This window comes from Salvelinus fontinalis, unplaced genomic scaffold (assembly GCF_029448725.1).
Source record: "Salvelinus fontinalis isolate EN_2023a unplaced genomic scaffold, ASM2944872v1 scaffold_0561, whole genome shotgun sequence".
Taxonomy (NCBI): domain Eukaryota; kingdom Metazoa; phylum Chordata; class Actinopteri; order Salmoniformes; family Salmonidae; genus Salvelinus; species Salvelinus fontinalis.
Window position 1 is genome coordinate 25325 of NW_026600770.1, and position 72089 is coordinate 97413.

Here is a 72089-nt window from a genome sequence, read left to right on the forward strand (position 1 = left end):
TCGTTTTATAACAGGTGACGATAAATATAATCAAATCTAAGTTTATTTGTCACCTGCGTCGAATACAAGTGTAGTAGACCTCACAGTGAAATGCTTAATACAACAGGTGTAGGTCTCCTGCCTGACAGAGAAAGCAGACCTCATCTACAGCAGGAAGCGGTCTCCTGCCTGACAGAGAAAGCAGACCTCATCTACAGCAGGAAGCGGTCTCCTGACAGAGAAGGCAGACCTCATCTACAGCAGGAAACGGTCTCCTGCCTGACAGAGAAAGCAGACCTCATCTACAGCAGGAAACGGTCTCCTGTCTGACAGAGAAAGCAGACCTCATCTACAGCAGGAAGCGGTCTCCTGCCTGACAGAGAAAGCAGACCTCATCTACAGCAGGAAGCGATCTCCTGCCTGACAGAGAAAGCAGACCTCATCTACAGCAGGAAGCGGTCTCCTGCCTGGCAGAGAAAGCAGACCTCATCTACAGCAGGAAGCGGTCTCCTGCCTGACAGAGAAAGCAGACCTCATCTACAACAGGAAGCGGTCTCATGCCTGACATAGAAAGCAGACCTCATCTACAGCAGGAAGCGGTCTCCTGCCTGGCAGAGAAAGCAGACCTCATCTACAGCAGGAAGCGGTCTCCTGCCTGACAGAGAAAGCAGACCTCATCTACAGCAGGAAGCGGTCTCCTGCCTGACAGAGAAAGCAGACCTCATCTACAGCAGGAAGCGGTCTCCTGCCTGACAGAGAAAGCAGACCTCATCTAGAGCAGGAAGCGGTCTCCTGTCTGACAGAGAAAGCAGGCCTCATCTACAGCAGGAAGCGGTCTGCCTGACAGAGAAAGCAGACCTCATCTAGAGCAGGAAGCGGTCTCCTGTCTGACAGAGAAAGCAGACCTCATCTACAGCAGGAAGCGGTCTCCTGCCTGACAGAGAAAGCAGACCTCATCTACAGCAGGAAGCGGTCTCCTGCCTGACAGAGAAAGCAGACCTCATCTACAGCAGGAAGCGGTCTCCTGCCTGACAGAGAAAGCAGACCTCATCTACAGCAGGAAGCGGTCTCCTGCCTGACAGAGAAAGCAGACCTCATCTACAGCAGGAAGCGGTCTCCTGACAGAGAAGGCAGACCTCATCTACAGCAGGAAGCGGTCTCCTGCCTGACAGAGAAAGCAGACCTCATCTACAGCAGGAAGCGGTCTCCTGTCTGACAGAGAAAGCAGACCTCATCTACAGCAGGAAGCGGTCTCCTGCCTGACAGAGAAAGGAGACCTCATCTACAGCAGGAAGCGGTCTCCTGCCTGACAGAGAAAGCAGACCTCATCTACAGCAGGAAGCGGTCTCCTGCCTGGCAGAGAAAGCAGACCTCATCTACAGCAGGAAGCGGTCTCCTGCCTGACAGAGAAAGCAGACCTCATCTACAGCAGGAAGCGGTCTCATGCCTGACATAGAAAGCAGACCTCATCTACAGCAGGAAGCGGTCTCCTGCCTGGCAGAGAAAGCAGACCTCATCTACAGCAGGAAGCGGTCTCCTGCCTGACAGAGAAAGCAGACCTCATCTACAGCAGGAAGCGGTCTCCTGCCTGACAGAGAAAGCAGACCTCATCTACAGCAGGAAGCGGTCTCCTGCCTGACAGAGAAAGCAGACCTCATCTAGAGCAGGAAGCGGTCTCCTGTCTGACAGAGAAAGCAGGCCTCATCTACAGCAGGAAGCGGTCTGCCTGACAGAGAAAGCAGACCTCATCTACAGCAGGAAGCGATCTCCTGCCTGACAGAGAAAGCAGACCTCATCTAGAGCAGGAAGCGGTCTCCTGCCTGACAGAGAAAGCAGACCTCATCTAGAGCAGGAAGCGGTCTCCTGCCTGACAGAGAAAGCAGACCTCATCTAGAGCAGGAAGCGGTCTCCTGCCTGACAGAGAAAGCAGACTTCATCTACAGCAGGAAGCGATCTGCCTGACAGAGAAAGCAGACCTCATCTACAGCAGGAAGCGATCTCCTGCCTGACATAGAAAGCAGACCTCATCTACAGCAGGAAGCGGTCTCCTGCCTGGCAGAGAAAGCAGACCTCATCTACAGCAGGAAGCGGTCTCCTGCCTGACAGAGAAAGCAGACCTCATCTACAGCAGGAAGCGGTCTCCTGCCTGACAGAGAAAGCAGACCTCATCTACAGCAGGAAGCGGTCTCCTGCCTGACAGAGAAAGCAGACCTCATCTAGAGCAGGAAGCGGTCTCCTGTCTGACAGAGAAAGCAGGCCTCATCTACAGCAGGAAGCGGTCTGCCTGGCAGAGAAAGCAGACCTCATCTAGAGCAGGAAGCGGTCTCCTGTCTGACAGAGAAAGCAGACCTCATCTACAGCAGGAAGCGGTCTCCTGCCTGACAGAGAAAGCAGACCTCATCTACAGCAGGAAGCGGTCTCCTGCCTGACAGAGAAAGCAGACCTCATCTACAGCAGGAAGCGGTCTCCTGCCTGACAGAGAAAGCAGACCTCATCTACAGCAGGAAGCGGTCTCCTGCCTGACAGAGAAAGCAGACCTCATCTACAGCAGGAAGCGGTCTCCTGCCTGACAGAGAAAGCAGATCTCATCTACAACAGGAAGCGGTCTGCCTGACAGAGAAAGCAGACCTCATCTACAGCAGGAAGCGGTCTCCTGCCTGACAGAGAAAGCAGACCTCATCTATAGCAGGAAGCGGTCTCCTGCCTGACAGAGAAAGCAGACCTCATCTACAGCAGGAAGCGGTCTCCTGCCTGACAGAGAAAGCAGACCTCATCTACAACAGGAAGCGGTCTCCTGCCTGACAGAGAAAGCAGACCTCATCTACAGCAGGAAGCGGTCTCCTGCCTGACAGAGAAAGCAGACCTCATCTACAGCAGGAAGCGATCTGCCTGACAGAGAAAGCAGACCTCATCTACAGCAGGAAGCGATCTCCTGCCTGACAGAGAAAGCAGACCTCATCTAGAGCAGGAAGCGGTCTCCTGCCTGACAGAGAAAGCAGACCTCATCTAGAGCAGGAAGCGGTCTCCTGCCTGACAGAGAAAGCAGACCTCATCTAGAGCAGGAAGCGGTCTCCTGCCTGACAGAGAAAGCAGACCTCATCTACAGCAGGAAGCGATCTGCCTGACAGAGAAAGCAGACCTCATCTACAGCAGGAAGCGATCTCCTGCCTGACAGAGAAAGCAGACCTCATCTAGAGCAGGAAGCGGTCTCCTGCCTGACAGAGAAAGCAGACCTCATCTAGAGCAGGAAGCGGTCTCCTGCCTGACAGAGAAAGCAGACCTCATCTACAGCAGGAAGCGGTCTCCTGCCTGACAGAGAAAGCAAACCTCATCTACAGCAGGAAGCGGTCTCCTGACAGAGAAAGCAGACCTCATCTACAGCAGGAAGCAGTCTCCTGACAGAGAAAGGAGACCCTCATCTACAACAGGAAGCGGTCTCCTGCCTGACAGAGAAAGCAGACCTCATCTACAGCAGGAAGCAGTCTCCTGACAGAGAAAGGAGACCTCATCTATAGCAGGAAGCAGTCTCCTGACAGAGAAAGGAGACCTCATCTACAGCAGGAAGCAGTCTCCTGACAGAGAAAGCAGACCTCATCTACAGCAGGAAGCAGTCCCCTGACAGAGAAAGCAGACCTCATCTACAGCAGGAAGTGGTCTCCTGCCTGACAGAGAAAGCGGACCTCATCTACAGCAGGAAGCGGTCTCCTGCCTGACAGAGAAAGGAGACCTCACCTACAGCAGGAAGCCGTCTCCTGCCTGACAGAGAAAGCAGACCTCATCTACAGCAGGAAGCGATCTCTTGCCTGACAGAGAAAGCAGACCTCATCTACAGCAGGAAGCGATCTCTTGCCTGACAGAGAAAGCAGACCTCATCTACAGCAGGAAGCGGTCTCCTGCCTGACAGAGAAAGCAGGGACATGTCTGATCCAGTTTGGCAGGAGATATCTATGAGTCAGGGTTCTCAACAACTCTGACGTACTTTAAAGAAAAAAACAGGAAAAACACGAGTTACAGAAACAGACGCCACGCTGAGCACGACCTCAGTGTCAAACAACTGAGCCCAGAATAGACATGCTTGTTGAAAACTTCAACCGGTCACACACACCTCTCATTAGGACCGTGTGTGTGTGTGTGTGTGTGTGTGTGTGTGTGTGTGTGTGTGTGTGTGTGTGTGTGTGTGTGTGTGTGTGTGTGTGTGTGTGTGTGTTTTATCTCTAATCCACAGACAGCTGGGTAGCTATGAGGTGTGGGAAGTCCAGGGTGTGTGTGTGTGTGTGTGTGTGTGTGTGTGTGTGTGTGTGTGTGTGTGTGTGTGTGTGTGTGTGTGTGTGTGTGTGTGTGAGTGTGTGTGTGTGTGTGTGTGTGTGTGTGTGTGTGTGTGTGTGTGTGTGTGTGTGTGTGTGTGTGTGTGTGTGTGTGTGTGTGTGTGTGTGTGTGTGTGTGTGTGTCCGTGTCCCTCTAGCCAGACTGTAAGCAGTGTTCATTCCCCGGTAGGTGGTCAGAACTATCCAGTGTAAATATTATTACCAAAAGGTAAATTAACTGTGATTCACACACACACACACACACACACACACACACACACACACACACACACACACACACACACACACACACACACACACACACACACACACACACACACACACACACACACACACACACACACACACCCTGGACTTCCCACACCTCATAGCTACCCAGCTGTCTGTGGATTAGAGATAAAACACACACACACACACACACACACACACACACACACACACACACACACACACACACACACACACACACACACACACACACACACACACACACACACACACCCTGGACTTCCCACACCTCATAGCTACCCAGCTGTATGTGGATTAGAGATAAAACACACACACACACACACACACACACACTCACAGACACACACACACACACACACACACACACACACACACACACACACACACACACACACACACACACACACACACAGTCCTAATGAGAGGAAATGCAGAGAGAGAGAGAAAAACATGAAACATCTCCCACCATAGTTAAAGTGGGACCTTAACATTTAAAACAGTCACTTTTTCAAATCGTTTTTTCTTGTTATTAAAAGACAATAAAAACAGTTTTTAAAAAATTCCACGTAAATTTCCCAAATGTACCTTGTACTACGATTACTGGAGCTCTGCAGAGTTTGGCATCTTCTTCTCATTTAACTTCTCAGAGTATTACCAATCAGGACTTTGCTTATGTCGCTTGCTACAGACCAGCAGTAAAGGATATGGGTTTACAGACCAGTACAGACCAGTACCAGACAGCAGTAAAGGATATGGGGTTACAGACCAGTACAGACCAGCAGTAAAGGATATGGGTTACAGACCAGTACAGACCAGTACAGACCAGCAGTAAAGGATATGGGGTTACAGACCAGTACAGACCAGTACAGACCAGCAGTAAAGGATATGGGTTACAGACCAGTACCAGACCAGTACAGACCAGTACAGACCAGTACAGACCAGTACAGACCACCTTCAGACAGCAGTAAAGGATATGGGGTTACAGACCAGTACAGACCAGTACAGACCAGTACAGACCAGCAGTAAAGGATATGGGGTTACAGACCAGTACAGACCAGCAGTAAAGGATATGGGTTACAGACCAGTACAGACCAGCAGTAAAGGATATGGGTTACAGACCAGTACAGACCAGCTACAGACCAGCAGTAAAGGATATGGGGTTACAGACCAGTACAGACCAGTACAGACAGCAGTAAAGGATATGGGTTACAGACCAGTACAGACCAGCAGTAAAGGATATGGGTTACAGACCAGTACAGACCAGCAGTAAAGGATATGGGTTACAGACCAGTACAGACCAGCAGTAAAGGATATGGGTTTACAGACCAGTACAGACCAGCAGTAAAGGATATGGGTTTACAGACCAGTACAGACCAGCTACAGACCAGCAGTAAAGGATATGGGTTTACAGACCAGTACAGACCAGTACAGACCAGCAGTTAAGGATATGGGGTTACAGACCAGTACAGACCAGTACCAGACCAGCAGTAAAGGATATGGGTTACAGACCAGTACAGACCAGTACAGACCAGCAGTAAAGGATATGGGTTACAGACCAGTACAGACCAGCAGTAAAGGATATGGGGTTACAGACCAGTACAGACCAGTACCAGACCAGCAGTAAAGGATATGGGGTTACAGACCAGTACAGACCAGTACAGACCAGCAGTAAAGGATATGGGGTTACAGACCAGTACAGACCAGTACAGACCAGCAGTAAAGGATATGGGTTACAGACCAGTACAGACCAGTACAGACCAGCAGTAAAGGATATGGGGTTACAGACCAGTACAGACCAGCAGTAAAGGATATGGGTTACAGACCAGTACAGACCACTACAGACCAGCAGTAAAGGATATGGGGTTACAGACCAGTACAGACCAGTACAGACCAGCAGTAAAGGATATGGGTTACAGACCAGTACAGACCAGTACAGACCAGCAGTAAAGGATATGGGGTTACAGACCAGTACAGACCAGCAGTAAAGGATATGGGTTACAGACCAGTACAGACCAGTACAGACCAGCAGTAAAGGATATGGGTTACAGACCAGTACAGACCAGTACAGACCAGCAGTAAAGGATAGGGGTTACAGACCAGTACAGACCAGTACCAGACAGCAGTAAAGGATATGGGTTACAGACCAGTACAGACCAGCAGTAAACGATATGGGTTACAGACCAGTACAGACCAGCTACAGACCAGTACAGACCAGCAGCAAAGGATATGGGTTTACAGACCAGTACAGACCAGTGCAGACCAGCAGTAAAGGATATGGGGTTACAGACCAGTACAGACCAGTACAGACCAGTACAGACCAGTACAGACCAGTACAGACCAGTACAGACCAGCAGTAAAGGACATGGGTTACAGACCAGTACAGACCAGTACAGACCAGTACAGACCAGCAGTAAAGGATATGGGTTACAGACCAGTACAGACCAGTACAGACAAGTACAGACCAGTACAGACCAGTACAGACCAGTACAGACCAGTACAGACCAGCAGTAAAGGATATGGGTTACAGACCAGTACAGACCAGTACAGACCAGTACAGACCAGCAGTAAAGGATATGGGTTACAGACCAGTACAGACCAGTACAGACCAGTACAGACCAGCAGTAAAGGATATGGGTTACAGACCAGTACAGACCAGTACAGACAAGTACAGACCAGTACAGACCAGTACAGACCAGTACAGACCAGTACAGACCAGCAGTAAAGGATATGGGTTACAGACCAGTACAGACCAGTACCAGACAGCAGTAAAGGATATGGGGTTACAGACCAGTACAGACCAGTACAGACCAGCAGTAAAGGATATGGGGTTACAGACCAGTACAGACCAGCAGTAAAGGATATGGGGTTACAGACCAGTACAGACCAGCAGTAAAGGATATGGGGTTACAGACCAGTACCAGACCAGTACAGACCAGCAGTAAAGGATATGGGGTTACAGACCAGTACAGACCAGTACAGACCAGCAGTAAAGGATATGGGGCTACAGACCAGTACAGACCAGCAGTAAAGGATATGGGTTACAGACCAGTACAGACCAGCAGTAAAGGATATGGGGTTACAGACCAGTACAGACCAGCAGTAAAGGATATGGGGTTACAGACCAGTACAGACCAGCAGTAAAGGATATGGGGCTACAGACCAGTACAGACCAGTACAGACCAGTACAGACCAGCAGTAAAGGATATGGGTTACAGATCAGTACAGACCAGTACAGACCAGTACAGACCAGCAGTAAAGGATATGGGTTACAGACCAGTACAGACCAGTACAGACCAGTACAGACCAGTACAGACCAGTAGTAAAGGATATGGGGCTACAGACCAGTACAGACCAGTACAGACCAGTACAGACCAGCAGTAAAGGATATGGGTTACAGATCAGTACAGACCAGTACAGACCAGTACAGACCAGCAGTAAAGGATATGGGGTTACAGACCAGTACAGACCAGCTACAGACCAGCAGTAAAGGATATGGGTTACAGACCAGTACAGACCAGCTACAGACCAGCAGTAAAGGATATGGGGTTACAGACCAGTACAGACCAGTACAGACCAGCAGTAAAGGATATGGGGTTACAGACCAGTACAGACCAGTACAGACCAGCAGTAAAGGATATGGGTTACAGACCAGTACAGACCAGCAGTAAAGGATATGGGGTTACAGACCAGTACAGACCAGTACAGACCAGCAGTAAAGGATATGGGTTTACAGACCAGTACAGACCAGCAGTAAAGAATATGGGGTTACAGACCAGTACAGACCAGTACAGACCAGCAGTAAAGGATATGGGTTACAGACCAGCAGTAAAGAATATGGGGTTACAGACCAGTACAGACCAGCAGTAAAGGATATGGGGTTACAGACCAGTACAGACCAGCAGTAAAGGATATGGGGTTACAGACCAGTACAGACCAGTACAGACCAGCAGTAAAGGATATGGGGTTACAGACCAGTACAGACCAGTACAGACAGCAGTAAAGGATATGGGGTTACAGACCAGTACAGACCAGTACAGACCAGTACAGACCAGTACAGACCAGTACAGACCAGTACAGACCAGCAGTAAAGGATATGGGTTACAGACCAGTACAGACCAGTACAGACCAGCAGTAAAGAATATGGGGTTACAGACCAGTACAGACCAGTACAGACCAGCAGTAAAGGATATGGGTTACAGACCAGTACAGACCAGCAGTAAAGGATATGGGGTTACAGACCAGTACAGACCAGCAGTAAAGGATATGGGGTTACAGACCAGCTACAGACCAGCAGTAAAGGATATGGGGTTACAGACCAGTACAGACCAGTACAGACCAGCAGTAAAGGATATGGGTTACAGACCAGTACAGACCAGTACAGACCAGCAGTAAAGGATATGGGGTTACAGACCAGTACAGACCAGTACAGACCAGTACAGACCAGCAGTAAAGGATATGGGTTTACAGACCAGTACAGACCAGTACAGACCAGTACAGACCAGTACAGACCAGTACAGACCAGCAGTAAAGGATATGGGTTTACAGACCAGTACAGACCAGTACAGACCAGCAGTAAAGGATATGGGTTTACAGACCAGTACAGACCAGTACAGACCAGCAGTAAAGGATATGGGGTTACAGACCAGTACAGACCAGTACAAACCAGCAGTAAAGGATATGGGGTTACAGACCAGTACAGACCAGCAGTAAAGGATATGGGTTTACAGACCAGTACAGACCAGTACCAGACAGCAGTAAAGGATATGGGGTTACAGACCAGTACAGACCAGTACAGACCAGCAGTAAAGGGTATGGGGTTACAGACCAGTACAGACCAGTACAGACCAGTACAGACAAGTACAGACCAGTACAGACCAGCAGTAAAGGATATGGGGTTACAGACCAGTACAGACCAGCAGTAAAGGATATGGGGTTACAGACCAGTACAGACCAGTACCAGACAGCAGTAAAGGATATGGGTTACAGACCAGTACAGACCAGTACAGACCAGTACCAGACAGCAGTAAAGGATATGGGTTACAGACCAGTACAGACCAGTACCAGACAGCAGTAAAGGATATGGGTTACAGACCGTGCGTAGACACCAGCTGCGAGGACGCGTCGTCTGTTTGATGCAGAAGAAGACTACGGGGGCGAGGGCTGGATACGGTTGCTGCTCCTCCTCTTCAGACACCAGGTCCACTGGGTCTACCGGCTCCGTTACCGGCTCCGTTACCGGCTCCCTCCTCACGTTACCGAACACACCACCACCACTACTACCGCCGGTAACGACGCCGGGAGGCCCCGGGACACAACGGGCAGCTACTCCTGCACCTTCCTCCTCTTCCTCCTCCTCCTCCGGCCCTGGACTCCATGTGTTGCTGCCACCCTCCTCTTCCTCTTCCTCATCGTCATCAGGGAAGCCGATGTCGTGGCGGTGACGTCTCGGGGGGTTGTGCTCCGTGTAAAACGGTGATGGGTGCGGGTTGTGTTCCCGGTAAAATGGAGTCGGTATGAGAACCCTCACCTCTCCGTCATGGCACCGCCTGTCCTCCCCTCCCTGCTGGACGTTGAGGGCAGGGGTGAGGGTGAGGGTGGGGGTGGGGGCAGAGGAGGTGGGGGTGTAGTGGAAGTGGACTCTCCCCTCGCCATCAGTCATGATAGAGAGCCAGGCAGAGCCTCCCTGGGGGAGAGAGAAAGGGAGGAGGAATGGAGAGGGGGAGAGATGGTGAGAGAGGAGGGGGAGGGAGGAGGAAGGGAGAGGGGGAGAGAAAGGGAGGTGGAGAGATGGTGAGAGAGGAGGGGGAGGGAGGAGGAAGGGAGAGGGGGAGAGATGGTGAGAGAGGAGGGGGAGGGAGGAGGAAGGGAGAGGGGGAGAGAAAGGGAGGGGGAGAGATGATGAGAGAGGAGGGGGAGGGTGGAGGAAGGGAGAGGGGGAGAGAGAAAGGGAGGTGGAGAGATGGTGACAGAGGAGGGGGAGGGAGGAGGAAGGGAGAGGGGGGGAGAAAGGGAGGGGGAGAGATGATGAGAGAGGAGGGGGAGGGTGGAGGAAGGGAGAGGGGGAGAGAGAAAGGGAGGTGGAGAGATGGTGAGAGAGGAGGGGGAGGGAGGAGGAAGGGAGAGGGGGGAGAGAAAGGGAGGTGGAGAGATGGTGAGAGAGGAGGGGGAGGGAGGAGGAAGGGAGAGGGGGAGAGAAAGGGAGGTGGAGAGATGGTGAGAGAGGAGGGGGAGGGAGGAGGAAGGGAGAGGGGGAAAGAGAAGGGGAGGTGGAGAGATGGTGACAGAGGAGTGGGAGGGAGGAGGAAGCGAAAGGGGGAGAGAGGAGAGGAGGAGATGAGAGGAAGAGGAGGAAGAGAGGAGGAGAGGAGAGGAAGATTAATAGTAAGACACTGGTTACATAAACCTAATGACTAGACACTAGTAAGACACTGGTTACATAAACCTAATGACTAGACACTAGTAAGACACTGGTTACATAAACCTAACTAATGACTGGACACTAGTAAGACACTGGTTACATAAACCTGATGACTAGACACTAGTAAGACACTGGTTACATAAACCTAACTAATGACTGGACACTAGTTAGACACTGGTTATATAAACCTAACTAATGACTAGACACTAGTAAGACACTGGTTACATAAACCTAACTAATGACTGGACACTAGTAAGACACTGGTTACATAAACCTAACTAATGACTAGACACTAGTAAGACACTGGTTACATAAACCTAACTAATGACTGGACACTAGTAAGACACTGGTTACATAAACCTAACTAATGACTGGACACTAGTAAGACACTGGTTATATAAACCTAATGACTGGACATTAGTAAGACACTGGTTACATAAACCTAACTAATGACTGGACACTAGTAAGACACTGGTTACATAAACCTAACTAATGACTGGACACTAGTAAGACACTGGTTACATAAACATAATGACTGGACACTAGTAAGACACTGGTTACATAAACCTTACTAATGACTGGACACTAGTAAGACACTGGTTACATAAACCTAATGACTAGACACTAGTAAGACACTGGTTACATAAACCTAATGACTGGACACTAGTAAGACACTGGTTACATAAACCTAACTAATGACTGGACACTAGTAAGACACTGGTTACATAAACCTGATGACTGGACACTAGTAAGACACTGGTTACATAAACCTGATGACTGGACACTAGTAAGACACTGGTTACATAATCCTAATGACTGGACACTAGTAAGACTCTGGTTACATAAACCTAACTAATGACTGGACACTAGTAAGACTCTGGTTAAATAAACCTAACTAATGACTGGACACTAGTAAGACACTGGTTACATAAACCTGATGACTGGACACTAGTAAGACACTGGTTACATAAACCTAATGACTAGACACTAGTAAGACACTGGTTACATAAACCTAATGACTGGACACTAGTAAGACACTGGTTACATAAACCTAACTAATGACTGGACACTAGTAAGACACTGGTTACATAAACCTAATGACTGGACACTAGTAAGACACTGGTTACATAAACCTAAGTAATGACTGGACACTAGTAAGACACTGGTTACATAAACCTAATGACTAGACACTAGTAAGACACTGGTTACATAAACCTAACTAATGACTGGACCCTAGTAAGACACTGGTTACATAAACCTAACTAATGACTGGACACTAGTAAGACACTGGTTACATAAACCTAACTAATGACTGGACACTAGTAAGACACTGGTTACATAAACCTGATGACTAGACACTAGTAAGACACTGGTTACATAAACCTAATGACTAGACACTAGTAAGACACTGGTTACATAAACCTGATGACTGGACCCTAGTAAGACACTGGTTACATAAACCTGATGACTGGACCCTAGTAAGACACTGGTTACATAAACCTGATGACTGGACACTAGTAAGACACTGGTTACATAATCCTAATGACTGGACACTAGTAAGACACTGGTTACATAAACCTAATGACTGGACACTAGTAAGACACTGGTTACATAAACCTAATGACTGGACACTAGTAAGACTCTGGTTACATAAACCTAACTAATGACTGGACACTAGTAAGACACTGGTTATATAAACCTGATGACTGGACACTAGTAAGACACTGGTTACATAAACCTAATGACTAGACACTAGTAAGACACTGGTTACATGAACCTAATGACTGGACACTAGTAAGACACTGGTTACATAAACCTAACTAATGACTGGACACTAGTAAGACACTGGTTACATAAACCTAATGACTAGACACTAGTAAGACACTGGTTACATAAACCTGATGACTGGACACTAGTAAGACACTGGTTACATAAACCTGATGACTGGACACTAGTAAGACACTGGTTACATAAACCTAATTACTGGACACTAGTAAGACACTGGTTACATAAACCTAAGTAATGACTGGACACTAGTAAGACACTGGTTACATAAACCTAATGACTAGACACTAGTAAGACACTGGTTACATAAACCTAACTAATGACTGGACCCTAGTAAGACATTGGTTACATAAACCTAACTAATGACTGGACACTAGTAAGACACTGGTTACATAAACCTAACTAATGACTGGACCCTAGTAAGACACTGTTTACATAAACCTAACTAATGACTGGACACTAGTAAGACACTGGTTACATAAACCTAATGACTGGACACTAGTAAGACACTGGTTACATAAACCTAACTAATGACTAGACACTAGTAAGACACTGGTTACATAAACCTAACTAATGACTGGACACTAGTAAGACACTGGTTACATAAACCTAACTAATGACTAGACACTAGTAAGACACTGGTTACATAAACCTAACTAATGACTGGACACTAGTAAGACACTGGTTACATAAACCTAATGACTAGACACTAGTAAGACACTGGCTACATAAACCTAACTAATGACTGGACACTAGTAAGACACTGGTTACATAAACCTAATGACTAGACACTAGTAAGACACTGGTTACATAAACCTAATGACTAGACACTAGTTAGACACTGGTTACATAAACCTAATGACTAGACACTAGTAAGACACTGGTTACATAAACCTAATGACTAGACACTAGTAAGACACTGGTTACATAAACCTAACTAATGACTAGACACTAGTAAGACACTGGTTACATAAACCTAACTAATGACTGGACACTAGTAAGACACTGGTTACATAAACCTAATGACTAGACACTAGTAAGACACTGGTTACATAAACCTAACTAATGACTAGACACTAGTAAGACACTGGTTACATAAACCTAACTAATGACTAGACACTAGTAAGACACTGGTTACATAAACCTAACTAATGACTGGACACTAGTAAGACACTGGTTACATAAACCTAATGACTAGACACTAGTAAGACACTGGTTACATAAACCTAACTAATGACTAGACACTAGTAAGACACTGGTTACATAAACCTAATGACTAGACACTAGTAAGACACTGGTTACATAAACCTAACTAATGACTAGACACTAGTAAGACACTGGTTACATAAACCTAAATAATGACTGGACACTAGTAAGACACTGGTTATATAAACCTAACTAATGACAAGACACTAGTAAGACACTGGTTATATAAACCTAACTAATGACTGGACACTAGTAAGACACTGGTTACATAAACCCAACTAATGACTAGACACTAGTAAGACACTGGTTACATAAACCTAACTAATGACTAGACACTAGTAAGACACTGGTTACATAAACCTAATGACTAGACACTAGTAAGACACTGGTTACATAAACCTAACTAATGACTAGACACTAGTAAGACACTGGTTACATAAACCTAACTAATGACTGGACACTAGTAAGACTCTGGTTACATAAACCTAATGACTAGACACTAGTAAGACACTGGTTACATAAACCTAATGACTAGACACTAGTAAGACACTGGTTACATAAACCTAATGACTAGACACTAGTAAGACACTGGTTACATAAACCTAATGACTGGACACTAGTAAGACACTGGTTACATAAACCTAATGACTACACACTAGTAAGACACTGGTTACATAAACCTAATGACTAGACACTAGTAAGGCACTGGTTACATAAACCTAATGACTAGACACTAGTAAGACTCTGGTTATATAAACCTAACTAATGACTGGACACTAGTAAGACACTGGTTACATAAACCTAACTAATGACTAGACACTAGTAAGACACTGGTTACATAAACCTAATGACTGGACACTAGTAAGACACTGGTTACATAAACCTAACGAATGACGAGACACTAGTAAGACACTGGTTACATAAACCTAATGACTGGACACTAGTAAGACACTGGTTACATAAACCTAACTAATGACTGGACACTAGTAAGACACTGGTTACATAAACCTAATGACTGGACACTAGTAAGACACTGGTTACATAAACCTAATGACTGGACACTAGTAAGACACTGGTTACATAAACCTAACTAATGACTAGACACTAGTAAGACACTGGTTACATAAACCTAACTAATGACTGGACACTAGTAAGACACTGGTTACATAAACCTAATGACTAGACACTAGTAAGACACTGGTTACATAAACCTAACTAATGACTGGACACTAGTAAGACACTGGTTACATAAACCTAATGACTAGACACTAGTAAGACACTGGTTACATAAACCTAATGACTAGACACTAGTAAGACACCGGTTACATAAACCTAACTAATGACTGGACACTAGTAAGACACTGGTTACATAAACCTAATGACTAGACACTAGTAAGACACTGGTTACATAAACCTAACTAATGACTGGACACTAGTAAGACACTGGTTACATAAACCTAATGACTAGACACTAGTAAGACACTGGTTACATAAACCTAATGACTGGACACTAGTAGGACACTGGTTACATAAACCTAACTAATGACTAGACACTAGTAAGACACTGGTTACATAAACCTAATGACTAGACACTAGTAAAACACTGGTTACATAAACCTAATGACTAGACACTAGTAAGACACTGGTTACATAAACCTAACTAATGACTAGACACTAGTAAGACACTGGTTACATAAACCTAACTAATGACTGGACACTAGTAAGACACTGGTTACATAAACCTAATGACTAGACACTAGTTAGACACTGGTTACATAAACCTAACTAATGACTGGACACTAGTAAGACACTGGTTATATAAACCTAACTAATGACTGGACACTAGTAAGACACTGGTTACATAAACCTTATGACTAGACACTAGTAAGACACTGGTTACATAAACCTAACTAATGACTGGACACTAGTAAGACACTGGTTACATAAACCTAATGACTGGACACTAGTAAGACACTGGTTACATAAACCTAACTAATGACTGGACACTAGTAAGACACTGGTTATATAAACCTAACTAATGACTAGACACTAGTAAGACACTGGTTACATAAACCTAATGACTGGACACTAGTAAGACACTGGTTACATAAACCTAATGACTAGACACTAGTAAGACACTGGTTACATAAACCTAACTAATGACTGGACACTAGTAAGACACGTTACATAAACCTAACTAATGACTGGACACTAGTAAGACACTGGTTACATAAACCTAATGACTGGACACTAGTAAGACACTGGTTACATAAACCTAATGACTAGACACTAGTAAGACACTGGTTACATAAACCTAATGACTAGACACTAGTAAGACACTGGTTACATAAACCTAATGACTAGACACTAGTAAGACACTGGTTACATAAACCTAATGACTGGACACTAGTAAGACACTGGTTACATAAACCTAATGACTAGACACTAGTAAGACACTGGTTACATAAACCTAATGACTAGACACTAGTAAGACACTGGTTACATAAACCTAATGACTAGACACTAGTAAGACACTGGTTACATAAACCTAATGACTGGACACTAGTAAGACACTGGTTACATAAACCTAACTAATGACTGGACACTAGTAAGACACTGGTTACATAAACCTAATGACTAGACACTAGTAAGACACTGGTTACATAAACCTAATGACTAGACACTAGTAAGACACTGGTTACATAAACCTAATGACTGGACACTAGTTAGACACTGGTAACATAAACCTAATGACTGGACACTAGTAAGACACTGGTTACATAAACCTAACTAATGACTAGACACTAGTAAGTCACTGGTTACATAAACCTAATGACTAGACACTAGTAAGACACTGGTTACATAAACCTAATGACTGGACACTAGTAAGACCAAAGGAGGGTGGTGCTTGGAATCATTGTTCTTCCTCTGTCAACCATGGTTACCTGCAAAGGAAACACGTGCCGTCATCATTGCTTTGCACAAAAAGGGCTTCACAGGCAAGGATATTGCTGCCAGTAAGATTGCACCTAAATCAACCATTTATCGGATCATCAAGAACTTCAAGGAGAGCGGTTCAATTGTTGTGAAGAAGGTTTCAGGGCGCCCAAGAAAGTCCAGCAAGCGCCACGACCGTCTCCTAAAGTTGATTCAGCTGCGTGATTGGGGCACCACCAGTACAGAGCTTGCTCAGGAATGGCAGCAGGCAGTTGTGAGTCCATCTGCACTCACAGTGAGGCAAAGCCTTTTAGAGGATGGCCTGGGGTCAAGAAGGGCAGCAAAGAAGCCACTTCTCTCCAGGAAAAACATCAGGGACAGACTGATATTCTGCAAAAGGTACAGGGATTGGACTGCTGAGGACTGGGGTAAAGTCATTTTCTCTGATGAATCCCCTTTCCGATTGTTTGGGGCATCCGGAAAAAAGCTTGTCCGGAGAAGACCAGGTGAGCGCTACCATCAGTCCTGTGTCATGCCAACAGTAAAGCATCCTGAGACCATTCACGTGTGGGGTTGCTTCTCAGCCAAGGGAGTGGGCTCACTCACAATTTTGCCTAAGAACACAGCCATGAATAAAGAATGGTACCAACACATCCTCTGAGAGCAACTTCTCCCAACCATCCAGGAACAGTTTGGTGACGAGCAATGCCTTTTCCAGCACGATGGAGCACCTTGCCATAAGGCAAAAGTGATAACTAAGTGGCTCGGGGAAAAAAAAACATTGATATTTTGGGTCCATGGCCAGGAAACTCCCCAGACCTTAATCCCATTGAGAACTTGAGGTCAATCCTCAAGAGGCGGGTGGACAAACAAAAACCAACAAATTCTGACAAACTCATTGATTATGAAAGAATGGGCTGCCATCAGTCAGGATGTGGCCCAGAAGTTAATTGACAGCATGCCAGGGCGGATTGCAGACGTCTTGAAAAAGAAGGGTCAACACTGCAAATATTGACTCTTTGCATCAACTTCATGTAATTGTCAATAAAAGCCTTTGACACTTTATGAAATGCTTGTAATTATACTTCAGTATTCCATAGTAACATCTGACAAAAATATCTAAAGACACTGAAGCGGCAGACTTTGTGGAAATGTATATTTGTGTCATTCTCAAAACGTTTGGCCGCGACTGTACATAGTCCATCTGTAAATAGCCCATCCAATCTACCTACCTCATCCCCATATTGTTCTTATTTACTTTGCTGCTCTTTTGCACACCAGTATAACTATAATGACATCACAATACCCCATAATGACATCACAATACCCCCCACACCAGTATCTCTATAATGACATCACAATACCCCATAATGACATCACAATACCCCCCACACCAGTATCTCTATAATGACATCACAATACCCCATAATGACATCACAATACCCCCCACACCAGTATCTCTACTTGCACATCATCATCTGCTCATCTATCACTCCAGTGTTAATCTGCTAAATTGTAATTACTTCGCTACTATGGCCTATTTACTGCCTTACCACCTCACGCCATTTGCACACATTGTATATAGACTTTTCTACTGTATTATTGACTGTATGTTTTGTTTATTCCATGTGTAACTCTGTGTTGTTGTTTGTGTCGAACTGCTTTGCTTTATCTTGGCCAGGTCGCAGTTGTAAATGAGAACTTGTTCTCAACTAGTCTACCTGGTTAAATAAAGGTGAAATAAATTAATAAAATAAATAAAAAACGGACCCCACCTTACTGAATTATTGACCTCTGCCTGCCCTGACCCTGAGCCTGCCTGCCTGTACCTTACCCCACCTCAGTGGATTATTAACCTCTGCCTGCCCTGACCCTGAGCCTGCCTACTGTTCTGTACCTTACCCCACCTTACTGAATTATTGACCTCTGCCTGCCCTGACCCTGAGCCTGCCTACTGTTCTGTACCTTACCCCACCTTACTGAATTATTGACCTCTGCCTGCCCTGACCCTGAGCTTGCCTGCTGTTCTGTACCTTACCCCACCTTACTGAATTATTGACCTCTGCCTGCCCTGACCCTGAGCTTGCCTGCTGTTCTGTACCTTACCCCACCTCAGTGAATTATTGACCTCTGCCTGCCCTGACCCTGAGCTTGCCTGCTGTTCTGTACCTTACCCCACCTTACTGAATTATTGACCTCTGCCTGCCCTGACCCTGAGCTTGCCTGCTGTTCTGTACCTTACCCCACCTCAGTGAATTATTGACCTCTGCCTGCCCTGACCCTGAGCTTGCCTACTGTTCTGTACCTTACCCCACCTTACTGAATTATTGACCTCTGCCTGCCCTGACCCTGAGCTTGCCTGCTGTTCTGTACCTTACCCCACCTTACTGAATTATTGACCTCTGCCTGCCTTTGACCTGTCGTTTGCCTACCCCCCGTTTTAGAAACAAACATTTGGTTTCTTCGACACCGTCTGCATCTGGGTCCTGAAACGTGATATTAATCATGTTCACATATTGCTTTATTCATCATCTGGTTCCTGAAACGTGATATTAATCATGTTCACATATTGCTTTATTCATCATCTGGTTCCTGAAACGTGATATTAATCATGTTCACATATTGCTTTATTCATCATGTATATCCTGTAATCTACCGTGTTCTAATGCCACTCCGACATCTCTCAATCTAATATTTATATATTTATTAATTACATTATTTTACTTTCAGATGTGTGTGTGTGTGTGTGTGTGTGTGTGTGTGTGTGTGTGTGTGTGTGTGTGTGTGTGTGTGTGTGTGTGTGTGTGTGTGTGTGTGTGTGTGTGTGTGTGTATTGTTGTGAATTGTTAGATACTACTGCACTGTCGGAGTTAGGAACACCAAGCATTTCACTACACCCGCAATAACATCTGATACATATGTGGACCAATCACATCTGATAAATATGTGGACCAATCACATCTGATACATATGTGGACCAATCACATCTGATACATATGTGGACCAATCACATCTGATAAATATGTGGACCAATAACATCTGATAAATATGTGGACCAATAACATCTGATACATATGTGGACCAATCACATCTGATTTGATTTATTAGACTCAGAGTCTGTATTACTGATGATACAGGAGAGCCTCTATAAACCATATTAGACCCAGAGTCTGTGTTACTGAAGATACAGGAGAGCCTCTATAAACCACATTAGACCCAGAGTCTGTATTACTGAAGAGGAGTCTGTGTTGCTGATGAGGAGGATTTATTAGACCCAGAGTCTGTATTACTGATGATACAGGAGAGCCTCTATAAACCACATTAGACCCAGAGTCTGTATTACTGAAGAGGAGTCTGTGTTGCTGAAGAGGAGTCTGTGTTACTGATGATACAGGAGAGCCTCTATAATCCACATTAGACTCAGAGTCTGTATTACTGATGATACAGGAGAGCGTCTATAAACCACATTAGACCCAGAGTCTGTATTACTGAAGATACAGGAGAGCCTCTATAAACCACATTAGACCCAGAGTCTGTATTACTGAAGATACAGGAGAGCGTCTATAAACCACATTAGATCCAGAGTCTGTATTACTGAAGATACAGGAGAGCCTCTATAAACCACATTAGATCCAGAGTCTGTATTACTGAAGATACAGGAGAGCCTCTATAAACCACATTAGACCCAGAGTCTGTATTACTGATGATACAGGAGAGCGTCTATAAACCACATTAGACCCAGAGTCTGTATTACTGAAGATACAGGAGAGTGTCTTTAACCACTAATGAGGAGTCTGTATTACTGAAGAGGAGTGTGTGTTGCTGATGAGGAGTCTGTATTACTGAAGAGGAGTCTGTATTACTGATGAGGAGTCTGTATTACTGAAGAGGAGTCTGTGTTGCTGTGTTTGAGTCGTAGCTCTGGGGGAGTAAAGCGCATTTTTACGCCGCCTGCTCTTCCAGAACCAATGGGGTTTGTGATGAGAACCACTAATATTGACTCTCTATCGATAAGGAACTGTATCAAACCAGAGTAGAGACTTTAAAATCTCAAGTAATATCGATATTCAATTAAGAAGCGAATTCAAAACGCATCCCTTACGGTTTTTCGAAGAGACTATTCATTTATTAAAAGTAGCTCAATAATGAAACCAGAAACTGAAATGTTTTTAATTTTAAACAAACCTGGTCGATATATAGACAGAGAGAGATGATTGATTCATGTGATTAGACGTACCTTATCGATATGGAATTACAAGTTCCCTGAAGCATGTCCGTGACTTGCGGTGTAGCGGGGAGCACCAACCCTGCTCTGATGCCCAGCTTTTCTTTCTCTCGTTCTCTCTCGTTCTTCTCCTTGTAGTTCCTCTCCCCTTATTTTATTTCACGTTTTTCTTCCAGATGAAGAATAATCCAAAGAAGCACATTTTTTTTTAAAAGACAGAACGGAACAGAAGTGGTACCGTTAACCGTGTGAGCTAGTTCGTGGGCGCCGTGTCGGAGAAAATAATATCCATCTACGCTCAGGCGGAGAGAGAGAGGAAAAACCCACGCGTCCGTTTCTGTTGGAGCTCCGTGATGTTCTGACAAGGCAAACTTCAGCTCCACCGGGTGGGGGGGTCTCTGACACGTGACTCCCCGGTAGGACGGACACACACACAAGTCCGCAGTAGCATCACCAGTAAGATAGTCTGTAATACTGACGATATTAACGTTGTATCAGTATAGTCTCTCTGTTAAACTTAACCATTCTAATACAGTACGGTACGGCTCAGATTCATCTGTAGTAGGCAGGCTGAAGGTTCGTGGTCTATATTATGGCCCAATTACTCATCTAGAACTCTAAGTCTTGTTTTCTCGCTATGCATCTCGTACAGTAACTTATTGGATACGACTGGGTATAGAAACACGTGTGATGAAGTTGACCGTAGCTTGTCGCATTATAAAGACAGGTTTAAAAAAAAAAACATGACTAGGACAAATGTATTAATTTTTTTAAATCGTAATTTTTTTATTATGAATAAATACGTGTACATTAAAACATGCATATTCAAAATGGATAAAACAAAGATAAAAAGACAAACGAAATAGCAGGGCTAAACATGTACTACACAATTACACTGAACGGGTTGAGTTCTCCCACCTTCACCTGCCCCGATCCAGCAGAACCAAAACACACACAATTACACTGAACGGGTTGAGTTCTCCCACCTTCACCTGCCCCGATCCAGCAGAACCAAAACACACACAATTACACTGAACGGGTTGAGTTCTCCCACCTTCACCTGCCCCGATCCAGCAGAACCAAAACACACACAATTACACTGAACGGGAATTAATTGATTTAGATACAATTAGATAATTGTTAGAATTTGTAAACAAAAATTCAATAAATCCACTTTATGATTTTTTGGGGGGGAAAAATGTCTATGTTTGAGAGGTGACGGGTTTTATTCGAATACGTGTTTGTTTAATCGGTTATGCAAATGGTTGGCTAGTTAGCGGGGTGCGCGATAATAGCGTTTCAATCGGAGACCTTGAAGTAGTTGCTCCCTTTGCTCTGCAAGGGCCGCGGATTTTGTGAAGCGATGGATAACAATGCTTCGTGAGTGTCAGTTGTCGATGTGTGCAGAGGGTCCCTGGTTCAAGCCCAGGTAGGGGCGAGGGTCCCTGGTTCGAGCCCAGGTAGGGGCGAGGGTCCCTGGTTCGAGCCCAGGTAGGGGCGAGGGTCCCTGGTTCAGAGGGTCCCTGGTTCAAGCCCAGGTAGGGGCGAGGGTCCCTGGTTCAGAGGGTCCCTGGTTCGAGCCCAGGTAGGGGCGAGGGTCCCTGGTTCAGAGGGTCCCTGGTTCGAGCCCAGGTAGGGGCGAGGGTCCCTGGTTCGAGCCCAGGTAGGGGCGAGGGTCCCTGGTTCAGAGGGTCCCTGGTTCAAGCCCAGGTAGGGGCGAGGGTCCCTGGTTCAGAGGGTCCCTGGTTCGAGCCCAGGTAGGGGCGAGGGTCCCTGGTTCGAGCCCAGGTAGGGGCGAGGGTCCCTGGTTCGAGCCCAGGTAGGGGCGAGGGTCCCTGGTTCGAGCCCAGGTAGGGGCGAGGGTCCCTGGTTCAGAGGGTCCCTGGTTCGAGCCCAGGTAGGGGGGAGGGTCCTTGGTTCAGAGGGTCCCTGGTTCGAGCCCAGGTAGGGGCGAGGGTCCCTGGTTCGAGCCCAGGTAGGGGCGAGGAGATGGACGGGAAGCTATATACTGTTACATTTGTTTAATGATCCCTTCTCAGCCTCCCCATCTTTCTGCTCGTTGTTACCGTGTTTCCGTTATAAAACATGGAGCGTGAAGACCCTTCTCCATGAATTTGTCACATCAGTCAGAAGCGTTATTGTCTCTGAGTTGTTACAGGTTAGTGTGTGTTGTCTTATTACGGATGGGGTTGCCGTCTCCGTCTCTCTCCGTCTCCGTCTCTCTCCGTCTCTCTCCGTCTCCTCCGTCTCCCTCCGTCTCCCTCCGTCTCTCTCCGTCTCTCTCCGTCTCTCTCCGTCTCTCTCCGTCTCTCTCCGTCTCTCTCCGTCTCTCTCTGTCTCCGTCTCCGTCTCTCTCCGTCTCCGTCTCTCTCCGTCTCTCTCCGTCTCCGTCTCTCTCCGTCTCTCTCTGTCTCCGTCTCCGTCTCTCTCCGTCTCTCTCTGTCTCCGTCTCCGTCTCTCTCCGTCTCCGTCTCTCTCCGTCTCTCTCCGTCTCCGTCTCCGTCTCTCTCCGTCTCCGTCTCCGTCTCTCTCCGTCTCTCTCCGTCTCCGTCTCTCTCCGTCTCCGTCTCCGTCTCTCTCCGTCTCCGTCTCTCTCCGTCTCCGTCTCTCTCCGTCTCTCTCCGTCTCCGTCTCTCTCCGTCTCTCTCCGTCTCCGTCTCTCTCCGTCTCCGTCTCTCTCCGTCTCCGTCTCCGTCTCCGTCTCCGTCTCTCTCTGTCTCTCTCCGTCTCCGTCTCCGTCTCTCTCCGTCTCCGTCTCTCTCTGTCTCTCTCCGTCTCCGTCTCCGTCTCTCTCCGTCTCCGTCTCTCTCTGTCTCTCTCCGTCTCCGTCTCCGTCTCTCTCCGTCTCCGTCTCTCTCCGTCTCCGTCTCTCTCCGTCTCTCTCCGTCTCTCTCCGTCTCCGTCTCTCTCCGTCTCTCTCCGTCTCTCTCCGTCTCCGTCTCTCTCCGTCTCTCTCCGTCTCCGTCTCTCTCCCTCTCTCTCCGTCTCCGTCTCTCTCCGTCTCCGTCTCTCTCCGTCTCTCTCCGTCTCTCTCCGTCTCTCTCCGTCTCTCTCCGTCTCCGTCTCTCTCCGTCTCCGTCTCTCTCCGTCTCCGTCTCTCTCCGTCTCCGTCTCTCTCCGTCTCCGTCTCCGTCTCGGTCGGCGGCAGAAGGAACGGCCCCGATGGCTCAAGGCTCCTTCCAAGGCCAACGATCAGGAAGTGGTTTAACAACGACACGGTCAGACAGACACTTGAGAAAACTGAGGTTAATTGAAACCGTGGGGGACCGATGACAGTCTGTATTAAAAATCTAAATTTAGACTTTTAAATCAGAACATACACATTCGGTTTGGATCTCAGTGCGAAAGCGGGAACAAAATAAGACGTTATAAGGATGGATGGATCATTGTATAACAGTTTCCTGTGTTTTTATGCCCTATATATATTAAAGGAAAATTTCACCTAAAAAACTATATTTTGGGTTTTTGTTTCATTAGTCCATTGTGGTCCATTATATCCATTAAAGTTTTCAAACACATGTAAGTTTAAAAATACAGAAATCAGCCCCGTACTGTATGATATTATAGGACACGAAATGCATCATATGGGGATGATTTCTGTATTTTGAAAGTTACCTATTGTATCTGTTTTTTGGACTTAAATTAATGATTTCTATATTTACCCATTGTTACGTTCCCCAGTTTCTGTGTTCTGTTTTGTATTTTAGTGTGTGTGTTTTAGGAGATGGCTTCCTGAAGTACTCCCCAACCAGCTGATTGGTCGACCCCAGACTAATTGGTGATTGGAGCTGACCCCGCCCCCTCGTCAAGAAGCAGCTGACTCTAATCACCATTGCCACCTGAAGATAAAAGCCAGTGTTCTGCCAAGAGAGTGAAGATTGAGAGGGGAGAGAGAGGAGATGAGATTTGGAGATGAGATTTGGAGATGAGATTTGGAGATGAGATTTGGAGATGAGATTTGGAGATGAGATTTGGAGATGAGATTTGGAGATGAGATTTGGAGATGAGATTTGGAGATGAGATTTGGAGATGAGATTTGGAGATGAGATTTGGAGTAGAGATTTGGAGTAGAGATTTGGAGATTGAGAGAGAAAAATTAGATTGTGATATAGTGTGGGTTGTGTATCAGAAAGTGTGGTATGTACTGTTGTTGTTGGTAGCAGTTTTTCTATGTCCTGTGTTTGTGAGTGTTTGTGAAATCATTAATAATTACTCTGTTTCATTTGTTCCCAGGGGGGAAGGAGAAGGCACTTTGGGAGTGCTTAGGCAAGAGGCCCGAGGGCATACATATACCCGTAGTATATTTACTGTCTAGGCACACTAGGTAAGACCTGGGCGGACCACCCCCTGTATTTTGGTTAGGGCACCAGACGGTGCTAAGTTAGGTAAGTTAAGTGGGTAGGCAGGTTAGATAGGAGAGGGGGGAACTTTGATATTTACTTTCTTTGCTTTGGTTCCGTCCAGCCCCTTTTCCCCATATTACCGTGTAAGAAAATAAATCCAAGTAAACGGTAAAATCTGCTTTTGTGTCATCCTTGCTCGCACCTACAGTCCATACCTCTTGCACTTCAGAGAGTTGAGTTGTAGCAGGGAGTTGCGTTCCCTCTTCTCAGAGGCGTGCGTAACACCCATTGATTCTAAATTAATGGGTATATATATGGTTGAGTTAACAGGGAGACTAACAGAGAATGGTTTAGTTAACAGTGTAAGACACTAGTCAACTGGCCTGTGTGTGTGTGTGTGTGTGTGTGTGTGTGTGTGTGTGTGTGTGTGTGTGTGTGTGTGTGTGTGTGTGTGTGTGTGTGTGTGTGTGTGTGTGTGTGTGTGTGTGTGTGTGTGTGTGTGTGTGTGTGTGTGTGTTCATTCTCAGCTGTGAGCATCAGACAGCAGACTGCTGACAAAACAAACACACCCCTCCTCCTCTCTCAAAACACCACCTGTCTCTCTCTCTCTTTTCCACCCCCATCCCTCCATCCTCCACCTGTCTCATCTGCTCCTCTCTCTGGTCTGGAATGTGGAAACCCAAGCCCTCTGCTCCACCCAAAATGGCTCCCTGATGTCCCCTCCGCATAGCTCCTGATGGCTCCTGGTTGGCTCCAGAATGGCTCCCCAGCATGCCAGAGCTCCTGTACTGTGTTGGGAGTCCTGCCTAAGTAACAGATGGTCTCCTTACTCTCTCCCGTGTTTATGTTAATAAAGCGGGTCCCCATTTGATCGCTAGTTTCTTTTTTTTTTAATGATAAATAAAAAGATACAACGTTAGATGTGCTAGCCTCAATGCTCTTGATGGCTGTAGCATGCTAGCTAGCTGTAGAGAAACAACTCTGTATTAGCAGGGAGCTAACACGACCGTTACATTAGAGCATGCTAGCTAGCTGCAGAGAAACAACTCTGTATTAGCAGGGAGCTAACACGACCGTTACATTAGAGCATGCTAGCTAGCTGCAGAGAAACATCTCTGTATTAGCAGGGAGCTAACACGACCGTTACATTAGAGCACGCTAGCTAGCTGCAGAGAAACAACTCTGTATTAGCAGGGAGCTAATACGACCGTTACATTAGAGCATGCTAGCTGTAGAGATCAACAACTCTATATTAGCATGGAGCTAATACGACCGTTACATTAGAGCATGCTAGCTAGCTGCAGAGAAACAACTCTGTATTAGCAGGGAGCTAATACGACCGTTACATTAGAGCATGCTAGCTGTAGAGATCAACAACTCTATATTAGCATGGAGCTAATACGACCGTTACATTAGAGCATGCTAGCTAGCTGCAGAGAAACAACTCTGTATTAGCAGGGAGCTAATACGACCGTTACATTAGAGCATGCTAGCTAACTGTAGAGAAACAACTCTGTATTAGCAGGGAGCTAATACGACCGTTACATTAGAGCATGCTAGCTAGCTGTAGAGAAACAACTCTGTATTAGCAGGGAGCTAACACGACCGTTACATTAGAGAATGCTAGCTAACTGTAGAGAAACAACTCTATATTAGCAGGGAGCTAACACGACCGTTACATTAGAGCATGCTAGCTAACTGTAGAGAAACAACTCTGTATTAGCAGGGAGCTAACACGACCGTTACATTAGAGCATGCTAGCTGTAGAGATCAACAACTCTATATTAGCATGGAGCTAACACGACCGTTACATTAGAGCATGCTAGCTAACTGTAGAGAAACAACTCTGTATTAGCAGGGAGCTAATACGACCGTTACATTAGAGCATGCTAGCTAGCTGTAGAGAAACAACTCTGTATTAGCAGGGAGCTAACACGACCGTTACATTAGAGCATGCTAGCTAACTGTAGAGAAACAACTCTGTATTAGCAGGGAGCTAACACGACCGTTACATTAGAGCATGCTAGCTAACTGTAGAGAAACAACTCTGTATTAGCAGGGAGCTAACACGACCGTTACATTAGAGCATGCTAGCTAACTGTAGAGAAACAACTCTGTATTAGCAGGGAGCTAACACGACCGTTACATTAGAGCATGCTAGCTGTAGAGATCAACAACTCTATATTAGCATGGAGCTAACACGACCGTTACATTAGAGCATGCTAGCTAACTGTAGAGAAACAACTCTGTATTAGCATGGAGCTAACACGACCGTTACATTAGAGCATGCTAGCTAGCTGTAGAGAAACAACTCTGTATTAGCATGGAGCTAATACGACCGTTACATTAGAGCATGCTAGCTAACTGTAGAGAAACAACTCTGTATTAGCAGGGAGCTAACACGACCGTTACATTAGAGCATGCTAGCTGTAGAGATCAACAACTCTATATTAGCATGGAGCTAATACGACCGTTACATTAGAGCATGCTAGCTAACTGTAGAGAAACAACTCTGTATTAGCAGGGAGCTAACACGACCGTTACATTAGAGCATGCTAGCTGTAGAGATCAACAACTCTATATTAGCATGGAGCTAACACGACCGTTACATTAGAGCATGCTAGCTAACTGCAGAGAAACAACTCTGTATTAGCATGGAGCTAACACGACCGTTACATTAGAGCATGCTAGCTGTAGAGATCAACAACTCTATATTAGCATGGAGCTAATACGACCGTTACATTAGAGCATGCTAGCTAACTGTAGAGAAACAACTCTGTATTAGCAGGGAGCTAACACGACCGTTACATTAGAGCATGCTAGCTGTAGAGATCAACAACTCTATATTAGCATGGAGCTAACACGACCGTTACATTAGAGCATGCTAGCTAACTGCAGAGAAACAACTCTGTATTAGCATGGAGCTAACACGACCGTTACATTAGAGCATGCTAGCTAGCTGCAGAGAAACAACTCTGTATTAGCAGGGAACTAATACTACCGTTACATTAGAGCATGCTAGCTAACTGTAGAGAAACACCTCTGTATTAGCAGGGAGCTAATACGACCGTTACATTAGAGCATGCTAGCTAACTGTAGAGAAACAACTCTGTATTAGCAGGGAGCTAACACGACCGTTAAATTAGAGCATGCTAGCTGTAGAGATCAACAACTCTATATTAGCATGGAGCTAACACGACCGTTACATTAGAGCATGCTAGCTAACTGCAGAGAAAAAACTCTGTATTAGCAGGGAGCTAATATGACCGTTACATTTAGATTATGCTAGCTAGCTGTAGAGAAACAACTCTGTATTAGCATGGAGCTAACACGACCGTTACATTAGAGCATGCTAGCTAGCTGTAGAGAAACAACTCTGTATTAGCATGGAGCTAACACGACCGTTACATTAGAGCATGCTAGCTAGCTGTAGAGAAACAACTCTGTATTAGTATGGAGCTAACACGACCGTTACATTAGAGCATGCTAGCTAGCTGTAGAGAAACAACTCTGTATTAGCATGGAGCTAACACGACCGTTACATTAGAGCATGCTAGCTAGCTGCAGAGAAACAACTCTGTATTAGCAGGGAGCTAATACGACCGTTACATTAGAGCATGCTAGCTGTAGAGATCAACAACTCTATATTAGCATGGAGCTAATACGACCGTTACATTAGAGCATGCTAGCTAGCTGCAGAGAAACAACTCTGTATTAGCAGGGAGCTAATACGACCGTTACATTAGAGCATGCTAGCTAGCTGCAGAGAAACAACTCTGTATTAGCAGGGAGCTAATACGACCGTTACATTAGAGCATGCTAGCCAACTGTAGAGAAACAACTCTGTATTAGCATGGAGCTAACACGACCGTTACATTAGAGCATGCTAGCTAGCTGCAGAGAAACAACTCTGTATTAGCAGGGAGCTAATACGACCGTTACATTAGAGCATGCTAGCTGTAGAGATCAACAACTCTATATTAGCATGGAGCTAATACGACCGTTACATTAGAGCATGCTAGCTAGCTGCAGAGAAACAACTCTGTATTAGCAGGGAGCTAATACGACCGTTACATTAGAGCATGCTAGCTAGCTGCAGAGAAACAACTCTGTATTAGCAGGGAGCTAATACGACCGTTACATTAGAGCATGCTAGCCAACTGTAGAGAAACAACTCTGTATTAGCAGGGAGCTAACACGACCGTTACATTAGAGCATGCTAGCTGTAGAGATCAACAACTCTATATTAGCATGGAGCTAACACGACCGTTACATTAGAGCATGCTAGCTAACTGCAGAGAAACAACTCTGTATTAGCAGGGAGCTAATATGACCGTTACATTTAGATTATGCTAGCTAGCTGTAGAGAAACAACTCTGTATTAGCATGGAGCTAACACGACCGTTACATTAGAGCATGCTAGCTAGCTGTAGAGAAACAACTCTGTATTAGCATGGAGCTAACACGACCGTTACATTAGAGCATGCTAGCTAGCTGTAGAGAAACAACTCTGTATTAGCAGGGAGCTAACACGACCGTTACATTAGAGCATGCTAGCTAGCTGTAGAGAAACAACTCTGTATTAGCATGGAGCTAACACGACCGTTACATTAGAGCATGCTAGCTAGCTGCAGAGAAACAATTCTGTATTAGCAGGGAGCTAATACGACCGTTACATTAGAGCATGCTAGCTAGCTGTAGAGAAACAACTCTGTATTAGCAGGGAGCTAACATGACCGTTACATTAGAGCATGCTAGCTAGCTGTAGAGAAACAACTCTGTATTAGCATGGAGCTAACACGACCGTTACATTAGAGCATGCTAGCTAGCTGTAGAGAAACAACTCTGTATTAGCATGGAGCTAACACGACCGTTACATTAGAGCATGCTAGCTAACTGTAGAGAAACAACTCTGTATTAGCAGGGAGCTAACACGACCGTTACATTAGAGCATGCTAGCTGTAGAGATCAACAACTCTATATTAGCATGGAGCTAACACGACCGTTACATTAGAGCATGCTAGCTAACTGTAGAGAAACAACTCTGTATTAGCAGGGAGCTAATACGACCGTTACATTAGAGCATGCTAGCTAGCTGTAGAGAAACAACTCTGTATTAGCAGGGAGCTAACACGACCGTTACATTAGAGCATGCTAGCTAACTGTAGAGAAACAACTCTGTATTAGCAGGGAGCTAACACGACCGTTACATTAGAGCATGCTAGCTAACTGTAGAGAAACAACTCTGTATTAGCAGGGAGCTAACACGACCGTTACATTAGAGCATGCTAGCTAACTGTAGAGAAACAACTCTGTATTAGCAGGGAGCTAACACGACCGTTACATTAGAGCATGCTAGCTGTAGAGATCAACAACTCTATATTAGCATGGAGCTAACACGACCGTTACATTAGAGCATGCTAGCTAACTGTAGAGAAACAACTCTGTATTAGCATGGAGCTAACACGACCGTTACATTAGAGCATGCTAGCTAGCTGTAGAGAAACAACTCTGTATTAGCATGGAGCTAATACGACCGTTACATTAGAGCATGCTAGCTAACTGTAGAGAAACAACTCTGTATTAGCAGGGAGCTAACACGACCGTTACATTAGAGCATGCTAGCTGTAGAGATCAACAACTCTATATTAGCATGGAGCTAATACGACCGTTACATTAGAGCATGCTAGCTAACTGTAGAGAAACAACTCTGTATTAGCAGGGAGCTAACACGACCGTTACATTAGAGCATGCTAGATGTAGAGATCAACAACTCTATATTAGCATGGAGCTAACACGACCGTTACATTAGAGCATGCTAGCTAACTGCAGAGAAACAACTCTGTATTAGCATGGAGCTAACACGACCGTTACATTAGAGCATGCTAGCTGTAGAGATCAACAACTCTATATTAGCATGGAGCTAATACGACCGTTACATTAGAGCATGCTAGCTAACTGTAGAGAAACAACTCTGTATTAGCATGGAGCTAACACGACCGTTACATTAGAGCATGCTAGCTAGCTGCAGAGAAACAACTCTGTATTAGCAGGGAACTAATACGACCGTTACATTAGAGCATGCTAGCTAACTGTAGAGAAACACCTCTGTATTAGCAGGGAGCTAATACGACCGTTACATTAGAGCATGCTAGCTAACTGTAGAGAAACAACTCTGTATTAGCAGGGAGCTAACACGACCGTTAAATTAGAGCATGCTAGCTGTAGAGATCAACAACTCTATATTAGCATGGAGCTAACACGACCGTTACATTAGAGCATGCTAGCTAACTGCAGAGAAAAAACTCTGTATTAGCAGGGAGCTAATATGACCGTTACATTTAGATTATGCTAGCTAGCTGTAGAGAAACAACTCTGTATTAGCATGGAGCTAACACGACCGTTACATTAGAGCATGCTAGCTAGCTGTAGAGAAACAACTCTGTATTAGCATGGAGCTAACACGACCGTTACATTAGAGCATGCTAGCTAGCTGTAGAGAAACAACTCTGTATTAGCATGGAGCTAACACGACCGTTACATTAGAGCATGCTAGCTAGCTGTAGAGAAACAACTCTGTATTAGCATGGAGCTAACACGACCGTTACATTAGAGCATGCTAGCTAGCTGCAGAGAAACAACTCTGTATTAGCAGGGAGCTAATACGACCGTTACATTAGAGCATGCTAGCTGTAGAGATCAACAACTCTATATTAGCATGGAGCTAATACGACCGTTACATTAGAGCATGCTAGTTAGCTGCAGAGAAACAACTCTGTATTAGCAGGGAGCTAATACGACCGTTACATTAGAGCATGCTAGCTAGCTGCAGAGAAACAACTCTGTATTAGCAGGGAGCTAATACGACCGTTACATTAGAGCATGCTAGCCAACTGTAGAGAAACAACTCTGTATTAGCAGGGAGCTAACACGATCGTTACATTAGAGCATGCTAGCTAACTGTAGAGAAACAACTCTGTATTAGCAGGGAGCTAACACGACCGTTACATTAGAGCATGCTAGCTGTAGAGATCAACAACTCTATATTAGCATGGAGCTAACACGACCGTTACATTAGAGCATGCTAGCTAGCTGTAGAGAAACAACTCTGTATTAGCAGGGAGCTAATATGACCGTTACATTTAGATTATGCTAGCTAGCTGTAGAGAAACAACTCTGTATTAGCATGGTGCCCTGCTTCCTACAGCCCTACTGCCTACAGCCCTACTGCCTACAGCCCTACAGCCTACAGCCCTACTTCCTACAGCCCTACAGCCCTACTGCCTACAGCCCTACAGCCCACAGCCCTACTGCCTACAGCCCTACTGCCTACAGCCCTACAGCCCTACTGCCATACAGCCCTACTGCCTACAGCCCTACCTGCCTACAGCCCTACTGCCATACAGCCCTACCTGCCTACAGCCCTACCTGCCTACAGCCTTACTGCCTACAGCCCTACCTGCCTACAGCCCTACTGCCTGCAGCCCTACAGCCCTACAGCCCTTCTTCCTACAGCCCTACTGCCTACAGCCCTACTGCCCTACAGCCTACAGCCCTACAGCCCTACAGCCCTACAGCCCTACAGCCTACAGCTCTACTGCCTACAGCCCTACAGCCCTACTGCCCTACAGCCCTACAGCCCTACTGCCCAACTGCCCTACAGCCTACAGCTCTACTGCCCAACTGCCCTACAGCCTACAGCCCTACTGCCTACAGCCCTACTGCCTACAGCCCTACTGCCCTACAGCCCTACAGCCCTACAGCCCTGCCTGCCTACAGCCCTACAGCCTACAGCTCTACTGCCATACAGCCCTACAGCCTACAGCCCTACTGCCTACAGCCCTACTGCCTACAGCCCTACAGCCCTACAGCCCTACTGCCCTACAGCCCTACAGCCCTACAGCCCTGCCTGCCTACAGCCCTACAGCCTACAGCCCTACTGCCTACAGCCCTACTGCCATACAGCCCTACAGCCCTACTGCCATACAGCCCTACAGCCTACAGCCCTACTGCCTACAGCCCTACAGCTCTACTGCCTACAGCCCTACAGCCCTACAGCCCTACTGCCCTGCCTGCCTACAGCCCTACAGCCTACAGCCCTACTGCTCTACTGCCATACAGCCCTACTGCCTACAGCCCTACAGTCCTACAGCCCTACAGCCCTACTGCCTACAGCCCTAAAGTCCTACAGCACTGCTCCCTACAGCCCTACTGCCTACAGCCCTACTGCTCTACTGCCTACAGCCCTACTGCTCTAATGCCCTACTGCCTATTGCCCTACAGCCCTACTGCTCTACTGCCTACAGCCCTACAGCCCTACTGCTCTACTGCCTACAGCCCTACTGCTCTACTGCCTACAGCCCTACATCCCTACTGCTCTACTGCCTACAGCCCTACAGCCCTACAGCCCTACTGCCCTACAGCCCTACTGCTCTACTGCCTACAGTCCTACAGCCCTACCTGCCTACTGCTCTACTGCCTACAGCCCTACTGCTCTACTGCCTACAGCCCTACTGCCCTACAGCCCTACTGCCTACTGCCTACAGCCCACAGCCCTAAAGTCCTACAGCACTACTGCCCTACTGCCTACAGCCCTACAGCCCTACAGCCCACAGCCCTAAAGTCCTACAGCACTACTGCCTACACTTCTCTGTTGATAGCTGTGTGCTACTGGCTTAGGGGCTGGACCTCTCCTCTCCTTGCCTGGGAGAAGGGTCTTGGTGTAAGAGGTTTCCCCTGGTTGCAGCATGTCTGTCTGTCTGTCTGTCTGTCTGTCTGTCTGTCTGTCTGTCTGTCTCATACAAAAGGCAGTGAAATATACATCCATCAGATATATTATTGAAAGATAGGAGAGACAGAGAGAGAGAGAGAGGGGGGTAGAGAGAGAGAGAGAGTGGGGGTGGGGGGGTAGAGAGACATAGGGTGTAGAGAGAGAGAGAGATAGGGGGGGTGGGGGGTAGAGAGAGAGAGAGAGAAATAGGAGAGACAGAGAGAGAGAGTGGGGGAGGGGGGTAGAGAGATAGAGAGAGAGGGGGGTGGGGGGTAGAGAGACAATGAGAGAGGGGGGAGAGAGAGAGAAAATGGGAGAGAAGGGGTAGAGAAAGGGGGGGCAGAGAGGGAGAAGGGTAGCAAGAGAGAGAGAGCGAGAGAGAAGGGGTAGAAATATATAGAGAGAGAGTGTGTGGGTGGAAGCCGGTTTCATCTCTCTCTGCACGCTAAAATAATAATAATATGAATGATGATATTTTAAGAAACATGAAGAGAGAAGAAATGAGAGGAGTGGAGGGTGATAGAGAAATGAGAGGAGAGGAGGGTGATAGAGAAATGAGAGGAGGGTGATACAGAAATGAGAGGAGAGGAGGGTGATACAGAAATGAGAGGAGGGTGATACAGAAATGAGAGGAGGGTGATAGAGAAATGAGAGGAGGGTGATACAGAAATGAGAGGAGGGTGATAGAGAAATGAGAGGAGGGTGATACAGAAATGAGAGGAGAGGAGGGTGATACAGAAATGAGAGGAGGGTGATACAGAAATGAGAGGAGGGTGATACAGAAATGAGAGGAGGGTGATAGAGAAATGAGAGGAGGGTGATACAGAAATGAGAGGAGGGTGATAGAGAAATGAGAGGAGGGTGATACAGAAATGAGAGGAGGGTGATAGAGAAATGAGAGGAGGGCGATACAGAAATGAGAGGAGAGGAGGGGGATAGAGAAATGAGAGGAGGGTGATACAGAAATGAGAGGAGGGTGATACAGAAATGAGAGGAGAGGAGGGTGATAGAGAAATGAGAGGAGAGGAGGGTGATAGAGAAATGAGAGGAGGGTGATACAGAAATGAGAGGAGGGTGATACAGAAATGAGAGGAGGGTGATAGAGAAATGAGAGGAGGGTGATACAGAAATGAGAGGAGGGTGATAGAGAAATGAGAGGAGGGTGATACAGAAATGAGAGGAGAGGAGGGTGATACAGAAATGAGAGGAGGGTGATACAGAAATGAGAGGAGGGTGATACAGAAATGAGAGGAGGGTGATAGAGAAATGAGAGGAGGGTGATACAGAAATGAGAGGAGGGTGATAGAGAAATGAGAGGAGGGTGATACAGAAATGAGAGGAGGGTGATAGAGAAATGAGAGGAGGGCGATACAGAAATGAGAGGAGAGGAGGGGGATAGAGAAATGAGAGGAGGGTGATACAGAAATGAGAGGAGGGTGATACAGAAATGAGAGGAGAGGAGGGTGATAGAGAAATGAGAGGAGAGGAGGGTGATAGAGAAATGAGAGGAGGGTGATACAGAAATGAGAGGAGGGTGATACAGAAATGAGAGGAGGGTGATACAGAAATGAGAGGAGGGTGATACAGAAATGAGAGGAGGGTGATACAGAAATGAGAGGAGGGTGATACAGACATGAGAGGAGAGGAGGGTGATACAGAAATGAGAGGAGGGTGATACAGAAATGAGAGGAGAGGAGGGTGATAGAGAAATGAGAGGAGGGCGATACAGAAATGAGAGGAGGGTGATACAGAAATGAGAGGAGAGGAGGGTGATACAGAAATGAGAGGAGAGGAGGGTGATACAGAAATGAGAGGAGAGGAGGGTGATAGAGAAATGAGAGGAGGGTGATACAGACATGCGAGGAGAGGAGGGTGATACAGAAATGAAAGGAGGGTGATACAGACATGAGAGGAGAGGAGGGTGATACAGAAATGAGAGGAGAGGAGGGTGATACAGAAATGAGAGGAGAGGAGGGTGATACAGAAATGAGAGGAGAGGAGGGTGATAGAGAAATGAGAGGAGGGTGATACAGAAATGAGAGGAGGGTGATACATAAATGAGAGGAGAGGAGGGTGATACAGAAATGAGAGGAGAGGAGGGTGATAGAGAAATGAGAGGAGGGGGATACAGAAATGAGAGGAGGGTGATACAGAAATGAGAGGAGAGGAGGGTGATACAGAAATGAGAGGAGAGGAGGGTGATACAGAAATGAGAGGAGAGGAGGGTGATACAGAAATGAGAGGAGAGGAGGGTGATAGAGAAATGAGAGGAGGGTGATACAGACATGAGAGGAGAGGAGGGTGATACAGAAATGAGAGGAGGGTGATACAGACATGAGAGGAGAGGAGGGTGATACAGAAATGAGAGGAGGGTGATACAGAAATGAGAGGAGAGGAGGGTGATAGAGAAATGAGAGGAGGGTGATACAGAAATGAGAGGAGGGTGATACAGAAATGAGAGGAGGGTGATACAGAAATGAGAGGAGAGGAGGGTGATAGAGAAATGAGAGGAGAGGAGGGTGATAGAGAAATGAGAGGAGGGTGATACAGAAATGAGAGGAGGGTGATACAGAAATGAGAGGAGGGTGATACAGAAATGAGAGGAGAGGAGGGTGATAGAGAAATGAGAGGAGGGCGATACAGAAATGAGAGGATAGGAGGGTGATAGAGAAATGAGAGGAGGGGAGGGTGATAGAGAAATGAGAGGAGGGCGATACAGAAATGAGAGGAGAGGAGGGTGATAGAGAAATGAGAGGAGGGTGATACAGAAATGAGAGGAGAGGAGGGTGATAGAGAAATGAGAGGAGGGTGATACAGAAATGAGAGGAGGGTGATACAGAAATGAGAGGAGGGTGATACAGAAATGAGAGGAGGGGAGGGTGATACAGAAATGAGAGGAGGGTGATACAGAACTGAGAGGAGATGAGGGTGATAGAGAAATGAGAGGAGGGTGATACAGAAATGAGAGGAGAGGAGGGTGATAGAGAAATGAGAGGAGGGTGATACAGAAATGAGAGGAGGGTGATACAGAAATGAGAGGAGGGGAGGGTGATACAGAAATGAGAGGAGGGTGATACAGAAATGAGAGGAGGGGAGGGTGATACAGAAATGAGAGGAGATGAGGGTGATACAGAAATGAGAGGAGGGTGATACAGAAATGAGAGGTGATGAGGGTGATACAGAAATGAGAGGAGAGGAGGGTGATACAGAAATGAGAGGAGGGTGATACAGAAATGAGAGGAGATGAGGGTGATACAGAAATGAGAGGAGGGGAGGGTGATACAGAAATGAGAGGAGATGAGGGTGATACAGAAATGAGAGGAGGGTGATACAGAAATGAGAGGAGATGAGGGTGATACAGAAATGAGAGGAGAGGAGGGTGATACAGAAATGAGAGGAGGGGAGGGTGATACAGAAATGAGAGGAGGGTGATACAGAAATGAGAGGAGATGAGGGTGATACAGAAATGAGAGGAGGGTGATACAGAAATGAGAGGAGATGAGGGTGATACAGAAATGAGAGGAGAGGAGGGTGATACAGAAATGAGAGGAGGGTGATACAGAAATGAGAGGAGATGAGGGTGATACAGAAATGAGAGGAGAGGAGGGTGATACAGAAATGAGAGGAGGGGAGGGTGATACAGAAATGAGAGGAGATGAGGGTGATACAGAAATGAGAGGAAAGGAGGGTGATACAGAAACGAGAGGAGGGTGATACAGAAATGAGAGGAGATGAGGGTGATATAGAAATGAGAGGAGGGGAGGGTGATACAGAAATGAGAGGAGATGAGGGTGATACAGAAATGAGAGGAAATGAGGGTGATACAGAAATGAGAGGAGGGTGATACAGAAATGAGAGGAGATGAGGGTGATACAGAAATGAGAGGAGAGGAGGGTGATACAGAAATGAGAGGAGGGTGATACAGAAATGAGAGGAGGGTGATACAGAAATGAGAGGAGAGGAGGGTGATAGAGAAATGAGAGGAGGGGAGGGTGATACAGAAATGAGAGGAGATGAGGGTGATACAGAAATGAGAGGAGATGAGGGTGATACAGAAATGAGAGGAGAGGAGGGTGATACAGAAATGAGAGGAGAGGAGGGTGATAGAGAAATGAGAGGAGGGTGATACAGAAATTAGAGGAGGGTGATACAGAAATGAGAGGAGGGTGATACAGAAATGAGATGTGGGTGATACAGAAATGAGAGGAGGGTGATACAGAAATGAGAGGAGGGTGATACAGAAATGAGAGGAGGGTGATACAGAAATGAGAGGAGGGTGATACAGAAATGAGAGGAGGGGAGGGTGATACAGAAATGAGAGGAGATGAGGGTGATACAGAAATGAGAGGAGAGGAGGGTGATACAGAAATGAGAGGAGAGGAGGGTGATAGAGAAATGAGAGGAGGGTGATACAGAAATGAGAGGAGGGTGATACAGAAATGAGAGGAGGGTGATACAGAAATGAGAGGAGGGTGATACAGAAATGAGAGGAGGGTGATACCGAAATGAGAGGAGAGGAGGGTGATACAGAAATGAGAGGAGAGGAGGGCGATACAGAAATGAGGAGAGGGTGATATAGAAATGAGAGGAGAGGAGGGTGATACAGAAATGAGAGGAGGGTGATACAGAAATGAGAGGAGAGGAGGGTGATACAGAAATGAGAGGAGGTTGATACAGAAATGAGAGGAGGGTGATACAGAAATGAGAGGAGGGTGATACAGAAATGAGAGGAGAGGAGGGTGATACAGAAATGAGAGGAGGGTGATACAGAAATGAGAGGAGGGTGATACAGAAATGAGAGGAGAGGAGGGTGATACAGAAATGAGGAGAGGAGGGTGATACAGAAATGAGAGGAGGGTGATACAGAAATGAGAGGAGGGTGATACAGAAATGAGAGGAGGGTGATACAGAAATGAGAGGAGGGTGATACAAAAATGAGAGGAGAGGAGGGTGATACAGAAATGAGAGGAGGGTGATACAGAAATGAGAGGAGAGGAGGGTGATAGAGAAATGAGAGGAGGGCGATACAGAAATGAGAGGAGGGTGATACAGAAATGAGAGGAGGGTGATACAGAAATGAGAGGAGGGTGATACAGAAATGAGAGGAGGGTGATACAGAAATGAGAGGAGGGTGATACAGACATGAGAGGAGGGCGATAGAGAAATGAGAGGAGGGGAGGGCGATACAGAAATGATAGGAGGGTGATACAGACATGAGAGGAGGGTGATACAGAAATGAGAGGAGGGGAGGGTGATACAGAAATGAGAGGAGAGGAGGGTGATACAGAAATGAGAGGAGAGGAGGGTGATACAGAAATGAGAGGAGAGGAGGGTGATACAGAAATGAGAGGAGGGCGATAAAGAAATGAGAGGAGGGGAGGGTGATACAGAAATGAGAGGAGGGTGATACAGACATGAGAGGAGGGTGATACAGAAATGAGAGGAGAGGAGGGTGATACAGAAATGAGAGGAGGGGAGGGTGATACAGAAATGAGAGGAGGGCGATACAGAAATGAGGAGAGGAGGGTGATACAGAAATGAGGAGAGGAGGGTGATACAGAAATGAGAGGAGAGGAGGGTGATAGAGAAATGAGAGGAGGGTGATATAGAAATGAGGAGAGGAGGGTGATACAGAAATGAGAGGAGGGTGATACAGAAATGAGGAGAGGAGGGTGATACAGAAATGAGAGGAGGGTGATACAGAAATGAGAGGAGGGTGATACAGACATGAGAGGAGGGTGATATAGAAATGAGAGGAGGGTGATACAGAAATGAGAGGAGGGTGATACAGACATGAGAGGAGAGGAGGGTGATACAGAAATGAGAGGAGGGTGATACAGAAATGAGAGGAGGGTGATACAGAAATGAGAGGAGGGTGATACAGAAATGAGAGGAGGGTGATACAGAAATGAGAGGAGGGTGATACAGAAATGAGAGGAGGGTGATACAGAAATGAGAGGAGGGTGATACAGAAATGAGAGGAGGGGAGGGTGATACAGAAATGAGAGGAGGGTGATACAGAACTGAGAGGAGATGAGGGTGATAGAGAAATGAGAGGAGGGTGATACAGAAATGAGAGGAGAGGAGGGTGATAGAGAAATGAGAGGAGGGTGATACAGAAATGAGAGGAGGGTGATACAGAAATGAGAGGAGGGGAGGGTGATACAGAAATGAGAGGAGGGTGATACAGAAATGAGAGGAGGGGAGGGTGATACAGAAATGAGAGGAGGGGAGGGTGATACAGAAATGAGAGGAGATGAGGGTGATACAGAAATGAGAGGAGGGTGATACAGAAATGAGAGGAGATGAGGGTGATACAGAAATGAGAGGAGAGGAGGGTGATACAGAAATGAGAGGAGGGTGATACAGAAATGAGAGGAGATGAGGGTGATACAGAAATGAGAGGAGGGGAGGGTGATACAGAAATGAGAGGAGATGAGGGTGATACAGAAATGAGAGGAGGGTGATACAGAAATGAGAGGAGATGAGGGTGATACAGAAATGAGAGGAGAGGAGGGTGATACAGAAATGAGAGGAGGGGAGGGTGATACAGAAATGAGAGGAGGGTGATACAGAAATGAGAGGAGATGAGGGTGATACAGAAATGAGAGGAGGGTGATACAGAAATGAGAGGAGATGAGGGTGATACAGAAATGAGAGGAGAGGAGGGTGATACAGAAATGAGAGGAGGGTGATACAGAAATGAGAGGAGATGAGGGTGATACAGAAATGAGAGGAGAGGAGGGTGATACAGAAATGAGAGGAGGGGAGGGTGATACAGAAATGAGAGGAGATGAGGGTGATACAGAAATGAGAGGAAAGGAGGGTGATACAGAAATGAGAGGAGGGTGATACAGAAATGAGAGGAGATGAGGGTGATACAGAAATGAGAGGAGGGGAGGGTGATACAGAAATGAGAGGAGATGAGGGTGATACAGAAATGAGAGGAGGGTGATACAGAAATGAGAGGAGGGTGATACAGAAATGAGAGGAGATGAGGGTGATACAGAAATGAGAGGAGAGGAGGGTGATACAGAAATGAGAGGAGGGTGATACAGAAATGAGAGGAGGGTGATACAGAAATGAGAGGAGAGGAGGGTGATAGAGAAATGAGAGGAGGGGAGGGTGATACAGAAATGAGAGGAGATGAGGGTGATACAGAAATGAGAGGAGATGAGGGTGATACAGAAATGAGAGGAGAGGAGGGTGATACAGAAATGAGAGGAGAGGAGGGTGATAGAGAAATGAGAGGAGGGTGATACAGAAATTAGAGGAGGGTGATACAGAAATGAGAGGAGGGTGATACAGAAATGAGATGTGGGTGATACAGAAATGAGAGGAGGGTGATACAGAAATGAGAGGAGGGTGATACAGAAATGAGAGGAGGGTGATACAGAAATGAGAGGAGGGTGATACAGAAATGAGAGGAGGGGAGGGTGATACAGAAATGAGAGGAGATGAGGGTGATACAGAAATGAGAGGAGAGGAGGGTGATACAGAAATGAGAGGAGAGGAGGGTGATAGAGAAATGAGAGGAGGGTGATACAGAAATGAGAGGAGGGTGATACAGAAATGAGAGGAGGGTGATACAGAAATGAGAGGAGGGTGATACAGAAATGAGAGGAGGGTGATACAGGAATGAGAGGAGGGTGATACCGAAATGAGAGGAGAGGAGGGTGATACAGAAATGAGAGGAGAGGAGGGCGATACAGAAATGAGGAGAGGGTGATACAGAAATGAGAGGAGAGGAGGGTGATACAGAAATGAGAGGAGGGTGATACAGAAATGAGAGGAGAGGAGGGTGATACAGAAATGAGAGGAGGGTGATACAGAAATGAGAGGAGGGTGATACAGAAATGAGAGGAGAGGAGGGTGATACAGAAATGAGGAGAGGAGGGTGATACAGAAATGAGAGGAGGGTGATACAGAAATGAGAGGAGGGTGATACAGAAATGAGAGGAGGGTGATACAGAAATGAGAGGAGGGTGATACAAAAATGAGAGGAGAGGAGGGTGATACAGAAATGAGAGGAGGGTGATACAGAAATGAGAGGAGAGGAGGGTGATAGAGAAATGAGAGGAGGGCGATACAGAAATGAGAGGAGGGTGATACAGAAATGAGAGGAGGGTGATACAGAAATGTGAGGAGGGTGATACAGAAATGAAAGGAGGGTGATACAGAAATGAGAGGAGGGTGATACAGACATGAGAGGAGGGCGATACAGAAATGAGAGGAGGGCGATACAGAAATGAGGAGAGGAGGGTGATACAGAAATGAGGAGAGGAGGGTGATACAGAAATGAGAGGAGAGGAGGGTGATAGAGAAATGAGAGGAGGGTGATATAGAAATGAGGAGAGGAGGGTGATACAGAAATGAGAGGAGGGTGATACAGAAATGAGGAGAGGAGGGTGATACAGAAATGAGAGGAGGGTGATACAGAAATGAGAGGAGGGTGATACAGACATGAGAGGAGGGTGATATAGAAATGAGAGGAGGGTGATACAGAAATGAGAGGAGGGTGATACAGACATGAGAGGAGAGGAGGGTGATACAGAAATGAGAGGAGGGTGATACAGAAATGAGAGGAGGGTGATACAGAAATGAGAGGAGGGTGATACAGAAATGAGAGGAGGGTGATACAGAAATGAGAGGAGGGGGATACAGAAATGAGAGGAGGGTGATACAGAAATGAGAGGAGGGTGATACAGAAATGAGAGGAGGGTGATACAGAAATGAGAGGAGGGTGATACAGAAATGAGAGGAGGGTGATACAGAAATGAGAGGAGGGTGATACAGAAATGAGAGGAGGGTGATACAGAAATGAGAGGAGATGAGGGTGATACAGAAATGAGAGGAGAGGAGTGTGATACGGAAATGAGAGGAGAGTGATATAGAAATGAGAGGAGGGTGATACAGAAATGAGAGGAGGGTGATACAGAAATGAGAGGAGAGGAGGGTGATACAGAAATGAGAGGAGGGTGATACAGAAATGAGAGGAGATGAGGGTGATACAGACATGAGAGGAGGGTGATACAGAAATGAGAGGAGAGGAGGGTGATAGAAATGAGAGGAGGGGAGGGTGATACATAAATGAGAGGAGATGAGGGTGATACAGACATGAGAGGAGGGGAGGGTGATACAGAAATGAGAGGTGGGTGATACGGAAATGAGAGGAGGGTGATACATAAATGAGGAGAGGAGGGTGATACAGAAATGAGAGGAGGGTGATACATAAATGAGGAGAGGAGGGTGATACAGAAATGAGAGGAGGGTGATACAGAAATGAGAGGAGGGTGATACAGAAATGAGCGGAGAGTGATACAGAAATGAGAGGAGGGGAGGGTGATACAGAAATGAGGAGAGGAGGGTGATACAGAAATGAGAGGAGGGTGATACAGAAATGAGAGGAGGGTGATACAGAAATGAGAGGAGGGTGATATAGAAATGAGGAGAGGAGGGTGATACAGAAATGAGGAGAGGAGGGTGATAGAGAAATGAGAGGAGGGTGATATAGAAATGAGGAGAGGAGGGTGATACAGAAATGAGGAGAGGAGGGTGATACAGAAATGAGAGGTGGGTGATACAGAAATGAGAGGAGCGTGATACAGAAATGAGAGGAGAGGAGGGTGATAGAAATGTGGAGAGGAGGGTGATACAGAAATGAGAGGAGAGGAGGGTGATAGAAATGAGGAGAGGAGGGTGATACAGAAATGAGGAGAGGAGGGTGATACAGAAATGAGAGGAGGGTGATACAGAAATGAGAGGAGGGTGATACAGAAATGAGAGGAGAGGAGGGTGATAGAGAAATGAGAGGAGGGTGATACAGAAATGAGAGGAGGGTGATACAGAAATGAGAGGAGGGTGATACAGAAATGAGAGGAGGGTGATACAGAAATGAGAGGAGGGTGATACAGAAATGAGAGGAGGGTGATACCGAAATGAGAGGAGAGGAGGGTGATACAGAAATGAGAGGAGAGGAGGGCGATACAGAAATGAGGAGAGGGTGATACAGAAATGAGAGGAGAGGAGGGTGATACAGAAATGAGAGGAGGGTGATACAGAAATGAGAGGAGAGGAGGGTGATACAGACATGAGAGGAGGGTGATACAGAAATGAGAGGAGGGTGATACAGAAATGAGAGGAGAGGAGGGTGATACAGAAATGAGGAGAGGAGAGTGATACAGAAATGAGAGGAGGGTGATACAGAAATGAGAGGAGGGTGCTACAGAAATGAGAGGAGGGTGATACATAAATGAGAGGAGGGTGATACAAAAATGAGAGGAGAGGAGGGTGATACAGAAATGAGAGGAGGGTGATACAGAAATGAGAGGAGAGGAGGTTGATAGAGAAATGAGAGGAGGGCGATACAGAAATGAGAGGAGGGTGATACAGAAATGAGAGGAGGGTGATTCAGAAATGAGAGGAGGGTGATACAGAAATGAAAGGAGGGTGATACAGAAATGAGAGGAGGGTGATACAGACATGAGAGGAGGGCGATACAGAAATGAGAGGAGGGCGATACAGAAATGAGGAGAGGAGGGTGATACAGAAATGAGGAGAGGAGGGTGATAGAGAAATGAGAGGAGGGTGATACAGAAATGAGAGGAGGGTGATACAGACATGAGAGGAGGGTGATATAGAAATGAGAGGAGGGTGATACAGAAATGAGAGGAGGGTGATACAGACATGAGAGGAGAGGAGGGTGATACAGAAATGAGAGGAGGGTGATACAGAAATGAGAGGAGGGTGATACAGAAATTAGAGGAGGGTGATACAGAAATGAGAGGAGGGTGATACAGAAATGAGAGGAGGGTGATACAGAAATGAGAGGAGGGTGATACAGAAATGAGAGGAGGGTGATACAGAAATGAGAGGAGGGTGATACAGAAATGAGAGGAGGGTGATACAGAAATGAGAGGATGGTGATACAGAAATGAGAGGAGGGTGATACAGAAATGAGAGGAGGGGAGGGTGATACAGAAATGAGAGGAGATGAGGGTGATACAGAAATGAGAGGAGAGGAGTGTGATACGGAAATGAGAGGAGAGTGATATAGAAATGAGAGGAGGGTGATACAGAAATGAGAGGAGGGTGATACAGAAATGAGAGGAGAGGAGGGTGATACAGAAATGAGAGGAGGGGAGGGTGATACAGAAATGAGGAGAGGAGGGTGATACAGAAATGAGAGGAGGGTGATACAGAAATGAGAGGAGGGTGATACAGAAATGAGAGGAGGGTGATATAGAAATGAGGAGAGGAGGGTGATACAGAAATGAGGAGAGGAGGGTGATAGAGAAATGAGAGGAGGGTGATATAGAAATGAGGAGAGGAGGGTGATACAGAAATGAGGAGAGGAGGGTGATACAGAAATGAGAGGTGGGTGATACAGAAATGAGAGGAGCGTGATACAGAAATGAGAGGAGAGGAGGGTGATAGAAATGTGGAGAGGAGGGTGATACAGAAATGAGAGGAGAGGAGGGTGATAGAAATGAGGAGAGGAGGGTGATACAGAAATGAGGAGAGGAGGGTGATACAGAAATGAGAGGAGGGTGATACAGAAATGAGAGGAGGGTGATACAGAAATGAGAGGAGAGGAGGGTGATAGAGAAATGAGAGGAGGGTGATACAGAAATGAGAGGAGGGTGATACAGAAATGAGAGGAGGGTGATACAGAAATGAGAGGAGGGTGATACAGAAATGAGAGGAGGGTGATACAGAAATGAGAGGAGGGTGATACCGAAATGAGAGGAGAGGAGGGTGATACAGAAATGAGAGGAGAGGAGGGCGATACAGAAATGAGGAGAGGGTGATACAGAAATGAGAGGAGAGGAGGGTGATACAGAAATGAGAGGAGGGTGATACAGAAATGAGAGGAGAGGAGGGTGATACAGACATGAGAGGAGGGTGATACAGAAATGAGAGGAGGGTGATACAGAAATGAGAGGAGAGGAGGGTGATACAGAAATGAGGAGAGGAGAGTGATACAGAAATGAGAGGAGGGTGATACAGAAATGAGAGGAGGGTGCTACAGAAATGAGAGGAAGGTGATACATAAATGAGAGGAGGGTGATACAAAAATGAGAGGAGAGGAGGGTGATACAGAAATGAGAGGAGGGTGATACAGAAATGAGAGGAGAGGAGGTTGATAGAGAAATGAGAGGAGGGCGATACAGAAATGAGAGGAGGGTGATACAGAAATGAGAGGAGGGTGATTCAGAAATGAGAGGAGGGTGATACAGAAATGAAAGGAGGGTGATACAGAAATGAGAGGAGGGTGATACAGACATGAGAGGAGGGCGATACAGAAATGAGAGGAGGGCGATACAGAAATGAGGAGAGGAGGGTGATACAGAAATGAGGAGAGGAGGGTGATAGAGAAATGAGAGGAGGGTGATACAGAAATGAGAGGAGGGTGATACAGACATGAGAGGAGGGTGATATAGAAATGAGAGGAGGGTGATACAGAAATGAGAGGAGGGTGATACAGACATGAGAGGAGAGGAGGGTGATACAGAAATGAGAGGAGGGTGATACAGAAATGAGAGGAGGGTGATACAGAAATGAGAGGAGGGTGATACAGAAATGAGAGGAGGGTGATACAGAAATGAGAGGAGGGTGATACAGAAATGAGAGGAGGGTGATACAGAAATGAGAGGAGGGTGATACAGAAATGAGAGGAGGGTGATACAGAAATGAGAGGAGGGTGATACAGAAATGAGAGGATGGTGATACAGAAATGAGAGGAGGGTGATACAGAAATGAGAGGAGGGGAGGGTGATACAGAAATGAGAGGAGATGAGGGTGATACAGAAATGAGAGGAGAGGAGTGTGATACGGAAATGAGAGGAGAGTGATATAGAAATGAGAGGAGGGTGATACAGAAATGAGAGGAGGGTGATACAGAAATGAGAGGAGAGGAGGGTGATACAGAAATGAGAGGAGGGTGATACAGAAATGAGAGGAGATGAGGGTGATACAGACATGAGAGGAGGGTGATACAGAAATGAGAGGAGAGGAGGGTGATAGAAATGAGAGGAGGGGAGGGTGATACATAAATGAGAGGAGATGAGGGTGATACAGACATGAGAGGAGGGGAGGGTGATACAGAAATGAGAGGTGGGTGATACGGAAATGAGAGGAGGGTGATACATAAATGAGGAGAGGAGGGTGATACAGAAATGAGAGGAGGGTGATACATAAATGAGGAGAGGAGGGTGATACAGAAATGAGAGGAGGGTGATACAGAAATGAGAGGAGGGTGATACAGAAATGAGCGGAGAGTGATACAGAAATGAGAGGAGGGGAGGGTGATACAGAAATGAGGAGAGGAGGGTGATACAGAAATGAGAGGAGGGTGATACAGAAATGAGAGGAGGGTGATACAGAAATGAGAGGAGGGTGATATAGAAATGAGGAGAGGAGGGTGATACAGAAATGAGGAGAGGAGGGTGATAGAGAAATGAGAGGAGGGTGATATAGAAATGAGGAGAGGAGGGTGATACAGAAATGAGGAGAGGAGGGTGATACAGAAATGAGAGGTGGGTGATACAGAAATGAGAGGAGAGGAGGGTGATACAGAAATGAGAGGAGAGGAGGGTGATAGAAATGTGGAGAGGAGGGTGATACAGAAATGAGAGGAGAGGAGGGTGATAGAAATGAGGAGAGGAGGGTGATACAGAAATGAGGAGAGGAGGGTGATACAGAAATGAGAGGAGGGTGATACAGAAATGAGAGGAGGGTGATACAGAAATGAGAGGAGAGGAGGGTGATACAGAAATGAGAGGAGAGGAGGGTGATAGAGAAATGAGAGGAGGGTGATACAGAAATGAGGAGAGGGTGATACAGAAATGAGGAGAGGAGGGTGATACAGAAATGAGAGGAGGGTGATACAGAAATGAGAGGAGAGGAGGGTGATACAGAAATGAGGAGAGGGTGATACAGAAATGAGGAGAGGAGGGTGATACAGAAATGAGAGGAGGGTGATACAGAAATGAGGAGAGGAGGGTGATACAGAAATGAGGAGAGGGTGATACAGAAATGAGGAGAGGAGGGTGATACAGAAATGAGAGGAGGGTGATACAGAAATGAGGAGAGGAGGGTGATACAGAAATGAGAGGAGAGGAGGGTGATACAGAAATGAGGAGAGGGTGATACAGAAATGAGGAGAGGAGGGTGATACAGAAATGAGAGGAGGGTGATACAGAAATGAGGAGAGGAGGGTGATACAGAAATGAGAGGAGGGTGATACAGAAATGAGGAGAGGAGGGTGATACAGAAATGAGGAGAGGAGGGTGATACAGAAATGAGGAGAGGAGGGTGATACAGAAATGAGGAGAGGAGGGTGATACAGAAATGAGAGGAGGGTGATACAGAAATGAGGAGAGGAGGGTGATACAGAAATGAGGAGAGGAGGGTGATACAGAAATGAGAGGAGGGTGATACAGAAATGAGAGGAGGGTGATACAGAAATGAGAGGAGGGGTGATACAGAAATGAGAGGAGGGGTGATACAGAAATGAGAGGAGGGGATGGTGATACAGAAATGAGAGGAGAGGAGGGTGATACAGAAATGAGAGGAGAGGAGGGTGATATACAGGAAGTTATTCACAACCCCTGTTATACAGGACAGAGCTATACAGGAAGTTATTCACAATCCCTGTTATACAGGACAGAGCTAGACAGGAAGTTATTCACAATCCCTGTTATACAGGACAGAGCTACACAGGAAGTTATTCACAATCCCTGTTATACAGGACAGAGCTATGCAGGAAGTTACTCACAATCCCTGTTATACAGGACAGAACTAGACAGGAAGTTATTCACAATCCCTGTTATACAGGACAGAGTTATACAGGAAGTTATTCACAATCCCTATTATACTGTACAGAGCTATACAGGAAGTTATTCACAATCCCTGCTATACAGGACAGAGCTATACAGGAAGTTATTCACAATCCCTGTTATACAGGACAGAGCTAGACAGGAAGTTATTCACAATCCCTGTTATACAGGACAGAGCTATACAGGAAGTTATTCACAATCCCTATTATACTGTACAGAGCTATACAGGAAGTTATTCACAATCCCTGCTATACACGACAGAGCTATACAGGAAGTTATTCACAATCCCTGCTATACAGGACAGAGCTATACAGGAAGTTACTCAGGTGTTGACTAGAGGGGGTCTTGGTGCTGATAGAGGTGTTGTGTAGAGGGGGTCTTGGTGCTGATAGAGGTGTTGACTAGAGGGGGTCTTGGTGTTGTGTAGAGGTGTTGACTAGAGGGGGTCTTGGTGCTGATAGAGGTGTTGACTAGAGGGGGTCTTGGTGTTGATAGAGGTGTTGTGTAGAGGTGGTCTTGGTGCTGATAGAGGTGTTGACTAGAGGGGGTCTTGGTGTTGATAGAGGTGTTGACTAGAGGGGGTCTTGGTGCTGATAGAGGTGTTGTGTAGAGGGGGTCGTGGTGCTGATGGAGGTGTTGACTAGAGGGGGTCTTGGTGCTGATAGAGGTGTTGTGTAGAGGGGGTCTTGGTGCTGATAGAGGTGTTGACTAGAGGGGGTCTTGGTGCTGATAGAGGTGTTGACTAGAGGGGGTCTTGGTGCTGATAGAGGTGTTGTGTAGAGGGGGTCGTGGTGCTGATAGAGGTGTTGACTAGAGGGGGTCTTGGTGCTGATAGAGGTGTTGACTAGAGGGGGTCTTGGTGCTGATAGAGGTGTTGACTAGAGGGGGTCTTGGTGCTGATAGAGGTGTTGTGTAGAGGGGGTTGTGGTGCTGATAGAGGTGTTGACTAGAGGGGGTCTTGGTGCTGATAGAGGTGTTGACTAGAGGGGGTATTGGTGTTGTGTAGAGGTGTTGACTAGAGGGGGTCTTGGTGCTGATAGAGGTGTTGACTAGAGGGGGTCTTGGTGTTGTGTAGAGGTGTTGACTAGAGGGGGTCTTGGTGCTGATAGAGGTGTTGACTAGAGGGGGTCTTGGTGTTGATAGAGGTGTTGACTAGAGGGGGTCTTGGTGCTGATAGAGGTGTTGACTAGAGGGGGTCTTGGTGCTGATAGAGGTGTTGACTAGAGGGGGTCTTGGTGCTGATAGAGGTGTTGTGTAGAGGGGATCGTGGTGCTGATGGAGGTGTTGACTAGAGGGGGTCTTGGTGCTGATAGAGGTGTTGACTAGAGGGGGTCTTGGTGCTGTTAGAGGTGTTGTGTAGAGGGGGTCTTGGTGCTGATAGAGGGGTTCGTTTTGTTGATAGAGGGGGTCTTGGTGCTGATAGAGGTGTTGACTAGAGGGGGTCTTGGTGCTGATAGAGGTGTTGTATAGAGGGGGTCTTGGTGCTGATAGAGGTGTTGACTAGAGGGGGTCTTGGTGCTGTTAGAGGTGTTGTGTAGAGGGGGTCTTGGTGCTGATAGAGGTGTTGTGTAGAGGGGGTCTTGGTGCTGATAGAGGTGATGACTAGAGGGGGTCTTGGTGTTGTGTAGAGGTGTTGACTAGAGGGGGTCTTGGTGCTGATAGAGGTGTTGACTAGAGGGGGTCTTGGTGCTGTTAGAGGTGTTGTGTAGAGGGGGTCTTGGTGCTGATAGAGGTGTTGACTAGAGGGGGTCGTGGTGCTGATAGAGGTGTTGTGTAGAGGGGGTCTTGGTGCTGATAGAGGGGTTCGTGGTGTTGATAGAGGGGGTCTTGGTGCTGATAGAGGTGTTGACTAGAGGGGATCTTGGTGCTGATAGAGGTGTTGACTAGAGGGGGTCGTGGTGCTGATAGAGGTGTTGTGTAGAGGGGGTCTTGGTGCTGATAGAGGTGTTGTGTAGAGGGGGTTGTGGTGCTGATAGAGGTGTTGACTAGAGGGGGTCTTGGTGCTGATAGAGGTGTTGACTAGAGGGGGTCTTGGTGCTGATAGAGGTGTTGACTAGAGGGGGTCTTGGTGCTGTTAGAGGTGTTGTGTAGAGGGGGTCTTGGTGCTGATAGAGGTGTTGACTAGAGGGGGTCTTGGTGTTGTGTAGAGGTGTTGACTAGAGGGGGTCTTGGTGCTGATAGAGGTGTTGACTAGAGGGGGTCTTGGTGCTGTTAGAGGTGTTGACTAGAGGGGGTCTTGCTGCTGATAGAGGTGTTGACTAGAGGGGGTCTTGGTGTTGACTAGAGGGGGTCTTGGTGTTGTGTAGAGGGGTCTTGGTGTTGTGTAGAGGGGGTCTTGGTGCTGATAGAGGTGTTGACTAGAGGGGGTCTTGGTGTTGTGTAGAGGGGGTCTTGGTGTTGTAAAGAGGGGGTCTTGGTGTTGACTAGAAGGGGTCTTGGTGCTGTTAGAGGTGTTGTGTAGAGGGGGTCTTGGTGCTGATAGAGGGGTTCGTGGTGTTGATAGAGGGGGTCTTGGTGCTGATAGAGGTGTTGACTAGAGGGGGTCTTGGTGCTGATAGAGGTGTTGTGTAGAGGGGGTCTTGGTGCTGATAGAGGTGTTGACTAGAGGGGGTCTTGGTGCTGATAGAGGTGTTGTGTAGAGGGGGTATTGGTGCTGATAGAGGTGTTGACTAGAGGGGGTCTTGGTGCTGATAGAGGTGTTGTGTAGAGGGGGTCTTGGTGCTGATAGAGGTGTTGACTAGAGGGGGTCTTGGTGTTGTGTAGAGGTGTTGACTAGAGGGGGTCTTGGTGCTGATAGAGGTGTTGTGTAGAGGGGGTCGTGGTGCTGATAGAGGTGTTGACTAGAGGGGGTCTTGGTGCTGATAGAGGTGTTGACTAGAGGGGGTCTTGGTGCTGATAGAGGTGTTGTGTAGAGGGGGTCTTGGTGCTGATAGAGGGGTTCGTGGTGTTGATAGAGGGGGTCTTGGTGCTGATAGAGGTGTTGACTAGAGGGGGTCTTGGTGCTGATAGAAGTGTTGTGTCGAGGGGGTCTTGGTGCTGATAGAGGTGTTGACTAGAGGGGGTCTTGGTGCTGATAGAGGTGTTGACTAGAGGGGGTCTTGGTGCTGATAGAGGTGTTGACTAGAGGGGGTCTTGGTGCTGATAGAGGTGGTGACTAGAGGGGGTCTTGGTGCTGATAGAGGTGTTGACTAGAGGGGGTCTTGGTGCTGATAGAAGTGTTGTGTCGAGGGGGTCTTGGTGCTGATAGAGGTGTTGACTAGAGGGGGTCTTGGTGCTGACAGAGGTGTTGACTAGAGGGGGTCTTGGTGCTGATAGAGGTGTTGACTAGAGGGGGTCTTGGTGCTGATAGAGGTGGTGACTAGAGGGGGTCTTGGTGCTGATAGAGGTGTTGACTAGAGGGGGTCTTGGTGCTGATAGAGGTGTTGTGTAGAGGGGTTCTTGGTGCTGATAGAGGTGGTGACTAGAGGGGGTCGTGGTGCTGATAGAGGTGTTGACTAGAGGGGGTCGTGATGCTGATAGAGGTGTTGTGTAGAGGGGGTCGTGGTGCTGATAGAGGTGTTGACTAGAGGGGGTCTTGGTGTTGTGTAGAGGGGGTCTTGGTGGTGTGTAGAGGGGGTTTTGGTGTTGTGTAGAGGGGGTCTTGGTGTTGACTAGAGGGGGTCTTGGTGCTGTGTAGAGGGGGTCTTGGTGTTGTGTAGAGGGGGTTTTGGTGTTGTGTAGAGGGGGTCTTGGTGTTGACTAGAGGGGGTCTTGGTGCTGTGTAGAGGGGGTCTTGGTGCTGTGTAGAGGGGGTCTTGGTGTTGTGTAGAGGGGGTCTTGGTGTTGTGTAGAGGGGGTCTTGGTGTTGTGTAGAGGGGGTCTTGGTGTTGACTAGAGGGGGTCTTGGTGTGGTGTAGAGGGGGTCTTGGTGTTGTGTGGAGGGGGTCTTGGTGTTGTGTAGAGGGGGTCTTGGTGTTGTGTAGAGGGGGTCTTGGTGTTGACTAGAGGGGGTCTTGGTGTTGATAAAGGTGTTGACTAGAGGGGGTCTTGGTGTTGTGTAGAGGGGGTCTTGGTGTTGTGTAGAGGGGGTCTTGGTGTTGACTAGAGGTGTTGACTAGAGGGGGTCTTGGTGTTGTGTAGAGGGGGTCTTGGTGTTGTGTAGAGGGGGTCTTGGTGTTGACTAGAGGGGGTCTTGGTGTTGACTAGAGGTGTTGACTAGAGGGGGTCTTGGTGTTGTGTAGAGGGGGTCTTGGTGTTGTGTAGAGGGGGTCTTGGTGTTGACTAGAGGGGGTCTTGGTGTTGACTAGAGGTGTTGACTAGAGGGGGTCTTGGTGTTGTGTAGAGGGGGTCTTGGTGTTGTGTAGAGGGGGTCTTTGTGTTGACTAGAGGGGGTCTTGGTGTTGTGTAGAGGGGGTCTTGGTGTTGTGTAGAGGGGGTCTTGGTGTTGACTAGAGGGGGTCTTGGTGTTGTGTAGAGGGGGTCTTGGTGTTGACTAGAGGGGGTCTTGGTGTTGTGTAGAGGGGGTCTTGGTGTTGTGTAGAGGGGGTCTTGGTGTTGTGTAGAGGGGGTCTCGGTGCTGATAGAGGTGGTGAATAGAGGGGGTATTGGTGTTGTGTAGAGGGGGTCTTGGTGTTGTGTAGAGGGGGTCTTGGTGTTGACTAGAGGGGGTCTTGGTGTTGACTAGAGGTGTTGACTAGAGGGGGTCTTGGTGTTGTGTAGAGGGGGTCTTGGTGTTGTGTAGAGGGGGTCTTGGTGCTGATAGAGGTGTTGACTAGAGGTGTTGACTAGAGGGGGTCGTGATGCTGATAGAGGTGTTGTGTAGAGGGGGTCGTGGTGCTGATAGAGGTGTTGTGTAGAGGGGGTCGTGGTGCTGATAGAGGTGTTGACTAGAGGGGGTCTTGGTGTTGTGTAGAGGGGGTCTTGGTGGTGTGTAGAGGGGGTTTTGGTGTTGTGTAGAGGGGGTCTTGGTGTTGACTAGAGGGGGTCTTGGTGCTGTGTAGAGGGGGTCTTGGTGTTGTGTAGAGGGGGTTTTGGTGTTGTGTAGAGGGGGTCTTGGTGTTGACTAGAGGGGGTCTTGGTGCTGTGGAGAGGGGTTCTTGGTGCTGTGTAGAGGGGGTCTTGGTGTTGTGTAGAGGGGGTCTTGGTGTTGTGTAGAAGGGGTCTTGGTGTTGTGTAGAGGGGGTCTTGGTGTTGACTAGAGGGGGTCTTGGTGTTGTGTAGAGGGGGTCTTGGTGTTGTGTAGAGGGGGTCTTGGTGTTGTGTAGAGGGGGTCTTGGTGTTGTGTAGAGGGGGTCTTGGTGTTGACTAGAGGGGGTCTTGGTGTTGATAAAGGTGTTGACTAGAGGGGGTCTTGGTGTTGTGTAGAGGGGGTCTTGGTGTTGTGTAGAGGGGGTCTTGGTGTTGACTAGAGGTGTTGACTAGAGGGGGTCTTGGTGTTGTGTAGAGGGGGTCTTGGTGTTGTGTAGAGGGGGTCTTGGTGTTGACTAGAGGGGGTCTTGGTGTTGACTAGAGGTGTTGACTAGAGGGGGTCTTGGTGTTGTGTAGAGGGGGTCTTGGTGTTGTGTAGAGGGGGTCTTGGTGTTGACTAGAGGGGGTCTTGGTGTTGACTAGAGGTGTTGACTAGAGGGGGTCTTGGTGTTGTGTAGAGGGGGTCTTGGTGTTGTGTAGAGGGGGTCTTTGTGTTGACTAGAGGGGGTCTTGGTGTTGTGTAGAGGGGGTCTTGGTGTTGTGTAGAGGGGGTCTTGGTGTTGACTAGAGGGGGTCTTGGTGTTGTGTAGAGGGGGTCTTGGTGTTGACTAGAGGGGGTCTTGGTGTTGTGTAGAGGGGGTCTTGGTGTTGTGTAGAGGGGGTCTTGGTGTTGTGTAGAGGGGGTCTCGGTGCTGATAGAGGTGGTGAATAGAGGGGGTATTGGTGTTGTGTAGAGGGGGTCTTGGTGTTGTGTAGAGGGGGTCTTGGTGTTGACTAGAGGGGGTCTTGGTGTTGACTAGAGGTGTTGACTAGAGGGGGTCTTGGTGTTGTGTAGAGGGGGTCTTGGTGTTGTGTAGAGGGGGTCTTGGTGCTGATAGAGGTGTTGACTAGAGGTGTTGACTAGAGGGGGTCGTGATGCTGATAGAGGTGTTGTGTAGAGGGGGTCGTGGTGCTGATAGAGGTGTTGTGTAGAGGGGGTCGTGGTGCTGATAGAGGTGTTGACTAGAGGGGGTCTTGGTGTTGTGTAGAGGGGGTCTTGGTGGTGTGTAGAGGGGGTTTTGGTGTTGTGTAGAGGGGGTCTTGGTGTTGACTAGAGGGGGTCTTGGTGCTGTGTAGAGGGGGTCTTGGTGTTGTGTAGAGGGGGTTTTGGTGTTGTGTAGAGGGGGTCTTGGTGTTGACTAGAGGGGGTCTTGGTGCTGTGGAGAGGGGGTCTTGGTGCTGTGTAGAGGGGGTCTTGGTGTTGTGTAGAGGGGGTCTTGGTGTTGTGTAGAAGGGGTCTTGGTGTTGTGTAGAGGGGGTCTTGGTGTTGACTAGAGGGGGTCTTGGTGTTGTGTAGAGGGGGTCTTGGTGTTGTGTAGAGGGGGTCTTGGTGTTGTGTAGAGGGGGTCTTGGTGTTGTGTAGAGGGGGTCTTGGTGTTGACTAGAGGGGGTCTTGGTGTTGATAAAGGTGTTGACTAGAGGGGGTCTTGGTGTTGTGTAGAGGGGGTCTTGGTGTTGTGTAGAGGGGGTCTTGGTGTTGACTAGAGGTGTTGACTAGAGGGGGTCTTGGTGTTGTGTAGAGGGGGTCTTGGTGTTGTGTAGAGGGGGTCTTGGTGTTGACTAGAGGGGTTCTTGGTGTTGTGTAGAGGGGGTCTTGGTGTTGTGTAGAGGGGGTCTTGGTGTTGTGTAGAGGGGGTCTTGGTGTTGTGTAGAGGGGGTCTTGGTGTTGACTAGAGGGGGTCTTGGTGTTGACTAGAGGTGTTGACTAGAGGGGGTCTTGGTATTGTGTAGAGGGGGTCTTGGTGTTGTGTAGAGGGGGTCTTGGTGTTGACTAGAGGGGGTCTTGGTGATGACTAGAGGTGTTGACTAGAGGGGGTCTTGGTGTTGTGTAGAGGGGGTCTTGGTGTTGTGTAGAGGGGGTCTTGGTGTTGACTAGAGGGGGTCTTGGTGCTGTGTAGAGGGGGTCTTGGTGTTGTGTAGAGGGGGTTTTGGTGTTGTGTAGAGGGGGTCTTGGTGTTGACTAGAGGGGGTCTTGGTGCTGTGGAGAGGGGGTCTTGGTGCTGTGTAGAGGGGATCTTGGTGTTGTGTAGAGGGGGTCTTGGTGTTGTGTAGAAGGGGTCTTGGTGTTGTGTAGAGGGGGTCTTGGTGTTGACTAGAGGGGGTCTTGGTGTTGTGTAGAGGGGGTCTTGGTGTTGTGTAGAGGGGGTCTTGGTGTTGTGTAGAGGGGGTCTTGGTGTTGTGTAGAGGGGGTCTTGGTGTTGACTAGAGGGGGTCTTGGTGTTGATAAAGGTGTTGACTAGAGGGGGTCTTGGTGTTGTGTAGAGGGGGTCTTGGTGTTGTGTAGAGGGGGTCTTGGTGTTGACTAGAGGTGTTGACTAGAGGGGGTCTTGGTGTTGTGTAGAGGGGGTCTTGGTGTTGTGTAGAGGGGGTCTTGGTGTTGACTAGAGGGGGTCTTGTTGTTGTGTAGAGGGGGTCTTGGTGTTGTGTAGAGGGGGTCTTGGTGTTGTGTAGAGGGGGTCTTGGTGTTGTGTAGAGGGGGTCTTGGTGTTGACTAGAGGGGGTCTTGGTGTTGACTAGAGGTGTTGACTAGAGGGGGTCTTGGTGTTGTGTAGAGGGGGTCTTGGTGTTGTGTAGAGGGGGTCTTGGTGTTGACTAGAGGGGGTCTTGGTGTTGACTAGAGGTGTTGACTAGAGGGGGTCTTGGTGTTGTGTAGAGGGGGTCTTGGTGTTGTGTAGAGGGGGTCTTGGTGTTGACTAGAGGGGGTCTTGGTGTTGTGTAGAGGGGGTCTTGGTGTTGTGTAGAGGGGGTCTTGGTGTTGACTAGAGGGGGTCTTGGTGTTGTGTAGAGGGGGTCTTGGTGTTGACTAGAGGGGGTCTTGGTGTTGTGTAGAGGGGGTCTTGGTGTTGTGTAGAGGGGGTCTCGGTGCTGATAGAGGTGGTGACTAGAGGGGGTCTTGGTGTTGTGTAGAGGGGGTCTTGGTGTTGTGTAGAGGGGGTCTTGGTGTTGTGTAGAGGGGGTCTTGGTGTTGTGTAGAGGGGGTCTTGGTGTTGACTAGAGGGGGTCTTGGTGTTGTGTAGAGGGGGTCTTGGTGCTGTGTAGAGGGGGTCTTGGTGTTGTGTAGAGGGGGTCTTGGTGTTGTGTAGAGGGGGTCTTGGTGTTGTGTAGAGGGGGTCTTGGTGTTGTGTAGAGGGGGTCTTGGTGCTGATAGAGGTGTTGACTAGAGGGGGTCTTGGTGTTGTGTAGAGGGGGTCTTGGTGTTGTGTAGAGGTGGTCTTGGTGTTGTGTAGAGGGGGTTTTGGTGTTGACTAGAGGGGTCTTGGTGCTGTGTAGAGGGGGTCTTGGTGCTGTGTAGAGGGGGTCTTGGTGTTGACTAGAGGGGGTCTTGGTGTTGTGTAGAGGGGGTCTTGGTGCTGTGTAGAGGGGGTCTTGGTGTTGACTAGAGGGGGTCTTGGTGTTGTGTAGAGGGGGTCTTGGTGTTGACTAGAGGGGGTCTTGGTGTTGTGTAGAGGGGATCTTGGTGTTGACTAGAGGGGGTCTTGGTGTTGTGTAGAGGGGGTCTTGGTGTTGTGTAGAGGGGGTCTTGGTGTTGTGTAGAGGGGGTCTTGGTGTTGACTAGAGGTGTTGACTAGAGGGGGTCTTGATGTTGATAGAGGTGTTGACTAGAGGGGGTCTTGGTGTTGTGTAGAGGGGGTCTTGGTGTTGACTAGAGGTGTTGTGTAGAGGGGTCTTGGTGTTGATAGAGGTGTTGACTAGAGGGGGTCTTGGTGTTGTGTAGAGGGGGTCTTGGTGTTGTGTAGAGGGGGTCTTGGTGCTGATAGAGGTGTTGACTAGAGGGGGTCTTGGTGTTGTGTAGAGGGGGTCTTGATGTTGTGTAGAGGGGGTCTTGGTGTTGTGTAGAGGGGGTCTTGGTGTTGACTAGAGGGGGTCTTGGTGTTGTGTAGAGGGGGTCTTGGTGTTGTGTAGAGGGGGTCTTGGTGTTGTGTAGAGGGGGTCTTGGTGTTGACTAGAGGGGGTCTTGGTGTTGACTAGAGGTGTTGACTAGAGGGGGTCTTGGTGTTGTGTAGAGGGGGTCTTGGTGTTGTGTAGAGGGGGTCTTGGTGTTTTGTAGAGGGGGTCTTGGTGCTGATAGAGGTGTTGACTAGAGGTGTTGACTAGAGGGGGTCTTGGTGTTGTGTAGAGGGGGTCTTGGTGTTGTGTAGAGGGGGTCTTGGTGTTGACTAGAGGGGGTCTTGGTGCTGATAGAGGTGTTGACTAGAGGGGGTCTTGGTGTTGTGTAGAGGGGGTCTTGGTATTGACTAGAGGGGGTCTTGGTGTTGACTAGAGGGGGTCTTGGTGTTGTGTAGAGGGGGTCTTGGTATTGACTAGAGGGGGTCTTGGTGTTGACTAGAGGGGGTCTTGGTGTTGTGTAGAGGGGGTCTTGGTGTTGTGTAGAGGGGGTCTTGGTGTTGTGTAGAGGGGGTCCCGGTGTTGTGTAGAGGGGGTCTTGGTGTTGACTAGAGGGGGTCTTGGTGCTGATAGAGGTGTTGACTAGAGGGGGTCTTGGTGTTGTGTAGAGGGGGTCTTGGTGTTGTGTAGAGGGGGTCTTGGTGTTGTGTAGAGGGGGTCTTGGTGTTGTGTAGAGGGGGTCTTGGTGTTGACTAGAGGGGGTCTTGGTGTTGACTAGAGGGGGTCTTGGTGTTGTGTAGAGGGGGTCTTGGTGTTGTGTAGAGGGGGTCTTGGTGTTGTGTAGAGGGGGTCTTGGTGTTGTGTAGAGGGGGTCTTGGTGCTGATAGAGGTGTTGACTAGAGGGGGTCTTGGTGTTGTGTAGAGGGGGTCTTGGTGTTGTGTAGAGGGGGTCTTGATGTTGTGTAGAGGGGGTCTTGGTGTTGACTAGAGGGGGTCTTGGTGTTGACTAGAGGGGGTCTTGGTGTTGACTAGAGGGGATCTTGGTGTTGACTAGAGGGGGTCTTGGTGTTGTGTAGAGGGGGTCTTGGTGTTGTGTAGAGGGGGTCTTGGTGTTGACTAGAGGGGGTCTTGGTGTTGTGTAGAGGGGGTCTTGGTGCTGATAGAGGTGTTGTGTAGAGGGGGTCTTGGTGCTGATAGAGGTGTTGACTAGAGGGGGTCTTGGTGTTGTGTAGAGGGGGTCTTGATGTTGACTAGAGGGGGTCTTGGTGTTGTGTAGAGGGGGTCTTGGTGTTGTGTAGAGGGGGTCTTGGTGTTGTGTAGAGGGGGTCTTGGTGTTGTGTAGAGGGGGTCTTGGTGTTGTGTAGAGGGGGTCTTGGTGTTGTGTAGAGGGGGTCTTGGTGTTGTGTAGAGGGGGTCTTGGTGTTGTGTAGAGGGGGTCTTGGTGCTGATAGAGGTGTTGACTAGAGGGGGTCTTGGTGCTGATAGAGGGGGTCTTGGTGTTGTGTAGAGGCGGTCTTGGTGTTGTGTAGAGGGGGTCTTGGTGTTGTGTAGAGGGGGTCTTGGTGTTGACTAGAGGGGGTCTTGGTGTTGACTAGAGGTGTTGACTAGAGGGGGTCTTGGTGTTGTGTAGAGGGGGTCTTGGTGTTGTGTAGAGGGGGTCTTGGTGTTGTGTAGAGGGGTCTTGGTGTTGACTAGAGGGGGTCTTGGTGTTGACTAGAGGGGGTCTTTGTGTTGTGTAGAGGGGGTCTTGGTGTTGTGTAGAGGGGGTCTTGGTGTTGTGTAGAGGGGGTCTTGGTGTTGACTAGAGGGGGTCTTGGTGTTGTGTAGAGGGGGTCTTGGTGTTGTGTAGAGGGGGTCTTGGTGTTGTGTAGAGGGGGTCTTGGTGTTGACTAGAGGGGGTCTTGGTGTTGACTAGAGGTGTTGACTAGAGGGGGTCTTGGTGTTGTGTAGAGGGGGTCTTGGTGTTGTGTAGAGGGGGTCTTGGTGTTTTGTAGAGGGGGTCTTGGTGCTGATAGAGGTGTTGACTAGAGGTGTTGACTAGAGGGGGTCTTGGTGTTGTGTAGAGGGGGTCTTGGTGTTGTGTAGAGGGGGTCTTGGTGTTGACTAGAGGGGGTCTTGGTGCTGATAGAGGTGTTGACTAGAGGGGGTCTTGGTGTTGTGTAGAGGGGGTCTTGGTATTGACTAGAGGGGGTCTTGGTGTTGACTAGAGGGGGTCTTGGTGTTTTGTAGAGGGGGTCTTGGTGTTGTGTAGAGGGGGTCTTGGTGTTGTGTAGAGGGGGTCTTGGTGTTGTGTAGAGGGGGTCTTGGTGTTGACTAGAGGGGGTATTGGTGCTGATAGAGGTGTTGACTAGAGGGGGTCTTGGTGTTGTGTAGAGGGGGTCTTGGTGCTGTGTAGAGGGGGTCTTGGTGTTGTGTAGAGGGGGTCTTGGTGTTGTGTAGAGGGGGTCTTGGTGTTGTGTAGAGGGGGTCTTGGTGTTGACTAGAGGGGGTCTTGGTGTTGACTAGAGGGGGTCTTGGTGTTGTGTAGAGGGGGTCTTGGTGTTGACTAGAGGTGTTGTGTAGAGGGGTCTTGGTGTTGATAGAGGTGTTGACTAGAGGGGGTCTTGGTGTTGTGTAGAGGGGGTCTTGGTGTTGTGTAGAGGGGGTCTTGGTGCTGATAGAGGTGTTGACTAGAGGGGGTCTTGGTGTTGTGTAGAGGGGGTCTTGATGTTGTGTAGAGGGGGTCTTGGTGTTGTGTAGAGGGGGTCTTGGTGTTGACTAGAGGGGGTCTTGGTGTTGTGTAGAGGGGGTCTTGGTGTTGTGTAGAGGGGGTCTTGGTGTTGTGTAGAGGGGGTCTTGGTGTTGTGTAGAGGGGGTCTTGGTGTTGACTAGAGGGGGTCTTGGTGTTGACTGGAGGTGTTGACTAGAGGGGGTCTTGGTGTTGTGTAGAGGGGGTCTTGGTGTTGTGTAGAGGGGGTCTTGGTGTTTTGTAGAGGGGGTCTTGGTGCTGATAGAGGTGTTGACTAGAGGTGTTGACTAGAGGGGGTCTTGGTGTTGTGTAGAGGGGGTCTTGGTGTTGTGTAGAGGGGGTCTTGGTGTTGACTAGAGGGGGTCTTGGTGCTGATAGAGGTGTTGACTAGAGGGGGTCTTGGTGTTGTGTAGAGGGGGTCTTGGTATTGACTAGAGGGGGTCTTGGTGTTGACTAGAGGGGGTCTTGGTGTTGTGTAGAGGGGGTCTTGGTGTTGTGTAGAGGGGGTCTTGGTGTTGTGTAGAGGGGGTCTTGGTGTTGTGTAGAGGGGGTCTTGGTGTTGACTAGAGGGGGTCTTGGTGCTGATAGAGGTGTTGACTAGAGGGGGTCTTGGTGTTGTGTAGAGGGGGTCTTGGTGCTGTGTAGAGGGGGTCTTGGTGTTGTGTAGAGGGGGTCTTGGTGTTGTGTAGAGGGGGTCTTGGTGTTGTGTAGAGGGGGTCTTGGTGTTGACTAGAGGGGGTCTTGGTGTTGACTAGAGGGGGTCTTGGTGTTGTGTAGAGGGGGTCTTGGTGTTGTGTAGAGGGGGTCTTGGTGTTGTGTAGAGGGGGTCTTGGTGTTGTGTAGAGGGGGTCTTGGTGCTGATAGAGGTGTTGACTAGAGGGGGTCTTGGTGTTGTGTAGAGGGGGTCTTGGTGTTGTGTAGAGGGGGTCTTGATGTTGTGTAGAGGGGGTCTTGGTGTTGACTAGAGGGGGTCTTGGTGTTGACTAGAGGGGGTCTTGGTGTTGACTAGAGGGGATCTTGGTGTTGACTAGAGGGGGTCTTGGTGTTGTGTAGAGGGGGTCTTGGTGTTGTGTAGAGGGGGTCTTGGTGTTGACTAGAGGGGGTCTTGGTGTTGTGTAGGGGGGGTCTTGGTGCTGATAGAGGTGTTGTGTAGAGGGGGTCTTGGTGCTGATAGAGGTGATGACTAGAGGGGGTCTTGGTGTTGTGTAGAGGGGGTCTTGATGTTGACTAGAGGGGGTCTTGGTGTTGTGTAGAGGGGGTCTTGGTGTTGTGTAGAGGGGGTCTTGGTGTTGTGTAGAGGGGGTCTTGGTGTTGTGTAGAGGGGGTCTTGGTGTTGTGTAGAGGGGGTCTTGGTGTTGTGTAGAGGGGGTCTTGGTGTTGTGTAGAGGGGGTCTTGGTGTTGTGTAGAGGGGGTCTTGGTGCTGATAGAGGTATTGACTAGAGGGGGTCTTGGTGCTGATAGAGGGGGTCTTGGTGTTGTGTAGAGGGGGTCTTGGTGTTGTGTAGAGGGGGTCTTGGTGTTGACTAGAGGGGGTCTTGGTGTTGACTAGAGGTGTTGACTAGAGGGGGTCTTGGTGTTGTGTAGAGGGGGTCTTGGTGTTGTGTAGAGGGGGTCTTGGTGTTGTGTAGAGGGGTCTTGGTGTTGACTAGAGGGGGTCTTGGTGTTGACTAGAGGGGGTCTTTGTGTTGTGTAGAGGGGGTCTTGGTGTTGTGTAGAGGGGGTCTTGGTGTTGTGTAGAGGGGGTCTTGGTGTTGACTAGAGGGGGTCTTGGTGTTGTGTAGAGGGGGTCTTGGTGTTGTGTAGAGGGGGTCTTGGTGTTGTGTAGAGGGGGTCTTGGTGTTGTGTAGAGGGGGTCTTGGTGTTGACTAGAGGGGGTCTTGGTGTTGACTAGAGGTGTTGACTAGAGGGGGTCTTGGTGTTGTGTAGAGGGGGTCTTGGTGTTGTGTAGAGGGGGTCTTGGTGTTTTGTAGAGGGGGTCTTGGTGCTGATAGAGGTGTTGACTAGAGGTGTTGACTAGAGGGGGTCTTGGTGTTGTGTAGAGGGGGTCTTGGTGTTGTGTAGAGGGGGTCTTGGTGTTGACTAGAGGGGGTCTTGGTGCTGATAGAGGTGTTGACTAGAGGGGGTCTTGGTGTTGTGTAGAGGGGGTCTTGGTATTGACTAGAGGGGGTCTTGGTGTTGACTAGAGGGGGTCTTGGTGTTGTGTAGAGGGGGTCTTGGTGTTGTGTAGAGGGGGTCTTGGTGTTGTGTAGAGGGGGTCTTGGTGTTGTGTAGAGGGGGTCTTGGTGTTGACTAGAGGGGGTATTGGTGCTGATAGAGGTGTTGACTAGAGGGGGTCTTGGTGTTGTGTAGAGGGGGTCTTGGTGCTGTGTAGAGGGGGTCTTGGTGTTGTGTGGAGGGGGTCTTGGTGTTGTGTAGAGGGGGTCTTGGTGTTGTGTAGAGGGGGTCTTGGTGTTGACTAGAGGGGGTCTTGGTGTTGACTAGAGGGGGTCTTGGTGTTGTGTAGAGGGGGTCTTGGTGTTGTGTAGAGGGGGTCTTGGTGTTGTGTAGAGGGGGTCTTGGTGTTGTGTAGAGGGGGTCTTGGTGCTGATAGAGGTGTTGACTAGAGGGGGTCTTGGTGTTGTGTAGAGGGGGTCTTGGTGTTGTGTAGAGGGGGTCTTGATGTTGTGTAGAGGGGGTCTTGGTGTTGACTAGAGGGGGTCTTGGTGTTGACTAGAGGGGGTCTTGGTGTTGACTAGAGGGGATCTTGGTGTTGACTAGAGGGGGTCTTGGTGTTGTGTAGAGGGGGTCTTGGTGTTGTGTAGAGGGGGTCTTGGTGTTGTGTAGAGGGGGTCTTGGTGTTGTGTAGAGGGGGTCTTGGTGTTGTGTACAGGGGGTCTTGGTGCTGATAGAGGTGTTGTGTAGAGGGGGTCTTGGTGCTGATAGAGGTGTTGACTAGAGGGGGTCTTGGTGTTGTGTAGAGGGGGTCTTGATGTTGACTAGAGGGGGTCTTGGTGTTGTGTAGAGGGGGTCTTGGTGTTGTGTAGAGGGGGTCTTGGTGTTGACTAGAGGGGGTCTTGGTGTTGTGTAGAGGGGGTCTTGGTGTTGTGTAGAGGGGGTCTTGGTGCTGATAGAGGTGTTGACTAGAGGGGGTCTTGGTGCTGATAGAGGGGGTCTTGGTGTTGTGTAGAGGCGGTCTTGGTGTTGTGTAGAGGGGGTCTTGGTGTTGTGTAGAGGGGGTCTTGGTGTTGACTAGAGGGGGTCTTGGTGTTGACTAGAGGTGTTGACTAGAGGGGGTCTTGGTGTTGTGTAGAGGGGGTCTTGGTGTTGTGTAGAGGGGGTCTTGGTGTTGTGTAGAGGGGGTCTTGGTGTTGTGTAGAGGGGGTCTTGGTGTTGACTAGAGGGGGTATTGGTGCTGATAGAGGTGTTGACTAGAGGGGGTCTTGGTGTTGTGTAGAGGGGGTCTTGGTGCTGTGTAGAGGGGGTCTTGGTGTTGTGTAGAGGGGGTCTTGGTGTTGTGTAGAGGGGGTCTTGGTGTTGTGTAGAGGGGGTCTTGGTGTTGACTAGAGGGGGTCTTGGTGTTGACTAGAAGGGGTCTTGGTGTTGTGTAGAGGGGGTCTTGGTGTTGTGTAGAGGGGGTCTTGGTGTTGTGTAGAGGGGGTCTTGGTGTTGTGTAGAGGGGGTCTTGGTGCTGATAGAGGTGTTGACTAGAGGGGGTCTTGGTGTTGTGTAGAGGGGGTCTTGGTGTTGTGTAGAGGGGGTCTTGATGTTGTGTAGAGGGGGTCTTGGTGTTGACTAGAGGGGGTCTTGGTGTTGACTAGAGGGGGTCTTGGTGTTGACTAGAGGGGATCTTGGTGTTGACTAGAGGGGGTCTTGGTGTTGTGTAGAGGGGGTCTTGGTGTTGTGTAGAGGGGGTCTTGGTGTTGTGTAGAGGGGGTCTTGGTGTTGTGTAGAGGGGATCTTGGTGCTGATAGAGGTGTTGACTAGAGGGGGTCTTGGTGTTGTGTAGAGGGGGTCTTGATGTTGACTAGAGGGGGTCTTGGTGTTGTGTAGAGGGGGTCTTGGTGTTGTGTAGAGGGGGTCTTGGTGTTGACTAGAGGGGGTCTTGGTGTTGTGTAGAGGGGGTCTTGGTGTTGTGTAGAGGGGGTCTTGGTGCTGATAGAGGTGTTGACTAGAGGGGGTCTTGGTGCTGATAGAGGTGTTGACTAGAGGGGGGCGTGGTGCTGATAGAGGTGTTGACTAGAGGGGGTCGTGGTGCTGATAGAGGTGTTGACTAGAGGGGGTCGTGGTGCTGATAGAGGTGTTGACTAGAGGGGGTCGTGGTGCTGATAGAGGTGGTGATGGACAACAGTAAAGTACATGTGTGTCAGTCAGCTGTTCAATCCAATCAGCATGGTGTTTTAACCCCCTCACCCCTAATGACCTCTTGCCCCTCCCCCTCCTTCCCCCCCCCCCCCCCCCCCTCCTCTCCCCCCCCCCCCCTCCTCTCCCCCCCTCCCCCTCCTCTCTCCTCCCCCCTCCTCCTCCCCTCCCCCCTCCTTGTTATTATCTAGTAATGCTCTGGGACCATCTGCTCTCGACCAGTTACCTCTCCCACCTTCTGCGTGTGTGTGTGTGTGTGTGTGTGTGTGTGTGTGTGTGTGTGTGTGTGTGTGTGTGTGTGTGTGTGTGTGTGTGTGTGTGTGTGTGTGTGTGTGTGTGTGTGTGACCACTCCGAGTGCAGAGAGACTCATACCGTATGGCTGACTGTAAGTTGGCATGTTGCCACCTCTGTGTAGGCCTGAATGATTGTAGGCCTTAATTTGAATGCTTTTCTGATGGAGCCAATGCTTTTTCTGATGGAGCCAATGCTTTCTGATGGAGCCAATGCTTTTCTGATGGAGCCAATGCTTTTCTGATGGAGCCAATGCTTTCTGATGGAGCCAATGCTTTTCTGATGGAGTCAATGTTTTTCTGATGGAGCCAATGCTTTCTGATGGAGCCAATGCTTTTCTGATGGAGCCAATGCTTTCTGATGGAGCCAATGCTTTCTGATGGAGCCAATGCTTTCTGATGGAGCCAATGCTTTTCTGATGGAGCCAATGCTTTTTCTGATGGAGCCAATGCTTTTTCTGATGGAGCCAATGCTTTTCTGATGGAGCCAATGCTTTTTCTGATGGAGCCAATGCTTTTTCTGATGGAGCCAATGCTTTCTGATGGAGCCAATGCTTTTCTGATGGAGCCAATGCTTTTCTGATGAAGCCAATATTTGTCCAATGAGAGTCATCCGCTGCCTGATGAATGACAACAGAGATGATTGTCCAACAACGAGTGCAACAACATTCGCACTTTTTGCGAAACGTAACCGACCACTTCAAGTTAAATGGGTTCGCCAGCTCAATTTACGTGCACTTGAGAAAATGCTACATTTTAGCCGGTCCCATCAGATAACATGGAACACGTTAGCACCATGCTAACGTCAACAGATGGCACTGATTTATATATCCTGGTACGAGTTTTGCATCAGCCAATCAAAGACGTAAGATTTTATATCCACGGAACCAAATGGGATTTCTTAAAATAGGTCAACTCTGGCCTACTAGAGGATTCTTTTTTTAAACTACAAATTCAAGATTGAATTGTTTTCCGTTGGTCTGTAAACAAAATGTTCTTTACTTTTTATTTCACTGATGCATTCTTGACTAGTGTCACGCCCTGACCTTAGAGATCCTTTTGATGTCTCTATTTTGGTTTGGTCAGGGCGTGAGTTGGGGTGGACATTCTATGTTTTTGTTCTATGTTTTCTATTTCTATGTGTTTTGGCCGGGTGTGGTTCTCAATCAGAGGCAGCTGTCTATCGTTGTCTCTGATTGAGAACCATACTTAGGTAGCCCTTTTACCCTCCTGTGTTTTGTGGGTAGTTGTTTTCTGTCTTTGTGTTTCTGCACCTGACAGGACGGTTTCGCTTTTCATTCTCCTGTTGGTTGTTTTTTGTTCGATGTGTTTTTTTTTTGGATTAAATCATGAACACTTTAAACGCTGCTCCTTGGTCCACTCTTTCTTCAGCCGACGAGAAACCGTTACAACAAGGCTACTAGCTACTACTACTAAACGTTAAGACAACGAGTTTTAAAATAAAGGACAAAATCTTACTTGTCTGTTTATCGATGTGTTTTTAAGGAAGGGAGATACACGGAGGTCCTTACGAACACTTATAACCTTTTCATAGCACATTGTAACATAAAATAGAGCGTTGTGGATTTGTCAACTAGCTGTCAGGCTGTCCATTGTCTCCATGGCTTCTAGGTGTTACTTCCTGCTCAAGCAGTCGACTCTAAATCGATAGTGTACTTTAACCGTTGGCCTGAGCACCCCTCGCAGCTAGCTTTTTGGTTGGAGGACAGGAGAGATGGGTTGTCATGGAGTCCCCTTACTAACAGACAGGTTTCTACAGATGGAGGACAGGAGAAATGGGTTGTCATGGAGTCTCCTGACTAACAGACAGGTTTCTACAGATGGAGGACAGGAGAGATGGGTTGTCATGGAGTCCCCTTACTAACAGACAGGTTGATACAGATGGAGGACAGGAGAGATGGTTTGTCATGGAGTCCCCTGACTAACAGACAGGTTGATACAGATGGAGGACAGGAGAGATGGGTTGTCATGGAGTCCCCAGATGGAGGACAGGAGAGATGGGTTGTCATGGAGTCCCCTGACTAACAGAGGTTTCTACAGATGGAGTCCCCTGACTAACAGACAGGTTTCTACAGATGGAGTCCCCTGACTAACAGACAGGTTTCTACAGATGGAGGACAGGAGAGATGGTTTCTACAGATGGAGTCCCCTGACTAACAGACAGGTTGATACAGATGGAGGACAGGAGAAATGGGTTGTCATGGAGTCCTCTGACTAACAGACAGGTTTCTACAGATGGAGTCCCCTGACTAACAGACAGGTTGATACAGATGGAGGACAGGAGAGATGGGTTGTCATGGAGTCCCCTGACTAACAGACAGGTTTCTACAGATGGAGTCCCCTGACTAACAGACAGGTTGATACAGATGGAGGACAGGAGAGATGGGTTGTCATGGAGTCCCCTGACTAACAGACAGGTTTCTACAGATGGAGGACAGGAGAGATGGTTTCTACAGATGGAGTCCCCTGACTAACAGACAGGTTTCTACAGATGGAGAGATGGGACAAACCTTGCACTCAGCATTACAATTATACAAGACACATCTAAACACAGCAAAAAAAGAAACGTCCCTTTTTTCAGGAAACCGTCTTTCAAAGATAATTCGTAAAAATCCAAATAACTTGGATCAGTGCTCAGACTGTCCGCAATAGGCTGGGACAGGCTGGACTGAGGGCTTGTAGGCCTGTGTAAGACATCACCGGCAACACCGTCGCCTATGGGCACAAACCCACCGTCGATGGACCAGACAGGACTGGCAAAAAGTGCTCTTCACTGACGAGACGCGGTTTTGTCTCACCAGGGGTGATGGTCGGATTCGCATTTATCGTTGAAGGAATGAGCGTTACACCGAGGCCTGTACTCTGGAGCGGGATCGATTTGGAGGTGGAGGGTCTGTCATGGTCTGGGGCGGTGTGTCACAGCATCATCGGACTGAGCTTGTTGTCACTGCAGGCAATCTCAACGCTGTGAGTTACAGGGAAGACATCCTCCTCCCTCATGTGGTACCCTTCCTGCAGGCTCATCCTGACATGACCCTCCAGCATGACAATGCCACCAGTCATACTGCTCATTCTGTGTGTGATTTCCTGCAAGACGGGAATGTCAGTGTTCTGCCATGGCCAGCGAAGAGCCCGGATCTCAATCCCATTGAGCACGTCTGGGTCCTGTTGGATCGGAGGGTGAGGGCTAGGGCCATTCCCCACCAGAAATGTCCGGGAACTTGCAGGTGCCTTGGTGGAAGAGTGGGGTAACATCTCACAGCAAAAACTGGCCAAATCTGGTGCAGTTCATGAGGAGGAGATGCACTGCAGTACTTAATGCAGCTGGTGGCCACACCAGATACTGACTGTTACTTTTGATTTGGACTCCCCCCCCTTTTTTGTTTAGGGACACATTATTCCATTTCTGTTAGTCACATGTCTGTGGAACTTGTTCAGTTTATGTCTCAGTTGTTGAATCTTGTTTATGTTCATACAAATATTTTACACGTTAAGTTTTCTGAAAATAAACACAGTTGACAGTGAGAGGACGTTTCTTATTTATTTGTTTGTTTCTTGAGTTTACGTACTTTTCATCGTCTTTTATTATCGTTGTTTATTATTATTATTATTATTATTATTATTATTGAATTGAACGTTACACGTGAACGTTATCAAAGACACGTTGTTTAGAAGGTCTACGGGACACTAGTTCAACAACTCGTCTCATATTTACTCTGTAGGCTATTGACCAATGGGAAACACTCCTCCTAGACGAAGCTTGGTCAGTAGCTCCACCCCCAACCCCCCCCCACCCCCCCCCCCCCCCCCGTCACCTGACTGCACCTGTGCACAAGCTGTTAACACATGACATAGAGACGGAAGGGACTTCCTCACCAACTGGAGACTTGAAGACAGAACCTCACCCAGAGCGGTGTAGAGGTCAGTGTGTTTAGACAGACAGAGAGCTGTACAGGTCAGTGTGGTCAGACAGCTATATCCTTAGAATAGACCGTAGATATAGAACAGAATAGAATAGACCGTAGTTATAGAACAGAATAGAATAGACCGTAGATATAGAACAGAATAGAATAGACCGTAGATATAGAACAGAATAGAATAGACCGTAGTTATAGAACAGAATAGACCGTAGATATAGAACAGAATAGAATAGACCGTAGATATAGAACAGAATAGAATAGACCGTAGTTATAGAACAGAATAGAATAGACCGTAGATATAGAACAGAATAGAATAGACCGTAGATATAGAACAGAATAGAATAGACCGTAGTTATATGAACGAATCACTATTTCATATCACGTGATGCTGTAGAAACCATCTGTTAGTGGTATGAATACTAGGTAGAACTGTAATCCAGAAACCATCTGATAGTGGTATGAATACTAGGTAGAACTGTAATCCAGAAACCATCTGTTAGTGGTATGAATACTAGGTAGAACTGTAATCCAGAAACTATCTGTTAGTGGTATGAATACTAGGTAGAACTGTAATCCAGAAACCATCTGTTAGTGGTATGAATACTAGGTAGAACTGTAATCCAGAAACCATCTGTTAGTGGTAGGAATACTAGGTAGAACTGTAATCCAGTGGTATGAATACTAGGTAGAACTGTAATCCAGAAGCCATCTGTTAGTGGTATGAATACTAGGTAGAACAGTAATCCAGTGGTATGAATACTAGGTAGAACTGTAATCCATCTGTTAGTGGTATGAATACTAGGTAGAACTGTAATCCATCTGTTAGTGGTATGAATACTAGGTAGAACTGTAATCCAGTGGTATGAATACCAGGTAGAACTGTAATCCAGTGGTATGAATACCAGGTAGAACTGTAATCCAGAAACCATCTGTTAGTGGTATGAATACTAGGTAGAACTGTAATCCAGTGGTATGAATACTAGGTAGAACTGTAATCCAGAAACCATCTGTTAGTGGTATGAATACTAGGTAGAACTGTAATCCAGAAACCATCTGTCAGTGGTATGAATACTAGGTAGAACTGTAATCCAGTGGTATGAATACTAGGTACAATTGTAATCCAGTGGTATGAATACTAGGTAGAACTGTAATCCAGTGGTATGAATACTAGGTAGAACTGTAATCCAGAAACCATCTGTTAGTGGTATGAATACTAGGTAGAACTGTAATCCAGAAACCATCTGTCAGTGGTATGAATACTAGGTAGAACTGTAATCCAGAAACCATCTGTCAGTGGTATGAATACTAGGTAGAAATGTAATCCAGAAACCATCTGTCAGTGGTATGAATACTAGGTAGAACTGTAATCCAGAAGCCATCTGTTAGTGGTATGAATACTAGGTAGAACTGTAATCCAGTGGTATGAATACTAGGTAGAACTGTAATCCAGTGGTATGAATACTAGGTAGAACTGTAATCCAGAAACCATCTGCCAGTGGTATGAATACTAAGTAGAACTGTAATCCAGAAACCATCTGTTAGTGGTATGAATACTAGGTAGAACTGTAATCCAGAAACCATCTGTTAGTGGTATGAATACTAGGTAGAACTGTAATCCATCTGTCAGTGGTATGAATACTAGGTAGAACTGTAATCCAGTGGTATGAATACTAGGTAGAACTGTAATCCAGAAACCATCTGTTAGTGGTATGAATACTAGGTAGAACTGTAATCCAGTGGTATGAATACTAGGTAGAACTGTAATCCATCTGTTAGTGGTATGAATACTAGGTAGAACTTTAATCCATCTGTTAGTGGTATGAATACTAGGTAGAACTGTAATCCAGTGGTATGAATACCAGGTAGAACTGTAATCCAGTGGTATGAATACCAGGTAGAACTGTAATCCAGAAACCATCTGTTAGTGGTATGAATACTAGGTAGAACTGTAATCCAGTGGTATGAATACTAGGTAGAACTGTAATCCAGAAACCATCTGTTAGTGGTATGAATACTAGGTAGAACTGTAATCCAGTGGTATGAATACTAGGTAGAACTGTAATCCAGAAACCATCTGTTAGTGGTATGAATACTAGGTAGAACTGTAATCCAGTGGTATGAATACTAGGTAGAACTGTAATCCACCTGTCAGTGGTATGAATACTAGGTAGAACTGTAATCCAGAAACCATCTGTCAGTGGTATGAATACTAGGTAGAACTGTAATCCAGAAACCATCTGTTAGTGGTATGAATACTAGGTAGAACTGTAATCCAGAAACCATCTGTCAGTGGTATGAATACTAGGTAGAACTGTAATCCAGAAACCATCTGTTAGGGGTATGAATACCAGGTAGAACTGTAATCCAGAAACCATCTGTTAGTGGTATGAATACTAGGTAGAACTGTAATCCAGTGGTATGAATACTAGGTAGAACTGTAAACCAGAAACCATCTGTTAGTGGTATGAATACTAGGTAGAACTGTGTTCCAGTGGTATGAATACTAGGTAGAACTGTAATCCAGAAACCATCTGTTAGTGGTATGAATACTAGGTTGAACTGTAATCCAGTGGTATGAATACCAGGTAGAACTGTAATCCAGAAACCATCTGTTAGTGTTATGAATACTAGGTTGAACTGTAATCCAGTGGTATGAATACTAGGTAGAACTGTAATCCAGAAA

The 72089-nt window shown here is 47.6% G+C and overlaps 1 protein-coding gene across 1 annotated transcript; it reads right to left on the reverse strand.

Annotated features, from left to right (window-relative positions):
- Positions 1-7492: 7492 nt before the first annotated feature.
- On the reverse strand, positions 7493-21471 carry LOC129846473 (uncharacterized). The gene is made up of 2 exons (XM_055914419.1): positions 21137-21471; positions 7493-10236 (listed from the first exon to the last, which is right to left on the reverse strand). The coding sequence occupies exon 2, from the start codon at positions 10210-10212 to the stop codon at positions 9487-9489; it is 726 nt and encodes a 241-aa protein (XP_055770394.1). The 5' UTR covers positions 10213-10236; positions 21137-21471; the 3' UTR covers positions 7493-9486.
- Positions 21472-72089: the final 50618 nt, after the last annotated feature.

Coding starts and splice junctions, on each gene's coding strand:
- LOC129846473 (XM_055914419.1), bottom strand. CDS start 10,212: ATGACTGATGGCGAGGGGAGAGTCCACTTCCACTACACCCCCACCTCC.